This window comes from Arachis ipaensis, chromosome B5 (assembly GCF_059453495.1).
Source record: "Arachis ipaensis isolate K30076 ecotype BB chromosome B5, ASM5945349v1, whole genome shotgun sequence".
NCBI classification, from domain to species: Eukaryota; Viridiplantae; Streptophyta; class Magnoliopsida; order Fabales; family Fabaceae; genus Arachis; species Arachis ipaensis.
The window spans coordinates 19555960-19627368 of record NC_142440.1 but is presented as its reverse complement, the minus strand read 5'-3'; the positions used below and the strand labels follow the sequence as shown (position 1 = coordinate 19627368).

Genomic DNA, 71409 nt, shown 5'->3' with positions numbered 1-71409 from the left:
ATTATCAATCAATAATCATATATATATATATATATATTCATGCTCATAACATAACATAACTCAATATTAATACAGCCATCCGGCTCATAACATAATTCATAATCAGCCATAATTCATTATTAAATACAGCCATCTGACTCATAACATAAATAGCACTTCCACCCTCATCGTATCTTATGATCAATATCAAGCACGAGTCATCATTTTTCAACCTTATTTCACCCAAGCTACCACCTTTCCTAACTTCATCTCATTACTAGGCATACTATTAGGATTTAGGGCTAAAAGAATGAAAATAGAGGTTTAGAAGTTTGAAATTGGGTTTTAAAACACAAAACTCATTTTTGCTGAAAACAGGGGTTATGCGTAAGCGTGGGTGTGCGTTTTTGCTTCCTCATGTACGCAAGCACCTTGCTCGCGTACGCGAGATGCCCAACTCGAAAGGGTTGGTTGCGTCACGTGCAGATGGTCGCGTACGCAACCCCTCAAAAACCACTGCTCGCGTACGCAAGATGCCAAACCCAAAAGGGTTGGTCGCGTCGCGTGCAGTGGTCGCATACACAAGCTCTGCAGAATGACAAAAATGTTAAATGCTGCAGAATTTTCAGTTTTTCACTCTAAACTTCCGACGCACATAACTTTTTCATTTTAAAACATTTTTATCTATTTTTCAAACGGCGTAAACTTCACGGACCCAATTTTTATATGAAATAAGTTTGAAACAATTTGGGGGTCCGGAAGTCGAGTTATGCCTCGCCGAAGTTCGACAAAAAATCAAATTTTCATAGAAGTTAACAAACCTCCAATTTCAAAACATACAAATCCCAAACCCTTTGAAACCAACTCAAACTTTACCAATTCAGCATCAACCATATACCAACTTCCTCATACAATCCATAACCTACCAATTTTCTCCATTTTCATCAATCTCAATTTCAATATTTCAAGTTCATCAATATACAAAATACATCATCAATTTCTTATGACAATCTCAATATCAACCTCACCATCAACATGGTACCAACTACAATTGAATCTCACTAACTGTTAAACATATACTAAGGCATACATATCATACATACTATATTCCATTAAAACCTCCAAAAATCACTAACCACATACATAATAACACAATCCATCTCAACCAATCAACAACATCAACAATTCAATTCCTATCCTTGGGTCGCTAGCCTAAGTTTTCACAATACATTATATTTTAGATACGATAAACCGAAATCATACCTTGGCCGATTCCTAGATAAAATCCGAAACACTTTCAACTCACTTTTTCCCTCAAGCTTTCAAGGCTCAACACCTCCAAAACAGATTTTCCAGCACAACAATCCACTTCTAAGCTCCCAAAATCTCAATCAAGCTCCAATCCACTTACATACATATTGCCTAATACACATCATAGACACCCACACATACAAACTCAATACCCAACCACAACAAATCAAGAATTTCACTAGGGTTAAGAATTCTTACCATATTCGCGGATCAAAAAGGTAAGATTAAGCGTTTTTCTCAAGCTAATTGGATCCTATAACATCAAAGAGCTCAAAATCTCAACACCTTTACTCAATATTTTTGAAATTAAGGGCTGAAAAAACTGGAAAGGATTCGTGGCTTACTTCTTAAATAATGTTATGAACTTTGTAGAGCTCGACGCCACGATCGTGTGGTCATAAACGATACGACAATCGGAGCTCCGAATAAAAAATTATGGCAATTTGATTCACAAGTGAGGGTTTGGTCTCATGGAAGGTGTTCTTCCTTTTTCCCAAAGTGTTTCAGCGTGTGTAATGTTTGAATGGGGAAGGAAGGGCTGTTACCCTTCATTAATGAACTGATGGGTTGGGCCTTGGCCCATACAGACTCGGTTCATCCGGTTTGTTCCGTTCAGTCTAATTTTAGGTCAAATTCTTTAAAATTAGTATTAAAATTCTTGTTTTAATTTTCTCTGTCACATTAAATTATACAATTTTATTTTCTAATTTGCTAGAATAAATTTTAATTTATGAGTTAGTTATTCATTAATTAACCGAATTTTACATGCTGCATCCCTGTTTTGTGGTTAACCTTATGTACTCCTGCTATAATTAATTACCATCAATAACAAGTATAATTACCCGTACCATACAAGTAAAAAGATTGAAATTATAATTTTAAATTATTTTTTAAAAATTAATTTGAATTATAATAATTTGATTAATAAAAAAATAACATGTTATGTATTGTTTTTTTTAATTTAGTGTTAATTGGATTAACTCTAAAATAGTTATTAATCGGTTTTAATAATCTATTTTTTTTTCAATAAATCATACATATATACTGAATGTGATCATAAATAATATAGTAATAGTTAAATCCACCAATAAATATATTAGTTATTATCACACTATAAAACAAATTAAATATAAAGGCTATTAGCACTTATAAATCTATAAAATCGCACTGTCTTTATTCGCGTGCAAGGGTTTACTTATCAAATAAACTTAAAATATGAACAAAAAATATTTATAAATTGGACCTAGCATCACTTGAAAGAATAATGAAAAATAATCAACTTACCTTATCATTCATGAGAACCATTTCTATGTAAGTCGTCTTGTTTATTTTCTAAATCATATATATTAATTATTTTTTGTTATAATTATTTCGTTTTATATATGATTTTTTTTTATTCTACAATCGTGCAATGATTTTTTATTTTTTATATCTATATATATTTCTCAATTCCGACTCTATTCATACGCATATTAACAGATTTTTGCTAATAGTGATGTTTTAATTTTTCGTTTTCCTTTTTTTCATGTATCTTTCTTTTTTTTTAAATAGTGATGTTTTAATATTTTTTTTCTTTTTTTTTAAATAAATTTTTCTTAATAATTACATTACTAATCTGAAATATAAAATGAGAAAGAAAATAAACTTAAAAAAAAAAGAAAATTTATATTAAAAAATATAAAAATAATATATTCGAAAAGAATAGTTGTAATATATGAATTGAGTCAACAATTTAAATTTTTCTAAAACTAATTTAATCAAATACCAATTATTAGAGTCATTCTCGTAACGACAACAAACTGAAACCACGTCGTAAGTTCGAACATTAAAATTCGTGCATATTCAGACTATTCCTTTGTTCTTTGAAAACCTTCTGTATCCCTGATAGAGTTGAATCGAAATTCTTTTTATGGAAAAAGAGTTATGGAAATGGCTTTGATGTGTTGGAGACTAAAATCCGGAAGTCACTATTTATATTTGAGTGTTACACCCATTAAACCTGAAAGACCAAATAAAATAGTATCTCTGATTTTATTCTCATTTAATTCTAAATCAAAAGTAATAATGACTTATTTAATTCAGCATTTATGATAATAAATAAGATGACCATTATATAAGTCATTTAATGTAAAATAGCTTAATTTACGATTATAATTAATATATGTATTGCCCATAAATAGATTAGAAAATAATATTTTCGTAACAAAAGAATCATTTAATTTGAATTACAATTAATTGATTGATAGAAATTATAATAAATTGTATGATATTTAAAAAATTAACCAAATCAATTAGTTGATATAATTAATTTATTATAATAAATGAATTTAATTAGTTAAAAGAAATAAACCGAAAAATACCATCAGAAACATGTTACGACAGTTTTATCATTAAGTATAGAAATTTAATTTTTACATAATAAAATAGATATTTACAGATTATTATATTAAACACAAACTAAAAAAATATACTAAACAAAATAAAAGCATCAATGGTAAAATATAACCTAAAAAATCACTTAAATTCAAAAAGAACCTGTGATGAATTATAATAAATCTATATATGAAAAGTGAAAGTAAAATAAATAATTAAAAATAAAGTAAAAAGAGCAATTAAAAAAAGTAAAAGAAGATATAAAAGATAATGTGTGGAGTAGATAAAAAATGTATTGCAATAGAAGATTAATATAATTAATTAATACAAAGGATGAAAGAGAAAAATCAAAATTACGATCTTATTAAAAAATTTTCAAAAAAATATTTTAAAAAAGAACCTATTAATCAATTTTTATAAAAATATTACAAAAAAATTTAAATTATCTTTAAATAAAATAATAATACCCTTAAGAATTATTAATCAAAATAAATAAAAAATTAATATAAAACAAAATCATAGAAAAATATTAGCAAAATTAAGTTAAAAAATAAAAATAAAAAATTATAAATATTTTACCTGAGGTACAAAATAGAGAGGGAGAAAAGAGATATATAAAATAATAAGATAATAATTTGAATTAATTGAGTTTATTTATTTCATTGCTTTATATATTATTTATTAAATAATTTAATATTTATCTCGATCATATTAAATAATAAATTAGTTATAATTAATTTGGTTTAATGAATCAAATAAAATTTAAAATAATTTAATATTTACTCTAATTAAATTAAATATTTGATGTTATGATTAATGTAATTTAATGAATCAAATAAAATATTAAATGATGAAATATTTATCCTGATCAAATAAAATTACATAATTGATTAGTTAAAATTAATACAATTGAATGAATCAAACACATTAAATTAAAAAATAATTTAGTTAATTTGTGTCTTAAGGACACATTTTAAAAATATTTATTTTGCAACAACTTTTATAAAAGATTTTTTATAATATTTTTAACCTATAGTTTAAAGGTACAGTTATAATAACCCATTAAAAAATATTTAATTAGTTAATACAAATAATTAATATAATTGATTTAGTTTAATAAATTAAAAAAAATAAATGTGAAAGAAAAGATAAAGAGAAAGTAAAATCATAAAAATGTATATCCATTAAAAAATAATAAAAAAAGTCCTTTTTAGTTTTTTATTTATTAGTTATTAATTTATTATAATTAATTTCACAACATTTAATACAATCAATTTATTGATATCAATTATCGATAATTAATTATAATTGATATAACTCATTTTGTTATACTTTTTAAATAAATAATTAAAAATGCACGTCTCAATTTTTTGTTAAAGTAAAATAAAATAAACTATATAAATTGAGTAGATATAAATCTGAAAATTATAAATTTTATTAACAACTCAAATAAATTAGTACCATAAAATTAAATTTAATGTCTATTTTAAAAATAATTACTGATCTTTGATTCTTTTAATTATTAATAATTTAAATAAAATAATACCCTATAACTTATTTTGTTATTTATTTTAAGTAATTACTAACATAGTTGTTAGTAATACCCAAGTGTATATTATCAACATAATTTTATCATGGATATTTCAATCTTATCGCTATTGCAATTTTGTACCATCTTACTTTTTTTAATTGTTATTATTAGAATTGTTAAATAATATTAAAAAAATTCTTTAAAAATAGAAATAGCGATGACACATTGAATAATTAATTCAATAGAATTAAATTTAAACGAATAAGATGATTCAATCAACTATACAAATAATAGTATATTTATAAATATTAATATTAAAAATAGTCTCACTAAGTAAATGATCAATACAATAATTATATGAAAAAATAACTAATTACATAATTGCATAATTTTCAAGATCCTATATAGTTAAATCTAACGGATAAATAAAAAAATATTTATACAATAATGTCCTAATATTTTAGCATACTATAAATCATATTATAAATTTATATATCATATTATAATTTTAAGTCAACTCCTTAAACACATTATAACATAAACCATCTAAAATACACCAAATTAACGAATATCACATGGGTCACAATATACACTCTAAATTGTCACGATATTTCAAATAAAAAGAGCATCAATACAGAAAAATCAATGAATATATATAACTAAAATAAAGAGCAACAAAGAGACACACAAAAAAATAAAATAAAATAAAGAGAATCAATAAAAACATTAACATATAAACCACATACACAAACAATGTATATATTAATTGTGAATCACAAAAAAAAGACAATATATGAATTGAAGTACACATGACAAAATAGAATATTACAAAACAAAATTATAGTAAGATTATTTAAAAATAACATAAAAATCAAACATTTTTTTTGTTAATCAGAAGCTAAAATAAAAAGAAGTGTGCGCTTAATAATAAGCAATTAAAATAAACAAAAATCTTAAAAAATATAAAAAAATAAAATGTATAAATAAAGATAAAAGAAAAAAAATCAATAAATTACAAAAATTGTACCTAAACAAGAGAGAGAGGAAGAGAGAGAGAGAGAAGAAAATGAATGAGTAAAAAACATTTGATCTTGTATAAATAGAAGGTATTGAGAAAAATAAACTAATTAAATTAATTCATATATTTTGTTATCATATTTATTATTTATTAAATAATTCGATATTTACTCTAATCAAATCAAATAATTAATATAATTAAATAAATTAATTAATTGATATAATTAATTATAATAAATGGTAAAATTTGAATGTCTAATCAAATTAATTAATTATAATTGATTTGCTTTAACGAATTAAATGAAATAAAATAAATCAGAAAACACCTTAAGAGCATGTCACGTCAGTTCTGTTATTAAGTGCAAAAATCTGATTTTTATATAATAGAATAGATAGATAATAAAGATATTTTCGTAAATTAGTATAATTGTGCATTATTCATTAAATATTAATTATAATATTGTAATATAATTATAATAAAGATATTTTTTTAAAATAAATTTATTTAGAGAAATATAAATTGGTTATTAATAACTGGTGCCATTATCATATAATTATCATATTATTATTATTATTATCAATATAATTAAAATGATTAAAAATATTTTCGATTGATAATTGATAAGTAGTTTAATAATGCATTAAATATTAATTTTATATAACTATAATAAAGATATTTTTCTAAATTAGTATAATATGTACTATTACTTAAATACTAATTATAGTATAATTATAATAAAGATATTTTTATAAAATAAACTTAGAAGCGAAAATAGTGCATTCATTTTGGCGAAAAAATAGATTCATGAGAAATCGACATTTCACTTCTATTAGTCGGGAGAAAATCCAATTTTACTATATTAAGTAGATTTAGAAATATAAATTCTATTATATATTCCTAAACAAACCTAAACAACTCTACACTAATAGCCTGTGTCATGTCATGTTTTTCAAGACTTATATTTAAGAACATATAGAATTTTAATAATAATACACGAGTAATTGAAATAGATTATATACGGATTTTTTAAGTTATTATTATTATTATTATTATTATTATTATTATTATTATTATTATTATTGGATAATGAATAAGAATTAGAATTATATCAATATTTTTAAAATTAATATAATTAAAATGACTAAAAATATTTAAAATCAATGTGCATTATTAATATCATAAGCTTTGATCATTTTATGATTAAAATCAAATATTCTTATCGTGATTACCACGACCGGTGTCATTATTATTATTATTATTATTATTATTATTATTATTATTATTATTATTATTATTATTATTAAAATGATTAAAAGTATTTTTAATTGACAATTGATAAGTAGTTTAATAATGCATTAAATATTGATTTAATATAATTATAATGAAGATATGTTCCTAAATTAGTATAATTATGTATTATTCATTAAATATTAATTATAAAATAATTTAGAATAGAGAAAAGTGTATTCCTTTTGGAGGAAAAACGGAGTCACGAAGAATCAACACCTCACCTTCATTAGTTGGGGGAAAACCCAATTTTAGTATATTAAGTAGATAAACTAATAAAACATAATCTAAATAACAAAGTATTTTGTGGTTAACCTTATGTACTCCTTGTATACTCCTATTATAATTAATTACTATCAACATTAAACTAATAAAAAAATTTAGATAACAATTATGACACTTTGTAGCTGAGTAACAATACACAAAGACGACCTCCAATCTTGTAGGAACAGAGCCTGCCTGTGAGCTCTTGGTAGAGTGATAGCCTCCGTTACCTCCTGATGTGCCCTGTTTTGTGGTTAACTTTATGTACTCCTTATGTACTCCTACTATAATTAATTATCATCAACGTTAGACTAATAAAAAAAAATCAAAATAACAACAATCATTTAAAATTTTTAAAATGAGAAGAACTAATTTTCCTCCCTCTCTCAACTTTCACTCTTCCTCTCTCCATTAGCATAGTTTTTTTAACCTCAGAATAGAACTTCATTAAACATTACCTTAAAATGAAAAATCAAATTCCTACTAGAAGCATCAACTCAACCTTTTATTTAAAACAAAACAAACTCAACATTTTATTTAAAACAAAACAAATTTATGAAGCTGCTATTCATGCACTATGAACACTACAAATCTATAATTTCGATGAAGAAAACTAAACTCTTGATTGTGTGATGATCACTTCTTCAACATATTAAGCGTTTTCATCTTTCTTAGTCGTTCTCTCTTACCATTTTGACAATTCGAACGAAAGTATCACATATGATCCCTGCAGTAACACATCCGCATTGTTCTTTCTCGAGACACCTACAAAAAATGGTTCTCTCTGAGACTTCATCTACGATGATGACATTTTGTGGCTAAGCAACCACAATTTTCATCACAGAGACGACCTCTATGCAGGAACAGAGCCTGGTCTTGTAGACAGAGCTCACAGCCTCTGTTACTGCGGCTGCCGCTACTTGCTAGTGCGGTTCCGCCATTGTCTCCTCATCTGATTTCTCCTACCACCTCAATTTCCATTTGTGTAGAGAGAGAAAGAGAGGGATTGGTTCTTCTCATTCTAAAAATTTTAAATGAATGAAAAGAAAACTGAACAAATATTTTATAGTTAATCTTTATGTACTCCTGATGTATTTCTACTATAATTAATTACCATCAACATTAAACTAATAAAAAAAATCTAGGTAACAATTATGACACTTTGTGATTAAGCAACCACAGTTCTCACCACAGAGATGACAGTCGTGAAGGAATAGAGCTTGGTCTTGCCACCAAAGCTCTTAGTGCAGTGACAACCTCAGTTACCTCGTGCTGCACCCTTATTTTGTGGTTAACTTTATCTACTCCTACTATAATTAATTACCATCAATATTAAACTAATAAAAAAATAATAAAGATAACAAAATATTTTGTGATTAACCTTATGTATGTACTCCTAATCTACTCTTACTATAATTAATTACTATCAATATTAAACTAATAAAAAAATTAATCTAAGTAACAATTATGACACTTGGTAGCTAAGCAACAGCAGTTCTCACCGAGCCAGAGAGGACTTCCAATCCTATAGGAATAGAGCCTGGTGTTGCAACTAGAGCTCTTTGTACAATGATAGCCCCGTTATCTCCTGCTGTGCCCTGTTTTGTGGTTAATTTTATGTATCTCTTATGTACTCTATTATAATTAATTATCATCAACATTAAACTAATAAAAAAATAATTTAGATAACAGTAATTATTTAACATTTTTAAAATGAGAAGAACTAATTTTTCTCCCTCTCTCAACTTTCACTCTTCCTCTCTCTCTTCTTCTTCTGGTTCGTCAAACCATTAACATCAGAGCTTGAGTAGTTTAGGATATGAGACTTTCTTCATGGTGTGGTAAGCGCAGAGAGTGACTTGTGAAACGAATTTAAAAGTTGTGAATTGCCAATAGTTGCCCATGACGTGGTTTTTTTTGTCTTTTTCTTATTTTTTCTTCGACATTTTCTTTTCCCTTTACTTACCTCTTTCTTCAAACTCATCCAATAGAGTTTGATGAGAGGCTGTTTCACAAGATTCTTTTTTGATGAACATAGCTGTTTCGATTAACGAGTTAGAAGAAAGAAGAATATCTGAATCTTTATTACTCTGTGATTCATTGATTTCTCAAAATGATGGACATGATAAACAGATCTTCAAGTGGTGGTTTTGACAACCAGAGCAATGTCAATCTCCTCCATCAACTCACAAATCTTCAATCTCAAATTTTGAAGGGCAACACAAGTCCAATTCAAGATCAATTAAACCCTTATTTTCTCCACCCTAGAGAAAATCTAGGTAGTAGAGGTCGTAGAGCTACAATGACATGCTCTCATTGTAACAAGAAAGGCTACATAGGAGATGTGTGCTATAAGAAGAATGGATACTCCTCCTATTTCCAACAACGGCAGCAACATAATACCACAATCAATAACGTGATCACTGAGGAGCATGATAATATACTCAGCGACAAACAATCCCAACTCAATTGTCTCCAAGAAAACACTGGAATATCAAGATCTGAGTTCACCCAGAGCAAAGATATGCCTTGTTAGAGTCAATTAAAGACAAAAGTGTGTGCAGCAACAACCTCATAATGCAAACCAAATTTTGACTAATTCTATTTAGAACTCCACTCCAGGTAAAACCATTGCATTATATTTTAATGCAAGAATTATGAGCATTATCACTCCAAAATTTGCACTATGGGTCATTGACTCCAGTTTAACAGATCATGTGACTTTCGACTTAAAAGATTTTGCAAGCTTTCAAATTATTGCTCCAATCAATGTGATATTGTCAAATGGGACCAAAACTGTCAGCACCATCATTGGCATAATCACATTTTCTAAAAAATTTTTTATCAAAAATATTGTGTACATTTTTTCTTTTGATTTTAAACTGATCTCTATGTCAAAATTAACCTCAAACTTCCATTGTCAACTGTTAATAGATGATAAGTATTGTGAGATACAAGAGCGATCCACATCGAATATGATTGGCATTACTAAGTGTAGAGAAGGGTTATATACAATGAGTAGAGAACCAGAATTTTCTCACTTTTCACCTCCTCCAACAAAGCAAGGTTTATTGGCGGCAACTACGACTACTACTCATCCCACAACACCATTACACACTGAGCACAACAACATTTGGCATTTTAGATTAGGATACATACCGATGTATAAGCTGGTTTTACTGAAAAAATATTATCCTTTTATAGATTGTATTGCTTTAAAACTTTCTTGTGACTCATGTCATTTTGAAAAACAAAAGAAATTATCTTTTGAACTTAGTACAACTGAAATAAAAGATTTTTTTAACTTAGTTCATATGGATATTTAGGGTTCCATTTCTATCCTTTCCAATAAAGGACATAGGTATTTTTTGACTGTGGTGGATGGTAAGAGCAGATTCACTTGGATTTTTTTTATGAAACCAAATTTGAGGCATCACAATTGGTTATTAATTTTGTGAATTTTATCAGAGTAAAATATAAAAAACAAGTTAAGTGTATAAGGACGGACAATGAGACAGAATTCACTCTAAAATCCTTTTTTGCATCAACTGGCATTTTACACTAAACTTCTTGTGTAGAAACACCAGAGCAAAATGAGATTGCAGAGCGAAAACACCAGCACATTTTAGGTGTTGTTAGAGAACTTTTGTTTCAATTAGGAATTCTATATTGTTTTTGGCAATACACAGTTGCTCACGCTATTCACCTAGTTAATAGGCTGCCCAGCACTAAACTGAATCATGCTAGTCCTTATAAGCTTTTGTATGGTAACTTACCTAACCTTTCATATTGATGCATGAGCATCTTTCCTATCTTTTCCTAGTGAATTTGCATTTGAATTTGTAAGTTTAATCAAGATTTAAATACTTTTGAGCCAATATGAATGCTACTTTGAGTCGTGTGCAATTTGGTTTATTTCAGGTAGCATTCGGATGGATTTGACTGGGCTTGTTTAGAAGAAAATGGAGAAAGTAGATGATGCTGTCAACCCTGACTTCCTTGCACTCCAATGAACATAACTTGAGTTACAGAGGTCCAATTGATACGGTTCTAGTGGCATTGGAAAGCTAACTTCCAGAGCTTTCCAACGATATACAATAGTATACAACTTTTCTCCAGATTGTATGGCCTTGGTGGCGTCAAACTTGGGATTCTCCAAGTTTGGAGCCATGATCATTACAAGCCTCAAATCACACGGCCTGGGTGGCGCCAAACTTGGGAAAATCCAAGTTTGGCGCCAGGTTGAAGAATTGCATGATGTGAGACACGAGTGGAGTGGCGCCAAACTTGGCCCAGCCCAAGTTTGGTGCCAGGTTCAGCAACTAGCAGTGGTCCCCACGTCCCCTCAAGGAGAAGCTCGAGATCTTTTATGCATTTATGATTAAAACTTTATTTTATTTTGCAAATAAGAAAAGATATTATTTAATTTTAAAACATATATTTTACATTAATTAGGATTAGATATAAAAGGAAAAAGATTCAGCCCTTCGGGCTCTCTTCTCTCTGAGGCACCTCATTCTACATGTTTAAAGTTTTTCTGAATCCTAGTTTTCTCTCTGAGCCATGAGCAACTAAACCTCCACCATTAAGGTTAGCAGCTCTGTTTATTCTATGGATTGATACTATTACTCTTTTATTTTAATTAATATATTGATTTCAATTTCAATAATTTGTTCTCGTTCTTCATCTTAAGGATTTGGGTAGATCGGAAGAGTAACCCTTATTCTATTTGAGTTCTTGTAAACCTTGGAAAAGCAATTTACTTGAACATCAGCTTGAAAATAATTTCTCCTAAATTTCTAAGTATCTGGACTTAACGGGATACGTGACATATAATCCTCTTATATTTGGATAATTAGGGTTTTTGTGGCTAATCATCTAGAATTGAACCTAACCCTCTAATCTATATTAAGTGACCAAAGAATTGGCGGTTGATTAGGTTAAAGGAGACTAAATTTCTAAGGAATTAAGGTTTAGTCAATTACAGTTTGCCATGAATTGAATCTTGCATGATTAAAATAGTTGGTAAGAAAAGTTAATCCGGAAAATAAACATCTCTGAAACCTTAACTGTTTTCTCCCATATTCTTCACACCAATTTACTGCTTGCTTTCTAATTTTCTGAATTTACTGTTTAATGCAATTGATTATCAAAACACCATTTTTTGCTTATCTAACTAAGCAATTCACTCAATCATTATTGCTTGATCCATCAATCCTCGTGGGATCGACCCTCACTCACCTGAGGTATTACTTGGTACGACCCGGTGCACTTGCCGGTTAGTTTGTGGACTTTAAATTCCGCACCACATATTTAAGAGTATTTGGTTCTCTTGCATATGCCTCCACATTAACAAATTCAAGAACAAAATTAGACCCAAGAGCCAGGAAAACAACTTTTCTCAATTTTAAATTAGGAACAAAGGGTTTTTGACTTATTGATTTAAAATCATAGGAAATTTTTATATCTAGAAATGTAACTTTCTATGAAACTCATTTTCTATTTTCACATTCCAGTAGCACTGACATTCCTGCGGTACCCACTCATACTCCACAATGCATTGATTTTTTTCAATATGATACACCATCCATACATCATTTGCAATCACCCACACATATTATACTCACAGATTCAAATAAACATTTCTCAAGCTCAATGCACTCACCAATGTACTCACACACCATTGCACCCACTACCACACCACACACTAATAATGCACCTGCATTACAAAACTACGACATTACACATGACTGCGTCACTAGAAATCTAAAAGAATCAAGAAATCACTTTTTTGTTTAAAGGACTACCATTGTATGATAACCCACGCAGCTCACTCTTGTAACTTTGCCAACTCTAGCTCTTTATATCCTATCTCACAACACTTGTCATATGATAAACTAACCCCAAAATATAAGTCTCTTTCTCTAGCCATCACCTTAAATCTGGAACCTAGCACTTATGAGGAAGTGACTACACATGAATGTTGGAGAAAGGAAAATTGACAGCTCTAGATCAGAACAGAACTTGGTATCTCACTGAACTCCCAAAAGACAAGAAGGTTGTGGGTTGCAAATGAGTTTTTCGGATAAAATTCAATCCTAATGGCACCATAGAAAGGCACAAAGCGAGGCTAGTTGGAAAAGGATCCACTCAAGTGTAAAGAGTGGATTATGGTGATACTTTTAGTCCAGTTGTCATAATGACTACTCTACGAGTAATGTTAGCATTAGCAGCGGCAAAAAATGGCATTTAAAACAGCTGGACGTCAATACTGCATTCCTTCACAGAGATTTGGATAAGAAAGTTTATATGAGGATACCACCCAATTTGGCTACGTCACAACCAGGTTTGGTTTATAAATTGCAAAAGTCTCTATGTGGGCTTAAGCAAGCAAGCAAGCAGACAATGGAATATTAAGCTCACTCAGACTCTTGTTGATGCTGGTTATAAGCAATTTTTTTGTGATCATTCCCTCTTTATCAAGAAACAATCTGAAAGCTTTACTGCCATTCTAGTATATGTTGATGACTTAGTTTTAATCGGGGATGGCATTGGCAAAATCAATTCCATCAAGCAAATTTTGGATGACAAATTCAAAATAAAGGATCTTGGTAATCTCAAGTACTTCTTGGGAATGGAAGTAGCATGCTCCAACTCTACAATTCACAATTATCAGCGGAAGTACGCCATGGACCTTCTCAAGAATTTTAGTTATCTAGATTGCAAGCCTCTCTCCACTCCATTTGATTATAGTCAGAAACTCTCGAAGGAGTCAGGTACCATTTTAACCGACAACACTACTTACAGACATCTCATCAGCCGACTCCTTTACCTCACAAATACTAGACCCGATATCTCTTATGCTGTGGGACATTTGAGCTAGTTTTTGGACTATGAAACCACTTTTTAGTTTTCACCCACAGGCTGATTTCCACGTACTTTGATATTTAAAAGGCAGACTTGTAACTGGTCTATTCTTCTCCTCTACTTCTAATCTGCATCTCACCGGATTTACCGACGCTGACTGGGCTAACTGTGCCGATACTCCTCGCTCTGTTTTCGATTATTGCTTCATGCTTGGAAACTCTCTTGTTAGCTGGAAGAGTAAGAAGCAAACCACCGTTGTCAAGTCTTCTACAGAAGCTGAATATAGGTCTCTTGCAGTTGGCATTTGTGAAGCTAGTTGGTTATCTTTCTTAATGGATTTCATTAGTTTTATGCTTCAAAAGTCTATCACTCTATGCTGTGACAACTAGTCAGCCATTCACATTGGCAATAATTCCATTTTTCATGAAAAAACTAAACATATTGAAGTGGACTGCCACATTGTTCGTGAAAAATATTTGTTTGGTCTCATTCATCTTACGTCAGTTCATTCCAAAGACCAACTTGCTGATTTTCTTATCAAAGCGCTGCCATCGGGTCCTTTTCTTACTAATGTTTCCAAGTTAGAATTGTTAGATTTATACAATTCTAGCTTACGAAAGGGTGTTACCTAGATTTTTTTTATTAGTTTAATGTTGATAGTAATTAATTATAGTTGGAGTACATAAGAAGTATATAAGGTTAACCACAAAATATTTTTTTTCAGTTTTCTGTTTTCATTCATTTAAAATTTTAAAAATGAGAAGAACCAATTTTTCTCACTCTCTCAACTTTCATTCTTCCTCTATTTTCTGGTTCGTCAAACCATTAACATTACAACTTGAATAGCTTAGGACATGAGATTTTCTTCAAGATAAGATAACAAACTCGAACTATTAAAAAGAGCACATTCCTACCCTCACATATACCTCTTTGATCCATTCTGACTTGAGCATTGGAGTTTTTTTGCAGGTATCACTCCCGTCGCTCCAAAGATCCAACTGCATCACCACCTTGACCGGCGAGTCCCTGATCCATCCTACAACCCGTACTAGTGACATCTTGAACAGTATTCACGAATTTTTTATTTGTTAGGAACAAGAGAGTAATATGAAGAAAGTGATTGTGTATTATTAAGTGTGATACTTGAATGATACAATATACAAGAGTATTTATAGGTGCTAGAAGAATCAAAACAATAAAAGCGTAATATCCTATAATAAATTTACAGATATGGTAAATAAATATAATTGATGCTAATTGATCGTAATTGATCCTAATTATACTCTAACATTCTCCCTCAAACTTAAGTGGGAGCTAAGGATACCATCTTGAGTTTGGATATTAGAGTCTAAAAACGAGTAGGGTGTTGAGCCTTCATGAAGATATCAGCAGTTTGATCCAAAGTCTCAACAACTATAAGATGAACAACATCAATAAGGAGACATTGTCAGAAAAAGTGATAATTAATTTCAATGAGTTTGGTGCGTTCATGAAAAACATCATTATAGGCAATCTAAATAGCACAACAATTGTCACAAAAAATATTAGTTGGGGACGACTGAGGAGCACCCAAGTCTTCGAGAAGCCAACGAATTGAGACAACCTCAATAGTAGTGTTAACAAGAGCACGATATTCAACTTTGGTGCTTGATCAAACAGTGAACGTTTGCTTCTTGGCTCGCCAGGAAATGAGAGAGTCACCAAGAAACAAATAATAACCAGTAGTAGAACGACGACTAGTGGGATCACCAGCCCAATCAACATCAAAGTTCATTTGAAGAGTTAAAGATAAATGGGTAGAAAAATGAAGGCCATGAAACAGAGTGCCTTTGATGTAGCAAAGAATGCGAAGTACTGTCGCATTGTGAGTAGTACGAGGAGCTGACAAGAACTAGCTAAGAACATAAACTTGATAGGCGATGTTTGGTCGTGTGACAATCAAGTAGATGAGACCTCCAACTAACTGTCAATAAAGAGTAGGATTATCCAAAACAGTGCCATCCATTGGAGTAAACCGAACATTAGTCTCAAGAAGAGTAGACTCAGTGTGACTATCTGTAATTCCAGCTCGAGCAAGAAGATTAGAAGCATACTTAGCTTGAGAGAGATAGACATCATCATCTGAGGATATGACTTCAAGGCCAAGAAAATAATTGAGAAAACCAAGATCTTTCATCTCAAAAGCGTAGTGAAGGGATACTTTAAGATCAGAGATACTATCAACATCTTCTCCAATAATGATCATGTCATCGACATACAAAAGTAGAAGAATAACCCCATGTTCACTTTTACGAATAAAGAGAGTATTCTCACGAGGCCTGCAAGTGAAATCGAGATTGCATATAGCGGTGCTAAACTTTTTAAACCATTCACGAGGAGCTTGCTTCAGATCGTGCCATATGAAGGAGACAAACTTATAAGGATATCTCGAGGGTGGTTTCATATAAATCTTCTTCTTCAAATCCTGATTAAGAAATGCATTCTTCACATCCATCTAACTGAGAGCCCATTTTTTACTACAGCAATGGCAAGGAAAGCGGGAACAGATGTGAGACGAGCAACAGGAGTAAAAGTCTCTTCATAATCAATACCATATTCTTGCATACATCCTTGAGTAACCAATCGTGCCTTATAACGGTCATTAGTACCATCAGAGCGAGTTTTGATCTTGTATATCCATCTACTATCCACAAATTGTTGATCAGAAGGAGGATGAACAAAGTCCCAAGCATATACTTTTTCAAGTGCTTGGATTTCTTCTTATATCGCTTGTTTCCAATTTGGATTTGTGGAGGCTTCTCAAAATAACTTAGATTCATGGTGATGAAGAGTAGTAGAAAAACAATGATAATAAAAAAGATAAGGAGGTGGATTTTTTATCCTAGAAGAACGAGTGGAGAAAGGAAACATGACAGCAAGAGCAAGATCATCGTCTGGTCTGGAATCATCGAGAGATGGAGAAGGCAGAAAAGTAAGAGGCTCGAAAGGTTAACTTGAGATAGAACCTGTAGTATTATCACTAGAAAAAAAGATCAACATTGGGGTTAGCAAAAAATAGTGATTGAATAGAAGGAATGGACTCAAAAGAGGAGAAACTAGAGAACATGTGATGCTCCCAGAATACAACATAACGAGATATACGAATACGTCAAGAGATAGGATCCCAACAAAGATAACCCTTGTATTCAGTGCCATAACCAAGAAAACAACATATGCGAGCCCAAGGTTCAAGTTTATGATGCTTATGAAGCTGAAGAAGGACAAAACAGAAACAATAAAAAACACAAATAGAGCTATAATCTAGAGATGTATGATAAAGACGCTCAAGGGGAGTAGCATTACCAAGGACAGAAGAAGGAAGTCTAATGATAGTATGGACAACAGTGAGAATAGCTTCACCCCAAGTACATTCAGGACACGAAAAAAAATAAGCATAGCATGAATAAATTCAAGAATGTGACGGTATTTGCGTTTAACTCTTCCATTTTGTTGAGAGGTACTAGGACAAGAAAACTCAGACAAAGTACCATGTTCATTAAAAAAATTTAAAAGTTTGGAATCACGATATTCCATAGCATTATTGCGTCAGAAGACTTTGATGACCTTGGAAAACTGAGTTTTAATCATAGTGACAAAGTTAATATAAAGGTGAGGTAGCTCATGATGATTAGTCATCAAATAAACCCAAGTAAAATGTGAATAATTATCAATAAATACTACAAAGTATCGAGCCCTTCCCATAGAAGCGATAGGAGCAAGGCTCTAAACATCAGAGTGAATACGATCAAAAGGAGAGCAAGCAAGAGATGGATTATTATGAAAAGATAATACTAGTTGTTTTGCAGTTTGACAAGAAATGCAATCAAAAGACTCATGATTAACCTGACCTAAAACATCTTTAGACATAAGATGACACAATTTTTTTAAGTAGCTGTGGGCAAGACGGCGATGCCACAAGTGAAGTGTAGATGGAGAAGAAATAATACAAAGATTTAACGTAAAAGGAATATAAAAATTCTTGAGCTCAAATAAACTTTCGACCTTACATCCAGTCCCGATGATCTGTCCCATCTGACGATCCTGCACACAACAACCAGAAATAGAAAAATTGACATCAAAACCGAGATCAACAAGTTGATCAACAGAGATAAGATTAAAGTTTAATTTTGGAATAAAATAAGTGTCAGAAAGAGTAATATTTGACTGTGAAATAAAACCCTTATGTGTTGTATGCAAGAGAGAACCATCAGCAGTATTGACAGAAGGTGCATTTGTAGTAGTAGACAAAAACGAGAAACGAGGATGCAAAGGAGAGATGTGGTTAAAGAAACTAGAATCAAAATACCATTTATAATTACCTAGAAGAGTGAAAAGAGTAGTAAAGGTATTACCAGAAAAGGAGAAAAGTTGCTTAAGAAGAAACTCAATACCGAATGGAGAGACAGAAGGTGGGTTGAGAGAAGTAGAGTTGGTGGATTCATTAGCAGTAGTAGCAATAGTAGAAGCAGCACATTCTTAAAGTAGTTGGGACGAGAATGATACTTGTTTTGATCTGAACGTGGTGGACGAGTAGGACAGGTTGTAATCAAATGTCCCAAGAGCTTGCAATAATGGCAGAATAGTTTTGGACAATTGTAGCTAATGTGACCTTTCTGTTTGCATTGCGACATATGATTTTTTGACATACAATTTTGACAGAATTTACCATTTCTGTCTGTGGCAGCAAAGACATATGATTTTTTGATAATATATAATAGATATAAACATGAAAGAGAAGGAAAAAAAACTATAAGATCAGAACAAAAATCGAGGAAACGGAAGTTAAAATTGAAAAGATCTCACCAAAAAAATCTTAGGATGGGTCCCACTATGTGCCACATCTACAGCCACATCAGCAGAGGAGGACACATGGCAATGCGTAAGAGGAAGAGGAAGACACGTCAATGCTAACGCGGTGAGGAGCTGGCGCATGGGTCAGGAAGCAGGTCGGTCCATGTTGACACGTGGACTGGACACGGGTTAGCAGGAAGCACGGTCTACGACACGTGGAGGAGTCTGGACTGTTGATCGTGGACATTGATCAACAATGTTGGATGCATCTGGAAGGAAAAGAAAGAGGAGGCGGGTAGCGATCTTCCAGCGATGCGTGGCGGCGCGTCTGGAGGATTCCGGCAACGTGGTTGGACTCAGAGCGACGAGAAGAAGACGATGGTATGGTCATTGACGAAGAAAAACATCGGTAAATGGATCGATAACAGGTACAAAAAGGCTGTCGGAAGAAGAAAACATGAAAGGCTAAGAACTAATTTTCATGAAAAAAAAACATATACTCTTGATACCATGTTAGAAATAAGAGAGTAATCAGAAGAAAGTGATTGTGTATTCTTGAGTTTGATGCTCGAGTGATACAATATACAATGATATGTATAGGTGCTAGAAGAAGCATAGTAATAAATACGTAATATCATATAATAAATATAAAGATATGTTAAATAAATATAATTGATACTAAATAATCTTAATTGATCCTAATTATACTTTAACATTATTAAATGAAATTTAAGGCTCATATTTAATAATAAAAAATAATAGCTAAATATGCTCCATGAATACCATGATATGGCTATGCTTAAAGTGGAGATCAAATGATATGTTATATCCCTTGTTTATTTTGAGTCATGTTATTCTTATCGTTTTAGAGACTAAATTAGTATTATATAGTATATATCTTTTAAGGAATCAAATTACTATTATAATCCCTCTATCAAAAAGTAAAATAAAATAAACTACCAGTATTATAATCTTGAATTAATAAAAAATTACGAGAATGCACAAAAATGTAAGATAGTTTAACAAAAAAAGAGAACACGAAGTTTGTGTATTGATGAGCGGATATTTTATACGCTTTTTGGCATCATTTTTATATAGTTTTTAGTATGTTTTCTTTAAGCTTTTTTAAGTTTTCATAGGTTTTAGTGTTAAAATCACAGTTTTGGATTCTACTTTGAGTTTGTATTATTTTGTGCAATTTCAGGTATTTTCTGGCTGAAATTGAGGAGTTGGAGCAAAAGTCTGATTCAGAGACAGAGAAAGCACTGCAGATGCTGTCCGGATCTGACCTCCTTGCACTCAGAAGAGTTTTTCTGGAGCTACAGAAGTCCATATGGAGCGTTCTCAACGGCTATGGAAAGCTGACTTCCAAAGCTTTTCAACAATGTATAATAGTTCATACTTTTCTTCAGAATTGAAGGCCCAAAACTGGCGTCTAACGTCAGCCTCCTGCCCCATTCCAGGCATCCAGCGCCCAAAGGAGGAGACCAGCATCCAAACGCCCAAAGAGGACCTCCTAGCCAGCGTTCAACACCTTAGAGACCTCATAGCACGTAGATCTCATCAAAGCTCAGCCAAAATACTCACCAAGTGAGCCCCAGAAGTAGATTTTAGCACTAAAAAGACTATTTTACCCTTCTTATGTAATCCTTAGTCATTAGTTTAGTATTTAAAAGATATTTTACATTATCTCAGAACTCTATGCCATATTTCATTTTTATCATTGTGTTTCCTATCAGTATGAGTTTCTAAACCTCTTAGGTTGAGGGGAGGAGCCCTGCTGAGTTCTATGAATTAATAAAAGTATTACTGTTTCTTTTCAATCCGTGTTTGATTCAATTCTAAGATGTATTTTCGTTCTTCAACTTGATGAATGGAATGACCTGTGACAATCATCTCTGTTCTTCATACTAAGACCGCCTGCCTGACAACCACCCGTGTTCTTCTTGGATTCGTGTGAATACGTGACTGGAAAGCATCGAACCGCCAGCTTGATTATACATCTCTTAGACGGCTAATCCACGACTTCGTTGGGGACTTCTCGAGACATCAGTTCAGCTGAGGTATGGGTTGATTAGAGTCTCTGTAGTAGATGCTAGAACCCAAAGGCACAGAATTCTCTGATCCAGAAGATCCGACCTTGTCTGTGGCATTTTGAGTAGGATCATTAAAAAGGATGGACTGTAGGAGCTTCACCCTCAATTAGAATGGATCCGCACTAACCTTGGGGTTCAGATCTGGAGAAGATTGGCAACTGCGACCGTACGGCGTTGATCACATACATCCTGCCATAGAAGAAATTATTCACAATTGAAGAAGACAGTAATATCAGAGTTAATCCAGAAGGACAAAGCATCTCCAAGCCTTGACCATCTTCTTATCACTGGTTACATTCAAATTCACAAAGTATTTTATACCCTTTTTCTTTATTTCCTTTTTTTGCAATTAAACATGTCAACCTAGTTTAGATCTCACAAATTCAACAACTCTTCTATCCACCTAACTAAGACCTGCAAGATAACCATAGCTTGCTTCAAACCACAATTCTCGTGGGATCAACCCTGACTCGCTCAGGTATTACTTGGACAACCCAGTGCACTTGCTGGTACAGTTGTACGAAGTGAAGGGATTCGTGCACCAAGTTTTTGGCGTCGTTGTCGGGGATTGTTCGAGTTTGGACAACTAACGGATTATCTTGTTGCTTAGATTACATAAATTTCTTTTTCTTTACAGATTTAATTTTATTTTATATGAGTCTTTTATTTTCTTTTCAAAAAGCTTTCAAAAATATTTTCTTTTCTTTATTAATCTTGATCTTTTTATTTGAGTCTTTTGATTTTGTTCTTGCTTAAAGTTCGAATTTTTTTGTTTTCTTTCAAAAAAAATTTTCAAAACCTTTTCTGTTTTTGGCTATGTATTTTCTTTTGATTTTTCTTACTTTGAGTCTTACCTATTTCTTGTTTTCTTTTTCAAAATTTTTTCAAAAATCTTTTCTTTTCTTTATTAATCTTTATCTTTTCTTTGAATCTTTAGTTCTTGTTCTTAGCAAAAGTTTCGAATTTCTAGGTGTCTTTTTTTTTAAAAAAAAGCGTCTTTTATTTTGAGTCTTGTGTTAATCTTTAAGTTTAATGTCTTCTTGTGTGTTTTCTTTATTTTTTCGAAAATAGTGTTCTTGGTTTTCAAAAATTTTAAGTTTGGTATCTTTTGCATGTTCTTATGTTCCTTGAATTCTTTGAGTTTTGTTCTTACTATTCTTGTTGATCTTCAAAGTGTTCTTGTTTTTCTTTTTGTTTTAATCTTAAAATTTTTAAGTTTGATGTCCCTTTGTGTTTTTCCTTCTAATTTTCGCATAGTAGGTGTCCTTAGATATAAAAATTTTAAGTTTGGTATCTTTTTGTTGTTTTTCTCTCTCTTCATTAAATTCAAAAATCAAAAAAATAAAATATCTTTTCTTATTTTTAATTAATTTTTCGAAAATTTTAATTAAAATTTCAGATTTTAATTTCAAAATTTTTATCTTATCTTATCTTAGTTTAAATTTCAAAATTCAAATCTTTTCAAAATCAAATCTTTTCAAAAATCATATCTTTTTCAAAATCTTATCTTATATTTTTATCTTTTTTTAAAATTCAAAATTTTATCTGATCTTGTTTCAATTTCAAATTTTAAAAGTTATACCTTTTCAAAATTCAAATATTTTTCAAATCTTTATCTTATCTTATTTCAAATTCAAAATTCAAAATTCAAAATTTAATTTTCAAATTTAAAATTTAAATTTCAAATCTTTTTAATTTAAAAACTTATCTTCTCTTAACTTTCTTATCTTATCTTTCTTACCTAACTTATCTTATCTTTTCTATCTTATCTTCTTTTAAATTTTAAAACTAAAATTTTTTCAAATCTTTTCAATTCTTATCTTATATTGTTGACCTTTTCAAATATTTTTGAAAATCAAATCTTTTCTAATCTTCTATCTCATCTTATTTTCAAATATTTCTTAATTAGTTACTTGTTTTTTCCCTCTTCTTTTTCGAAACTTCCTAACTAATTTCTCTCTCTTCTAATTTTTGAATTTATTCTTCTATTTCTCTCTCTTCTTTTTTGAAATTTATTAATTAATTTTCAATTCTTTTTAATTGATTAACCTTTATTTTTGAATTTAATTAATAAATAAAATAAAAATAAAAATATTTTAATTACAATTTACATTCTTTCTCTTCTTCTACCTTTCTTCATCATGAACCCGAATGGGAATGAAGAGTTCAGAAGAACTCTGGGTCATATACACACCCCACTACTGACTTTTATGGAAGAAGTATTAGCATACCTTACATCAGAGCAAGTAGCTTTGAACTGAACCCTTAACTCATTACTTTAATGCAGCAAAACTGCCAGTATTCTGGACTTCCATAGGAAGAACCTACTGAGTTCCTGGCAGATTTTTTAAAGATTGTTGACATAGTACACAATGAGGGAGTAGACCAAGATGTCTACAGACTATTACTATTTTCTTTTGCTGCAAAGGACCAAGCAAAGAGGTGGTTGGATAACCAGCCCAAAGCTAGCTTGAAAACTTGGAAATAGTTAGTAGACAAGTTTTTAAATCAATACTTTTCTCCAAGAAAGATGACCCAGCTGAGACTGGACAACCAAGGCTTCAAACAAGGAGATAGTGAATCTCTTTATGATACTTGGGAGAGGTATATAAGGATGCTAAGAAAATGTCCCACTAAAATATTTTCAGGATAGGTACAATTAGACATCTTCTACTATGGGCTTTTTAGACATGGCTAAAATGTATATGGACCACTCTGCTGGTGGTTCCATACAGATGAGAAAGACCGTTGAAGAGGCTCATGAGCTTATTGAGACAGTTGCTACTAATCAGCATCTGTACTTAGCTACTGAGACTTCTATGAAAGGAAAGGTTAGGGCAATATCTACTTAACCTAACCCTCCAGAGCAAGATGGCCGATTGACTCAGTAGTTGTACGCCCTTGCCCAGCAACTACTGAAACTGCAAGAGGCTTTGCGAGAAACTCAGGCTTTTAACAGGAATGTAGAAGCCCAGCTTAGTCAAACAAGGCAGCAGTTATCTAAGCAGATAACAGAGGAATGCCAGGCTATTCAACTGAAGAGTGGAAAATCCTTAAACACCTAACCTCAGTACAACAAGAAAGAAAAGCTAATAGAGGAACACCAGACTGATATCCAAGATGTCTCTGAGGGCATTGAATGCCCAAAGAGAAATGTCATTGGGTTCAACACCAAGAAGGGGTATTCATCCCTCGCATTGAATGCCCAATTGGAGACATCAACAAGGGCATTGAACGCCCAAAAAGAAGTAGTATTCCTGGCGTTGAACACCAGGAAGGGGGCAGCAATATGGGCGTTGAACGCCCAAGCAAGGGAGGCCAGTCACATACTGATAACAACCCTCTTAAGCAAGCTAGTAACCTCCCTTCCAACACACACAGTACTCAGCCTTCATCAACCAAGATTGATGAGTATAAGGCTAAAATTTCATTTCCTCAGAAACTCTGTTAAGAGGAAAAAAATAAACAATTTTTCCGCTTTGCAGATTATCTCAGAATATTAGAGATCAAGATCCCTTTTGCAGAGGCTCTTGAACAAATACCTTCATATGCTAAGTTCATGAAGGAAATACTGAACAACAAGAGGGATTGGAGGGAAGTAGAGATAGTAGCTCTTACTAAGGAGTGCAATGCAGTCATTCAGAGGAACCTTCCTCAGAAACTGCAGAGACACCCTAACACTCTTCTCAGAGACACAAAAGTGAATCCAAGAGAAGAGTGTCTGGCCCTCATTAGTACCAAAGAGGCTGAGCCTCAGATGGTACACATTGATGAGGAACTAAATGAAGAAGAGACTCAAGAAGAGGCTGGGAGCACATTGTTGCACGCCCCTCTTATGGGAAGAAAGCCTGAAGTACCACACCCTTAGATGTCCCAAAAGGAGACCAAGGACGAGCAATGCTCACAATCCTTAGAAGGCTCTGAAAAGATACAAATCAATATTCCTTTTGTTGAGGTTGTGGAACAATGGTCTCTATTTACTGAAAGAAACGTCTCTGATGTTGAGAGAGGCAAATTAGTGAGGAGTTTACAAAAGGATTACATGGTTATCAAGGTCCTTCAACCTCCACTACCCCCTGACAAAGGAGGTACTTCCATGCAAAGTACAATACTGGAGCCTCCTCCCCTGGTGAAAACTCATACAGTTTCCCCAGACATCAAACTTAAGTTTGGTGTTGGGCAGTCATCACCCACCAAGGAGGAAGGTCCCAAGAGGAATATGCATAGGGGATGGAGAAACAACACAATCCCTACCCTAACAAGCAAGGAGAATCAAGCTCATCACACTAAAAGAAAGCTTGTTAGGAGGAATTCAAATCTGAGGGCACTAATCTCCTCCTCTTCTCCTATGGAGTCATTTCTGTTAACCAACTGGAAGAAGAGGAAGAAAGTCAGCAATCGAATGTCAAGCTAATGACATTAAAGAAGCGCTTGTTGGGAGGCAACCCAACCATGAGTAAAGTATTTCTTTTCTTATTTTATTTGTTTATTTTTGTTTGAGTTTATTTTAGTTTATTTTTAGAGATTTTCCTTGATTTTTAATGTTTGTGATCATGTGCAGTAGTCAGAACAGAGAACAGAAAGGTTCAGCAATGAAAATAGAACACTCTGGATGGAGTGTCTTGCTGGTGTTGAACGCCAGCCAGGGAGCCAGGCTGGGCGTTCAAATGCCCAAGGAAGAAGAAGACCTAGTGTTGAACACCAGGAAGGAGTCTCTCCTGGGCATTCAACACCACAACTGGGAGGAAAGCTGGCGTTGAATGACAGCCATGGTGTAGTAACTGGGCGTTCAACGCCCATATGGAGGGCAGGGAATTCAATTGCCCTACTCTCAGGACCAATAGGTCCCACAGAATCTCCACCTACACCACCCTCTTCTACTCTATTCTTCCCATTGTTCATATTTGCTCGAAGATGAGCAAAGTTCTTAAGTTTGGTGTAGCAAAAACTTTGCTTTTTAACTTCTACCACTCCTAAGTATGGTACCAAAGACTGGTGCAACCTCTTTGGGAGAGTGGAGCTCAAACGTGGAGCAACTGAGGTTGGAACATCAAGAGCACTCCACCATCTTCCATGAAATAGAGAAGATCAGAGAGCTATGAGGGAAGAACAACAGAGACAAGGGCGTGACATTAAAGAGATCAAGTACGACATTGGATCCTCAAGGAGGAGTAATAGCCGCCATCACTAAGGTGGACTCGTTCTCTTAATTCCCTTTTTTCATGTTACTTTTTTCTGTTTTCTACTATGTTTTATTGTTTGTTCTCTTGTTCTTGTTGCATGATCATCTATGTCTTAAGGCTATAAAATGTTCCATATATCCCTAACCTTGCTTAAAAGAAAATTTTTAATTGAAAATGAATTGAGAGATACATGAATTTTGAGTTATATAATAAGAATAGTCAATTATTTTGATGTGGTGGCATTGCTTTTGTTTTCTGAATGTATGAATGAACAGTGCATATTTGAAATTGAAATTAAGAATGTTGATTCTTGAAAGAATGATGAAAAAGGAAAAGTATTATTGGTAATCTGAAAAATCCAAAAATTGATTCTTGAAGCAAGAAAAAGCAGCAAAAATAAAAAGAAAAAGCATGTTGCAATAAAAGAAAAAAATACATATGCATGCAAAAAAAAAATAAAATGGCAAATAAATAAATAAATAAAAATTAGAAAAAGTCAATAGCTCTTTAAACCAAAAGGCAAGAGCAAAAAGTCAGTAACCCTTTAAACCAAAAGGCAAGGGTAAAAGGATCCAAAGATCCTAAGAGTGCGCTTATGAACTCTAGACACCTCTCTCTGGGGATTCTAGCAAAGCTGAATTACAATCCTAAGGGGTTCACCCAGTTAAAGTATCTGTGGCATTTATGTATCCAGTGGTAATACTGGAAAACAAAGTGCTTAGGATCACTGCCAAGACTCTAAAAGCTGTGTTCAAGAATAAAAAAGAACTAAACTAAGAGAGTCAATAATATCATCTGGATTCTAAGTTCCTAAAGATGCCAACCATTATGAGTTTCAATGGATAGTGAGATGCCAAAACTATTTAGAAGCAAAAAGTTACTAAGTCCTGCTCATTTAATTGAAACTGAGCTTCATTAGAAACTCTGAGATTTATTGTATCTGACTATTCTTTTTATCCTACTGTGTTTTTAGTTGCTTGGGGACAAGCAACAGTTTAAGTTTGGTGTTGTGATGAGCAAATATTTTATACGCTTTTTAGCATCATTTTCATATAGTTTTTAGTATTTTTGTTTAAGTTTTATTAAGTTTTCATAGGTTTTAGTGTTAAAATCACATTTTTGGATTCTATTTTGAGTTTGTGTGGTTTTGTGCAATTTTAGGTATTTTTTGGCTGAAATTGAGTAGCTGGAGCAAAATTATGATTCAGAGACAGAGAAAGCACTGCAGATGCTATCCAGATCTGAACTCCTTTCACTTGGAAGAATTTTTTTGGAGCTACAGAAGTCCAAATGGAGCGTTCTTAATGGCTATGGAAAGCTGACTTCGGGAGCTTTCCAGCAATGTATAATAGTTCATACTTTGCTTCAGAATTAAAGGCATAAAACTGGCATCTAATGCCAGCCTCCTGCCCAATTCTAGGCGTCCAGCGCCCAAAGGAGGAGACCAGCATCCAAATGCCCAAAGAGGACCCCCTAGCCAGCGTTCAACGCCCTAGAGGCCTCATAGCATGTGGATCTCATCAAAGCTCAGTCCAAACACTCACCAAGTGGGCCCCAGAAGTGGATTTTAGTATTTAAAGGATATTTTACATTATCTCAGGACTCTATACCATATTTCATTTTTATCATTGTGTTTCCTATCAGTATGAGTTTCTAAACCTCCTAGGTTGAGGGGAGAAGCCCTGCTGAGTTCTATGAATTAATAAAAATATCACTGTTTCTTTTCAATCCATATTTGATTCAATTCTAAGATGTATCTTCGTTCTTTAACTTGATGAATGGAATGACCTGTGACAATCATCTCTGTTCTTCATACTAAGACCGCGTGCCTGACAACCACCCGTGTTCTTCTTGGGTTCGTGTGAATATGTGACTGGAAAGCATCGAACCGCCAACTTGATTATACATCTCTTAGACAGTTAATCCACGACTTCGTTGGGGACTTCTCGAGACATCAGTTCACCGAGGTATGGGGAGATTAGTGTCTCTATGGTAGAGGCTAAAACCCAAAGGCACAGAATTCTCTGATCCAGAAGATCCGACCTTGTCTGTGGCATTTTGAGTAGGATCATTAAAGAGGATGGACTGTAGGAGCTTCACCCTCAATTAGAATGGATCCGCACTATCCTTGGGGTTCAGATCTAGAGGAGATTGGCGACCGCAACCATACGGCGTTGATCATATACAGCCTGCCATAGAAGAAATTATTTACAATTGAAGAAGACAGTAATACTAGAGTTAATCCAGAAGGACAAAGCATCTCCTAGCCTTGACCATCTTCTTATCACTGGTTACATTCAAATTCACAAAGTATTTTATACCCTTTTTATTTATTTCCTTTTCTTGCAATTAAACATGTCAACCTAGTTTAGATCTCACAAATTCAACAACTCTTCTATCCACCTAACTAAGACCTGCAAGATAACCATAGCTTGCTTGGACGACCCAGTGCACTTGCTGGTACAATTGTACGAAGTGTGGGGATTCGTGCACCATGTATTGATTAGCACACGAAAACCAGTAGCATTTATGGTGGAGCATTTTTTTATGGATTCACTTCTAAAGTTCTAATACCTTATGATCCGTTACCCCAAATTCGGTCTAAAACAACAAACTCAGAATCGAAAACTATCAGAAGAAATAACCTCCCCAAAAATATCTCTAACTAAACCACTAAGACCTCAGTCACCGGAAAATCAGGTGAAAGACTCCGAGAAACAAGTAAAAAGATTTGGATAACCGTCTCAAAGTAGCTCAATATATATGAGTGACTTACTAAGTCACAGGTATGCTATTCATTCCATACTCTCTCTAAAAAACTCACACTCTTTCTTACTTGAGCGTTGGAGTCCCTTTGCAGGTGTCCACCGCCGTCGTTCTTGGAAGAAACCGAAGTATTATCCTTTGTCCAAGGAGAGCAAGTTCAAGCACCAACAGAACGAGCTATACCTTGGAAACAGCTACTCACACAGGAATATTTGGCACCCATCATGGGGCTCGAAATTCATCTAACCCCACATTCTATTATTACTTGTTGTAGCTTCTCTTTTTTTCTTGCAGGTTGCAGTCTATAGTGGACAAACATGGTCACCTTCCTTCAAATCCCACTCCAGCCGAGTTAATGACCATCAATGAATCCCTCCGGGCAGAGAATCAAAAGATGGCCGAATTGTTACGTCAGAGGCAACACAGTCAAAGCAAAGGAGGAGAACAGAAGAATACTGAAAATAAAGATGACCACAACAAGCATACGTTAAAGGCCAAGCATGTCATACCAACTTCTTTGAAAGCAATAACAAAAAGAATCAACCCCTTTTCAAAGGAGATCATGAGCTTTCAAATGTCTAAGAATTTCACTCTGCCAATGACTCTGAAACCTTACGAGGGAATAGGAGACCCTAATATCCATGTCATCAAGTTTTATACAGTGATGTTCATGAACAAGGAATTCGATCCGATCCTATGTCAAACTTTTCCCACCCTCTTAGACGGAGCCACACTGATTTGGTTCTCTAACCTACCCGAAGGATCCATTTCTAGCTTTGATGAATTGGCTGAACTTTTTATGAATAATTTCGTCGCATCCAAAATATATGTACACAACTCCGACTACCTGAGCACGATAAAACAAAGACTGCATGAAAGAGTGGGCTCCGCCCTAGAAAATTCCAGAAAACCATAGTCATCACAAAATCAAAAACCCTAGTTAAATTCTGAGAAAAAGCAACAAGCCAAATCAAAATAGAAGAACTCTGGCAACTTCGAAAGGCAGAGAGACCTGTTCCGAGTAGAGAAGACAACAAACAAAACAAACATACAAACAACAGAACGGACCAAAGGCCATTCAAGCTGACGCCAAAGTTTGACAGCTACACTCCTCTTAACACGAAAAGAGAAAACATCATCAAAGACATCTTGCATTCCAAGATCATCAAACCTCCAAAAAAAGTAGGCGCATACCAAGATCAAAGACACGTGGACAAATCCAAATACTGCACTTTTCATCAGAAATACGGGCATACAACAGACGACTGTGTTATAGCAAAAGACCTCCTTGAGAACCTGGCTCGCCAAGGCCTATTAGACAAATACATCGGTACCCGAGGATGAAAGTGGAATACGGAAGATTTCGGCCAACATTCCAAAACAGCTGACAATCCCCAAGATAAAGGGAAAAAGGTAGATGAGGATATCAATCCACCTCGTCGCATAATAAATTGTATTTCTGGGGAGGTGAATGCACTAGCTCGGCCATAAAAAGATCCTACAGGACTATGATGTCAATAACAGGTTCAAGCTCGTCCCACACCATCAACTCAGACAAGCTAGAAATATCTTTCCTGCCCACGGATTACAAAGCAAACGACCGAAACCTCGACGATCCAGTTGTGATATCCACACAAATAGGAGAACTACTAGTAAGGAAAGTTCTCATGGATCCCGGAAGTAGCACATACATTCTGTTCTACTCAACATTTCAAAAAATGAAGCTAAGTGATAAAGCTCTCCAACCATCATCAGGAGAACTGGTAGGTTTCTCAGGTGAGCGAGTTCCAATCCGAGGTTACATTTGGTTACAACCACACTTGGTAACTACCCTGACTGTAACATTATGGATATACAATATTTAGTCGTTGACTGCAAAAGTCCCTACAATATAATTTTAGAAAGACCTTCTTTAAATGCTTTCAATGCTATTATCTCCACTATGCATCTATGTGTTAAGTTTCTTTCGCAGGATAACAAAGTAACTACAATCCTTAGCAACCAAAGGGAAGCCAGGCAATGCTACAATGCAAGCCTAAAGACCGAGTACTCAAGACAACCTGAGCAACAACACGTCCAAGTAGTATACAATTCGGAACATCTACCACTATTGGCAAACCTAGATCTTTGGACCCATAATCAAAAACGACCAATACCAACAGACAACCTGACGAAGGTCCAATTAACAACCGAAGAGAGCAAGTATACATATCTAGGAAACACACTAAAGATGAAGAAAAGGAATAAATCGCCGAATTATTATGATAAAATGTTGACCTCTTTGCTTGGACATCAGCAGACATGCCTGGCATAAACCCAAATGTCATCTGTCACAAATTAACTATTGACCCATCAATTCGACCTATAGCTTAGAAAAAATGATATCTTGGCACAAACAAAAGGGCAGCTTCCTTGGAAGAAACATAGAAGCTCCTCAATGTTGGGTTCATCAAAGAACTCAGATACACAACTTGGCTAGCCAACGTGGTAATGGTTAAGAAACATAACGGTAAGTGGAGGATGTGCGTGGACTATACAAACCTTAATAAGGCATGTCAAAAAGATGCATACCCTCTCCCATGTATTGATAAATTAGTTGACAGTTCTTCTGGTTTTCAATGCTTAAGTTTTATGGATACTTATTCTGGTTACAACCAAATACTAATGTATTCGGCTGCTTTTATTACTGACAATGGAAATTTTTGTTATAAGGTCATGCCATTTGGACTCAAAAACACATGTGCAACGTATCAAAGACTAATGGACAAAATTGTTTTATACCAGATCGGTCGAAACATAGAAGTATACGTCGGCGATATGGTAGCAAAAACACAATCTGCTGCAAACCACATTAATAACTTGAAAAAAAATCTTCCAACAACTTCGACTATATAACATGAAGCTCAACCCTGAGAAGTGTGCTTTTGGAGTACAAGGAGGGAAGTTTCTCGGCTTCATGCTTACATGCCGAGGTACAGAGGCCAACCCCGAGAAGTGCGAAGCTATATTAAACATGAGAAGCCCGAGAATCGTTAAGGAGGTCCAACAACTTACTGGCCGGTTGGCAGCGTTATCATGCTTCCTGCCTCGCATAGCACATCGATCACATAATTTCTTCAAGACATTAAGGAAGCAAAAAGAATTTGCATGGTCCCACGATTGCGAGAAAGCATTTACTGAACTCAAAAACATACTATTAGAACATCATGTCCTTGAAACACCTGAACTCGGTAAACCCCTCTATCTTTATTTATCTATTACTAATCATGCTATCAGTTCTGTCTTGGTAACAGAAATAGGGAAGCAACAGCACCCAGTATACTTCATCAGTAAATCACTACAACACGTCGAAGTTAGGTAACCAAAGCTAGAAAAATTAGCTCTGGACCTAGTGACAACGGCTAGACAATTATGACACTATTTTCAAAGTCACACCATCATAGTTCGAACAGAACAACCTCTCAGGAAAATTCTAACAAAACCCGAACTTGCTGGAAGGTTAATCAAATGGTCCATAGAACTATCGGAATATGACATCCAATATCAACACGTCGAAGTTAGGTACCCAAAGCTGGAAAAATTAGCTCTGGCCCTAGTGACAACGGCCAAACAATTACGACACTATTTTTAAAGTCACCCCATCATAGTTCGAACAGAACAACCTCTCAGGAAAATTCTAACAAAACCCGAACTCGATGGAAGATTAATCAAATGGTTCATAGAACTATCAGAATATAACATCCAATATCAATCACGAGGAGCTCCAAAGTCTCAATCACTGGCAGATTTCATCACAGAGCTTACATTGGATGAGCCTAACCTAACTGAAAACAATTGGACATTATATGTCGATGGTACTTCAAACACACAAGGTTCCAGAGCAGGAATATTACTTGAAGATAACCAGGGGACAGCCCTAGAGTAATCCTTACAATTCACCTTTCATGCAAGCAATAACTAGGCAAAATACGAAGCACTTATAGTAGGACTGAGACTGGCTCACAACGTCGGTATAACACAACTAAGTGTCAAATGTGTTTCCCTACTTATGGTACAACAGATAACAGGTAACTTCCAGGTACGGGACACACTTTTGGAAAAATATAATGCTATTGTCCATGCCCTTATAAATGGTTTTCAAAAATTTGAAATCTCTCACAAACCTCGAGAGCAAAATAACAGAGCTGATATCCTTTCAAAGTTAGCAACAACAAGAAGCACAACTAAAATACCCAGCTTATCCCAATTAACACTAGACGAACCTAGTGTTATGCTAACATCATTTTTGAGTACTTCACAGGGGGAAGATTGGCGAAGACCTTTCATACAACATTTACAAACAGAGCAAGTACCTGACGAGATCTAAAACAAAAGGAAATTCAAGAGAAGATCCAGCTTTTATACACTAATTGGCGCGAAGCTATACAAACGAGGATTCACAAGACTACTTCTAAAGTGTCTTGATATGCAAGACGCCAAGTTAGCAATGGACAAAGTCCATGAAGGTGTCTGTAGAACACACATCGGAGGACGGATTTTAGCTTCCAAAATACTCCGAGCTGGCTACTATTGGCCTACACTACAATGAGATTGTATGCACAAGGTCAAACACTGTGACCACTGCCAACGACACCCCCTAAATATCCACAATCCGGCCGAGCAGTTACACTCATCAGAGGTAAGCTGGCCCTTCAACAAATGGGGGATGAACATCATCGGCCCTTTCCCACCAGCCCCAGGACAAGTTAAGTTTTTAATTGTTGCTATTGACTATTTTACAAAATGGATAGAGGCAATACCGTTAGCAAAAATCAGTTATGAAAAAATGATATCTTTTGTATGGAAACACATATTATGCAGATTCGGTATTCTTCAATCCATTATAACTGATAATGGTAGATAATTTATCGATCATAAATTCACAACCTTTCTACAAAATTTCAAAATTATTCAACAATTCTTATCAGTAGAACACCCACAAACTAACGGTTTAGCTGAAGCTGCCAATAAGATTATATCACATGGACTTCGGAAAAAAACTCGAAGATTCCAAAGGAGAATGGGCTGAGCTCATTCCAGAAGTACTATGGACCTATAACACAACAGAACAATCATCCACAAGAGAAACTCTTTTTAGACTGGTATATGGATGCGACGCCATGCTGCCAGTTGAAATTTTCCTTCAATCTATCCGAACCCAAGACACAGCGTAAGATAATAACATCGAAAAAAGAAAAACCGAGCTGGATCTCATTAAAGAGGACCGTGACAAATCAATAATTCAACAAATTACAGCAAAGCGTGCTTGATAAACCACTATTTTATGGTTTATCTTGTGCTAAATTGAGTGGATTTTATTAATTATTTGCACATTTATTCATACAAACTGCATGGTTTTACAAATCCTTTCTAATTTTGTTCCATGATTAAAAACTTGCTTCCTAAACTTTTAAATTGTCAATTTTTAATTCTCCTTTATTACCATTCGATGCTGTGATGTGTTTGTGAAATGTTTTTAGGTTTACAGGGCATGAATGGCTTGAAGGATGAAGAGGAAGCATCTTAAAGTGGAAGGAACACAAGAAACTAAGGAGCTGAGCAGCGAGGATTGACGCGCATGCATCGCTGACGCGTGCACGTGACTTGGAGCATTTTACAGCGACGTGTACACGTGACCAGCGAAGTCGCACAGTGACGCGTACGCATAACTGACGCGTACGCATGACAAGCGTAGAAGTCCAGCGATGCATACATATGGCCTATGCGTACGCGTGACAGAGCGTCATGTGCTACACTAATCAGAACTCGCAGGGGGCGATTTTGGGCTGATTTTAGACCAAGTTTCAAGCCCAAAAACACAGACTAGGGGTAGGGATGTAGCAGAGACTGGGGACACACTTCACTTTTATTTTCACTTTAGTTTTTTTTTATTTTAATTCGAGAGAGGGAAAAATGCTACTTCTCCTAGGGTTCTTAGATTTCTTAGTTTTGTGCTTTGGATTGGATATTGAGAGAGCTGCTATTACCTTCGATTGAAGTCTTCATCGTTATAGTTTGTCTTTCTATCACTCTACTCTTTTGTTTTCCATCTAATTGCTTGTGGTCATATATGGATATTGTTAATTTTGAATTTATTAATGCAATGAACTATTTTTATATTTAATTCCATTACTTTTTTTATTTCTTTTAATTAATTATCAGCTCCAATTTTTTTTATTAATTTAATTTTACTTACCATGTCTTCCATTTATTCTTATGCCATGTTGTTGAAAATGGCATTCATTTTATTGATTTGAAGCTCCCAACTTGGCTTGGGAGTTGATTAATTGGACACCCTTGAGTTGGAATACTCAAGTATTAATTTGTAATTGGGGATTGCTGGCTAACTCAATTTTCACTAACTCTAATCCTTCCCTAGGAAGTGATTAGAACTTGTGAATCAGAGTTAGTGTTACCCACTTGACTTTCCTTTATTAGTTAAAGGATAACTAAGTGGAAACAACAACCTTTTATTGTTATACTTGGAAAAAATCAACAAGGATAGAAACTCCAATTAATCTTCTCCTAGTCAAGGCCTTTTATTTTAAATACATAACACCTCTTGTCATTATACATTGCTTTAATTTCTGCTTATTTAATTTTTCCGTTCTCAACCTTAAAAATACTCAGAAAATTCATGATCAATAATTTACACTGCTGTGTCAACTCTTTGGGAAATGACCTGGAAACTCTACTCCCAGTATTTATCCTTAATTGTGGCATCTTTTAAATTGATAGTGGAAATTTCGTCGGTTAAGACTGTACTCACAATGCAGTTTAGAAAATATAATTTTTAGAAATTCTTAACCGGCATTTTTTCCACCCATCAATTTTTGGCGCCGTTACCGGGGAGTTGTAACAGTATGCTAAATTATTGGTTGGTGTAAATATTTTTATATTTACATAATTGCATTTTTTTTCCTTATTTTTATTTGTGTGCTTTCTGTTTATTAGTAGTTTTATTATTTAATTTTCTTAATATATTTTACTACCATGAACTCTATGTTTCTTTCATTGAATGACGCGTTCATTACCGGATTCGAGCTTAGCCGCATTTGATCCAGAGATTGAAAAGACTATTTCACGTATTAGGTGAGCTCGGCGTCAGTTAGCCTCTGAAGGTGGTGAAGGGGTTTCTACCAATTCACCAGTCTTATCTGAGGTTGAGCCTGAAGTGTCATTTGAGGAAGAAACTAGCTCCTCTTCTACTGATTCTATTGATGCCTCTTCTGTTGATTTAAGTGCAGATACTATAGCGGAGCCTAGAAGGATTACTCTCCAGGAAGCAAGAGCTCCAGACTTTACACTGCAACCATGTCAAGCGCGTCATCCAAATTTGGCTGCAGATTTTAAACTGAAGACCATTTTGATCAATCTCCTGCCTAAGTTTCATGGCTTACCTACTCAAGAGCCTATCAAGCACCTCAGGGATTTTCAGACAGCCTGCTCAACTTCTAGGCGGCATGGTGTGGATGAGATTACCATTTGGTTATATGCCTTCCCATTTTCTCTTAAGGAAAAGGCAAAGGAGTGGTTCTACACTCAACCGGAAACTGTTGTTACTAATTGGGATTTGCTCAGAAGGAAATTCCTGGATAAGTTCTTTCCAGCAGAGGTTACAGATAGATTGCAAAAGGAAATTTCCTACATCATCCAAGGTGAATCAGAGACTCTCTACGAGTATTGGAAATGCTTCAGGAATCTCCTTGACTCATGTCCCAATCACAAGATTGACCAGTTGGTGTTGATTAGCTATTTCTGCCAAGGCATGAAGCCTCAAGACAAGACACTCCTAGATGCTGCGAGTAATGGCTCTCTGACGAAGTATAAGATGGCGACAGAAGCGTGGCAATTGATCACCGATCTAGTTGAGTTTACCCGGAATTCAAGGCAAAGGAATAATCATCCTATGGCTATTACAGAAGTTTCCTCTAGTAGTGAGACTGTTGCTCTCACCAAGGCTCTGGGAGAGATGACCAATATACTCAAGCAGCTCCAGCTTAATCAACAACAACCTCAGCCTCCTCCACAGCAACCATGTCAACAGTTAATCCCTCAGAGAGTGTGTGGAATATGCGCTTGCTATTCTCATTACACTGATGAATGTCCACAACTCCAAGAAGACAACACCTTGGCGGCTACCAATAACTATTACAACCGTCCAAATCAAGGCTACTATCAACAAGGCGGTAATTATAACGAAGGTGGTAACTGCAATCAAGGTTGGCAAGACAATTCCAACCAAGGATGGAGGGACAACTACAATCAAGGCGACAAAGACAATGGTGGAAATCAAAGGTGGAACAACAACTATCAACAGAATCGGTATCAACAAAATCCTCCATACCAACAACAAAACCAAGGCCAAAGTTACCAGACGCCTCACCAAAGGCAAGCTCAAGCACCTCAACACAACCAACCACAAGCTAGCCCCTCAAATTACCTACTTCCTTCCTCCCCCAATGATGACATGCTTCGCTCTATTATGCAAGGACAAAAAGACCTTCAAAATTCACTTAACTCTAGCATCACCGGTCTTAACTCTACTCTACAAGCTCTCATATCCTGTATAGAACCACCCTCTACCCCCAACAATCAACCTTCAAGCTCTAGTACACTTCCCTCTAAACCTTTACCTAACCCCAAGGGTGGAATTAATGCCATCACTTTGAGGTCCGGCACTACATTACAAGGGAGGAGTCCCGAGGAGCTAAGCTCAAGAGAAGACATGCAAGTTGAAGACATTGTTGAGGTAGAAGATGTTGAAGAAGAGGATGAGGTACAAGATGCGGTTGAAGAAGAAGTTACTCAACCAAGGAATGGAGTATCTAAGGAAGATGAGGTTACAAGAGAAGCCATTCCCATTCCTTTTCCACACCTTGCTAGGAGGACCAAGAAGCAAGTGGAGCTAGACCCCAAGATGGTGAAGATCTTCAAAAAGGTTGAGGTAACTATTTTCCTTTTTGATGCTATTTGACAGGTTCCTAAGTATGCTAAGTTTCTAAAAGATTTGTGCATGAATAAGGATAAAATATATGATTTAGAAACTATTCCTTTAGGTAGCTCTATTTCTGCTCTAATGGGTGATATACCGGAGAAATGTGGTGATCCCGGTCGTTGCATGGTTACTTGTATTATAGGGGGTGTACAATTTTTTGACTGCATGTGTGATTTAGGTGCATGTGTTAGTATTATGCCATTATCTGTATATGATGCTTTGAGGCTCCCACCCTTGAAAAGGTCGGCAGCACATTTTGTTTTGGTAGATAAGAGCATAATCTCAGTGGTTGGCATTGCGGAAGACGTCTTGGTGAGCATTAAGGGGTTGGCATTTCCTATTGACTTCTATATTTTAGAGATGCCCCCTAATGACTCAGGAAGACCTTCGTCCATCTTGCTTGGAAGGCCATTTTTGAAGAATTCGCTGTTTAAATTGGATGCCTTCTCGGGTACCTATTCTTTTGAGATAGATGGAAGAGAAGTGAGCTTCAACCTTGATGAAGCTATGAAGCACCCACCGAAAGACTACTCTATCTTCCAATGTGACATTATTGATGAGACTGTGGCTGAAGTTCACCAAGAGGCGGTAGAAGAGAAGAACATGGAGCAAGGTGCAAGTGTGGGGAAGCCCTCTGAGCATACTGAAGACACCTTGCCACCTCCAATAGTTCCAGATGATCAAGTGCCAAGCCATGAGCTGAAAATAGAGTTGAAGCCCCTTCCACCCCATCTCAAGTATGCTTATCTTGAGGATAATCAAAGGCTCCCGGTTATTATTGTAAAGGAGCTTACTTCCCAACAAGAGGAGCATTTGCTTAGTGTACTTAGAAGACACAAGAAAGCTATTAGGTGGAGTTTGGCGGACATAGTAGGTATAAGCCCTCAAGTCTGTGAGCACCGCATATTTCTAGAGGAGGGAGCAAGGCCTATCCGTCAACCTCAATGGCGGTTGAACCCCAACATTTTAGAAGTTGTGAAGAAGGAAGTGACCCGACTGCTTGAAGCCGACATCATCTATCCAATCTCAGATAGTGAATGGGTTAGCCCAGTACAGGTGGTTCCGAAGAAGTCTGGCATCACAATAGTAAAGAATGAGCATGGGGAACTCATGGCTACAAGAGTGCAGAATTCCTGGAGGGTGTGCATTGACTATAGGTGTCTGAACCAGGCTACTCACAAGGATCACTACCCACTACCTTTCATTGATCAAATGCTTGATTGCCTGTCAGGTAAATCATTTATTTTCTAGATGGTTAAACTGGTTATTTCCAAATTCATATTGCTCCAGAAGATCGGGAGAAAACAAATTTTACATGCCCCTTTGGAACGTATGCATATAATAGAATGCCTTTTGGCTTATGTAATGCACCGGCTACGTTTCAAAGGTGCATGATGAGTATCTTTTTAGATCTTCTTGAGCATTGTATGGAAGCTTTTATGGATGAATTTAGTGTCTATGGTGATTCCTTTGACCTTTGTTTGGATAATCTAGCTAGATTATTAGAAATGTGTGTTAGTTCAAACCTTGTACTTAATTTTGAAAAATGTCATTTTATGGTAAAACAAGGTATTGTTCTAGGCCATGTTGTTTCTAATACTGGTATATCTGTTGATCCTGCAAAGGTAGATATTATTTCTAGTTTACCTTACCCCTCCTCTGTGAGGGAAGTCCGTTCTTTTCTTGATCATGCAGGTTTCTACCGATGATTTATTAAAGACTTCAGTAAGGTTGTATTGCCTCTGTCCCGACTGCTGCAGAAGGACATTGAGTTCGAGTTGAGTGAAGACTGTATAGAAGCATTTGACAAGTTGAAGATTGCCTTGACCCAAGCTCCTATTGTGAGAGGGTTTGACTGGAGTAGGCCATTCGAGATCATGTGTGACGCATCAAACTATGCAGTAGGAGCGGCGCTGGCTCAACGCGAAGGTAAGGACCCATATATTATTGCTTATGCTTCTAAGACTTTAGATGGTGCCCAGTCTAATTATACTACCACTGAAAAAGAACTGTTAGCTATTGTTTTTGCTTTGGATAAATTCCGAGCTTATTTACTTGGAACTAAGGTGGTAGTATATTCAGACCATGCGGCCTTGAAATATTTGTTAGCTAAGAAACAGTCTAAACCAAGGTTAATCCGTTGGATATTGTTGTTGCAAGAATTTGATTTAGAGATCAAAGATAGGAGTGGTTCTCAAAATTTAGTGACGGACCACTTGAGTTGCCTTGAACATATTAAAAGTGACTCCACTCCTATCAATGACGCTTTTTCACTTGATAGCTTGCAAGCAATATCTGAGGTGGTTCCTTGGTATGCACCTATAGCTAATTATTTGGTTAGTCGTACATTTCCTCCTAATTTTTCTAAGCATCAAAAGGAAAAGCTTAAAAGCGAGTCCAAGTATTACATATGGGATGACCCATATTTGTGGAGATGTGGTGCTGACCAAATAATTAGAAGGTGTGTGCCACAATCAGAATTCCAGTCAATTTTGGAAGCCTGCCACTCTTCTGAGAGTGGTGGACACTTTGGTCCTCAAAGAACTGCTAGAAAAATTTTAGACTGCGAATTTTGGTGGCCTACACTTTTTAAGGATGCTAATGTCTTTTGTGACTCTTGCCCTCAATGCAAAAGGATGAGATGCCCTAACAACTTATGTTGTTTTGTGAAATTTTTTATGTTTGGGGTATTGACTTCATGGGTCCATTTCCAAATTCGAATGGTTTCTTATACATCTCGTTAGCTGTTGATTATGTTTCTAAATGGGTGGAAGCAATTCCTACTCGTACTGATGATGCTAACATTGTTGTTTCTTTTGTTCAAAATAATATTATTTGTCACTTTGGATCACCACGAGCAATCGTGAGTGATCAAGGCTCTCATTTCTGTAAAAGGAGAATGACAGGTCTGCTGAAGAAACATGGCATTATTCACAAGGTAGCGACGGCTTACCATCCCCAAACGAATGGCGAAGCCGAGGTGTCTAACAGAGAGATAAAGCACATATTGGAAAAGATTGTCAAGTCTCAGAGAAGAGACTGGAGTAATAGACCTGCAGATGCGCTTTGGGCTTATCGGACAGCTTACAAGACACCTATCGGAATGAGTCCATTCCGCCTAGTCTACGGAAAGGCTTGTCACCTTTCAGTGGAGGTGGAGCACAAAGCTTACTGGGCGGTGAAGGAATGCAACTTAGGATTGGGGGGAGCCGGAATTGAAAGGAAGCTGCAACTACAGGAATTGGAGAACCTTCGACTAGAAGCGTTGGTGCATGAAATTGTGATCCTTAACAACGGCGCCAAAAACTTGGTGCTCGGAACGTAATTCACACACTTTGTCACAACTTCGCACAACTAACTAGCAAGTGCACTGGGTCGTCCAAGTAATAAACCTTATGTGAGTAAGGGTCGATCCCATGGAGATTGTCGGCTTGAAGCAAGTTATGGTCACCTTGTAAATCTCAGTCAGACGGATTCAAATGTTTATATAGTTTTAATAATTAAAAGATAAATAAAATGTAAAATGGGATAGAGATACTTATGTAAGTCATTGGTAAGAATTTCAGATAAGCGTATAGAGATGCTTTCATTCCTCCTGAACCTCTGCTTTCCTGCTGTCTTCATCCAATCATTCCCACTCATTTCTATGGCAAGCTTTGTGTAGGGCATCACCGTTGTCAATGGCTACTTCCCATCCTCTCAGTGAAAATGGTCCAAGATGCGCTGTCACCGCACGGCTATTCATCTGTCGATTCTCGATCATACTGGAATAGGATTCAGTAATCCTTTTGCGTTTGTCACTACGCCCAGCACTCGCGAGTTTGAAGCTCGTCATAGCCATCCCTTCCCTGATCCTACTCGGAATACCACAGACAAGGTTTAGACTTTTCGGACCTCAAGAATGGCCGCCAATAGTTCTAGCGTATACCACGAAGGCTCTGATCTCACGATCAGAAAGCTAAGAGATATACATTCAAGCTTGTTTGCATGTAGAACGGAAGTGTTTGTCAGGCACGCGTTCATAAGTGAGAATGATGATGAGCGTCACATAATCATCACATTCATCATGTTCTTGTGTGTGAATGGATATCTTAGAGAAGAAATAGGCTTGAATTGAATAGAAAAACAATAGTACTTTGCATTAATTCATGAGGAACAGCAGAGCTCCACACTTTAATCTATGGTGTGTAGAAACTCTACCGTTGAAAATACACAAGTGATGAAGGTCCAGGCATGGCTGAATGGCCAGCCTCCATGATCTAAGAACTAAACGTCCAAAGATTCAAAATACAATAGTAAAAAGTTCTATTTATACTAAACTAGTTACTAGGGTTACAGAAATAAGTAAATGATGCAGAAATCCACTTCCGGGGCCCACTTGGTGTGTGCTTGGGCTGAACATTGAGCTTTCATGTGTAGAGACTTCTTTTGGAGTTAAACGCTAGGTTGTAACCTATTTCTGGTGTTTAACTCTGCTTTGCAACCTGTTTCTGGCGTTTAACTCCAGAATAGGGCAGAAAGCTGGCGTTGAACGCCAGTTTGTGTCGTCTAAAATCGGGCAAAATATGGACTATTATATATTTCTGGAAAGCTCTGGATGTCTACTTTCCAACGCAATTGAGAGCGTGCCATTTGGACTTCTGTAGCTCTAGAAAATTCACTTTGAGTACAGAGAGGTCAGAATCCAACAGCATCTGCAGTCCTTCTTCAGCCTCTGAATCTGATTTTTGCTCAAGTCCCTCAATTTCAGCCAAAAATTACCTGAAATCATAGAAAAACACACAAACTCATAGTAAAGTCCAGAAATGTGATTTTTATTTAAAAACTAATAAAAATATATTAAAAACTAACTAAATCATACTGAAAACTATGTAAAAACAATGCCAAAAAGCGTATAAATTATCCGCTCATCAAGCGTATGAGAACTCAAGGATCTACAAAGAGAGGGTGAAGGCAGTGTATGATAAGAACATCAAGAGAAGAGAGTGTAGAGCTGGGGATTTAGTCCACCTTTACAACTCAAGGTTGAGACTCATGCCAGGCAAGTTGAGATCAAGGTGGGAAGGACCCTATAGAGTGGAAAAGTTTGAGCCATATGGAGTCCTCCACATGAGTCACCCTTCAAGCCCCACCTTCTTCAAAGTCAATGGCCACCATTTGAAGTTATATCATGGTGAGAAGATGAAGAATAACAAGGAGCTGGAGGTCTTCCTCTTGAAGGATCCGGCAAAGGAAAAGGACTAAGGTTGTGGACCGTCCAACTTAAGGACGTTAAAGAAAAGTGCTAGGTGGGAGGCAACCCACCATGGTATGATCTTTCCTTTTTATTAGTTCTATTTTATTTTTATCAGTGTTAAATTCCAATTCTGCGTAATTACCTCTATTCTACATTATTTTAAAAAAAAGGGCATACGACGCGTAAGCGTCTAGGATGCGTACGCCTCATAAGGGGGTTCGAGTTTTATAAAAAATGAGAAGAGAGTTACGCGGGAACTGTGCAGGAGGGGTGTCTGGCGCACAAGCCACCCCACACGTACGCGTGCTCTACACATACGCGTCACCTGCGATTTCGCCAATCCACGCGTAAGCGTCAGCGGCGCGTAAGCGTCAACAACGCATATGCGTGGCATGAAAATCGGCGTAAAGTAGTGTTTTGAACAGAGAGTTGTACGACCGTGGGGTTGGAGCCGTGTGTCTAGCACGGCCAGTGGTCACGCGTACACGTGACCGACGCTTACGCATCCCCTGAATTTTTGCCCACCCACGCGTACACGTGAGCGATGCGTGCGCGTCATATGCGCCGTATCACTTACTCAGCGCGCCGTCTAGATTTCTTTTCCTGCATTCCTCTCTTCTTTCTCTAATCCTAATTCTTCTCCTTTCTACTTCATTCTTTCTACTTCTTCCTTCTTTCTTCTTCCCTTCTCCCACCACCACCGGAGACCACCAACTCCGGTAGCTACAATTTCCTTTTCTTTTCTTCATCCCTTCTTATTCTTCTTCTCTCATTCTTACTCCCATTCATCCTCCTATTTTCATCTTCTTCTTAAGGTTTCTTTTCCTACTCTCTTCTACTCTTTCATTCTTCTTTTATTTATTGCATTTGATTATTTTTAATTTTATATTAGCTTAGTTATTTTTAATTTTTTTTCATTCATTTATCTTGCATTTTTTTGTTGGTGTTGGAGCTTTTTTTGGGTGATTCTTTTGCTATATTTTAGCTTGTATGTGTTATGAGGTGTGTTTTGACAATTGACATTTTATTTTGGGTCTCATATACACTTGGATTGATTACCTTACTTTCTAATTTTAATTGGCACACCAAGTGTTTGTAAAAAAGCTCTCATGGAATTTTGATCTCTTTTCTATGTTATTCTTACACTTTAATGCCTCTTTTTCATAACCCTTGCAATCCATGTGTATTGAGTATCTTAGTCATTAATTGTCAACATACAAGTGCTCATTATTTTGTTACATGTGATAATTATTGTTGTTATTGATGCTTGAGCCATTCTTCTCATGCTTGTTACTTGCATGCTTTTAACCCTCTTGCATCTAGTTGTTATGATATGCCTTCATGATTTTTATTGATGTCTTCCTTGCATATTGTAGCTACCATATATTTAAGACATTCTCTTTTCCTTTAGCATTTATTATCACTTGGACTTTCTTCCTCCTGGTTTTTAGCTATATATATTTGATATTATTTCTCTTTCTTCCTTCTTTAGGATGGCCACCAAGAGAGGAAAAGAGAAGGCTTCTAACGAGACACCAGTGAATAGAGGAACTAAAAGAGCACCGGTCACGGTGCAACCATCTACAAGTGTCAAGCCACCAACTAAGCGGGTGAAGAGGACCATTCGAGTTGATGAAGCAGAGAAGGCATTTCCTGCACGGGACTCCGCACAGTTCACTAACAGTTACTGTGAGCAGATGTTTCCAATCTTAGCAGAGAGGAACTACCATAACGAGCACCTACTCATCCTTCCAACACATTTCGTTGACTTTGTGATGCCCCGCATTGAAAGGAGACAGTGGGGATTCTTGATGAGGCAGCCACAGGAGGCCAATCTTTCTTGGGTAGTTAAATTCTACTCCAACTTTCACTTGCCTACCTTGCAGTCTGTCTATGTTCGTCAAAAGCAAGTCCCTATCTCCGAAGGTGCCATTCAGAGGGTCCTGGATCTTCTACCTAGCCTAGAGGGGTTGGATGCCTATCAAGCGGCCCAGCTTGAACGCCCGACATACCAGTTTGACTGGGGCAGTGTCCTTGGAGTCATCGCCCAACCTGGCAGCAACTGGGTCTATGGACGACACTAGGCAAAACCCAAGAGTATTTCCGTCCAAGCACTTACATTGGAGGCTCGCGTGTGGGCACAGATCATGTCCCACTACATCTTTCCGAGCACTCATGAGTCTACATTCACTGCTGATATGGCTGTTCTAGTCTGGTACATTCTTACAGAGCAACCTCTCAACTTGCCAAGACTCATCCGGCAGGCTATGGGACACATGCAGATCTTGGGCAACCTACATTTTCCCGCATTGGTTACAGACTTGGTATCTGCAGCGGGAGTCTCCTATCGGACTGGGGATACGAAGGTCATGATCCCTAGGGAAGATCAGTTTGTCCCAAATGGGAAGTATATTAGACCTCCAGCATTTTTTGCTCCACCATCATCCACACCTCAGACACCTTCCACCAATTAGTTGTTCCTACGGATCCTTGAGAGGTTAGACCAGCAAGATCGGCGGATTGAGCAAATAAAGCACCACAACAAGCGCCGATACACTCACCTGAAGGAGCTCATTGTTGGTAATTGCCCACCTCTGAAAGAGACCGATACCCCGGATTCCACTTCACATGCCAGCCAGGACGAGCCGGACAGTGGAAGTGATGCTCCCAGCCCCACTTTGTTCATCACTGATGGCACGGAGGACCGTGCCAAGCCTTAAGTATGGGGAGGTCGGTGACCGATTTCCGAAGGTAACATCTCTCTCTCTCTCTCAACACCATTATTTTATTATCTTTTGTTAGCTAGGATAGATTGCATGGTAGTAGTTGCTTGCATGTATGTACTGCTTGGTTGAAGTAATAAATCCTTTTTCAAGACACTATTTTATAGAATTTCACTAATTTGAATAAAATTTTTTGTTAAACTTGTTTGAAGATTTTAATTTGGAACATGGTTTTAGAGCTAAGAACACACAACCTGTGAGATTTTGAGCTTAATTATATGGTTATATTATTTAACCAGGATTTTTATTCTTGTGTGTTTTCTTCTCTTTGATTGCAATATTTGGTTTGTTCCATTCTATATGTCCATTATTTAGTGTATATTCATGCATTTATGTGATTGAGGCCATCATTTGATTATAGCTCACTTATCCCAAATAGCCTACCGTTTTATTTGCCTTTGTTTGCCACTTAGAGCCTTTTAACTCCTTTTTTTGTTCTTTATGTTACCACATCACTAGCCTTAAGCGGAAAAACAAGTAATTACCCTATTTGAATCTTTGATTAGCTTAAGATAGTGTGTGTCAACTAAGTGTGGGAAAATGTGGAAGCTTTAGTTGATGAGAATGTGTTTTGTTTTTATTGACAAATATTGGGAATTTGGGTGCTCACTCGTGTGAAATTAGAAAAACCATATGCATTGATATATTATGCTTTCATTCATATTAAAAAAGAAAAAAAAGAAAGAAAAAAAATGGCAAAGTGCCTCAAAAGAAGAATAAATGAATAAGGGGATAAAATCACCCCAATGTTAAGTTCAATAAAAGGATCAATGCATATGTGATGGAATTAGAATTAATACATGAGTGTGCGACAATATGCAAAAGTGAGACTTTGGGTGGCTAGGCTTGATTTTAGAATTGTATAGAGAGTGTGCATGTATTAGGTGAGAACTCAAGTTAGTCAAAGATTCAAATGACAGCTCACTTGGCCATACATATACCCTCACCCTTACCTTAGCCCCATTACAACCTTGAAAAGCCCTCATGATATTTGCATTTGTACACCAAATATTTGTTGATTGGTTAGATGAAGAACAAGTTTTAGAAAACATGACTAGAGGAGATTCGAGTGGATTAACCCCAAACACTTGAGCGTTTAGAGTGCATATACACTTCTAGTGAGGGTTCGGTGCTCTTTTCTGTGTTCCCGGCTTTCATGAGCTCTCTTCTTGCAAGTTTACTTGTACCTTATTGCGTGATTTGAATTAGTGAAATTTATTTATGCTTGTCTTAGAGAATTTGTTTACTTTTACCAAGTAAGGAAAAAGCATTTTAGCATGTAGTTGCATTCATATAGATAGGTTGCATTCCATAGGTCTCACCCTTTTTCCCGTCACTCTTTTGGTTTCCTTGAGTTTAGCATGAGGACATGCTAATGTTTAAGTATGGGGAGATTGATAAACCACTATTTTATGGTTTATCTTGTGCTAAATTGAGTAGATTTTATTAATTATTCGCACATTTATTCATACAAACTGCATGGTTTTACAAATCCTTCCTAATTTTGTTCCAAGATTAAAAACTTGCTTCCTAAACCTTTAAATTGTCAATTTTTAATTCTCCTTTATTACCATTCGATGCTGTGATGTGTTTGTGAAGTGTTTTTAGGTTTACAAGGTATGAATGGCTTGAAGGATGAAGAGGAAGCATCTTAAAGTAGAAGGAACACAAGAAACTAAGGAGCTTAGCAGCGAGGATTGACGCGCACGCATGGCTGACGCGTGCACGTGAATTGGAGCATTTTACAACGACGCGTACGTGTGACAAGCGCAGAAGTCCAGCGACGCGTACGCGTGACAGAACGTCACGTGCTGCACTAATCAAAACTCACATGGGGCGATTTTGGGCTGATTTTGGACCCAGTTTCAAGCCCAAAAACACAGTCTAGAGGCAGTGGTGTAGCAGAGACTGGGGACACACTTTACTTTTATTTTCACTTTAGTTTTTGTTTTTTTTTTTTGAATTCGAGAGAGGGAAAAACGCTACTTCTCCTAGGGTTCTTAGATTTCTTAGTTTTGTGCTTTGGATTGGATATTAAGAGAGCTGCTATTACCTTCGATTGAAGTCTTCATCGTTATAGTTTGCCTTTCTATCACTCTACTCTTTTGTTTTCCATCTAATTGCTTGTGGTCATATATGGATATTGTTAATTTTGAATTATTAATGCAATGAACTATTTTTATATTTAATTCCATTACTTGTTTGATTTCTTTCAATTAATTATCAGCTCCAAATTTGTTTTTTTTATTAATTTAATTTTAATTACCATGTCTTCCATTTATTCTTATGCCATGTTGTTGAAAATGGCATTTATGTTATTGATTTGAAGCTCCAACTTGGCTTGGGAGTTGATTAATTGGACACCCTTGAGTTGGAATACTCAAGTATTAATTTGTAATTGGGGATTGCTGGCTAACTCAATTTTCACTAACTCTAATCCTTCCCTATGAAGTGATTAGGACTTGTGAATCAGTGTTAGTGTTACCCACTTGACTTTCCTTTATTAGTTAACGGATAACTAAATGGAAACAACAACCATTTACTGTTATACTTGAAAAAAATTAACAAGGATAGAAACTCCAATTAATCTTCTCCTAGCCAAGGCCTTTTATTTCAAATACGTAACACCTCTTGTCATTATACATTGCTTTAATTTCTGCTTATTTAATTTCTCCGTTCTCAACCTTAAAAATACTCAGAAAATTCATGATCAATAATTTACACTGCTGTGTCAACTCTTTGGAAAATGACATAGGAACTCTACTCCCAGTTATTTATCCTTAATTGTGACATCTTTTAAATTGATAGTGGGAATTTCGTCGGTTAAGACTGTACTCACAACGCAGTTTAGAAAATATAATTTTTAGAAATTCTTAACCGGCATTTTTTCCACCCATCAGTGCTATAGCTCGGAAATATAACAAGAAAATCAAGCTGAGGACATTTGGCGAAGGAGACCTCATACTAAGAAAAATAGAAGAAGCACGGAAACCACCAGGACATGAAAAATTAAACGCCAGCTGGGAAGGACCATTCCGAATAGACAAAGTCATCGGCCGAGGAGCATATAAACTCCAAACACTAGAGGGTGCAGCACTACCAAACAACTGGAACATCTCTTCTCTGAAACTATATTACAGTTAGTCTATAAGTCGGATATGGTGATGTATTCTTTTTTCTACTACTAGATTTTATCCCTAAGTTAGGTTTGTTGGAGAGGTTTTAACGAGGCATACCACCCGCGCCTTTACAATCGCTAAAGGTTCTTATTCTGACAATTCAATAAATATAATAATATATACCATCTCCTATCAGCTCAAAAGTATTTGTCTTATGTACCATTCAAATAAGTACAAATAACACAAAGCACTTTCTTGCAAGAAAGCTATCAAACCATCCAAACAGATTTTCAAAAAGAAAATCATATAATAACTGAAAATGCACTAAGCATGCAATCAAAAGTTACAAACAACGTACCAAATATCTTTTGGCTAAAACTACAAGCCAACAGTCTCCGAAACCATACAAACGTATAAATACACTACTCTATTACAAAGATCAAGGGACATTCGGGTTCTTATCCTCCCCCTCATCATCATTCTCCTCATCATCCACCAATTTTCCACCAATAACAACCTTGCATGGATCCATGGAAAACAAATCCACCTCAGGAGCCAATATCTTTGCTTGCTCAACTGCCCTATCAAAGCCAGCAGAAAACATTTCCAGCCCATGCTCCTCTTTATCAATCTCCAGCTATTTTTCTCCACGCTAAGCACCACCAACCTAGACTCTAGTGTATTCTTTTTCTCTTCAAATTTCTTTCTAACATTGTCAACTAGAGCTACCTTCTCCTCTAAGAAATTTACCAGGTCTAGAACCTCACACAGCTTCTTACTTTTCTCCGAATTTTTTTGCACCAACTAATCAACAGCAGCCCTGTCAAAAGCATCTCGTGCACATTTAAGCTCCTGAGTTCGGCTAATAAAAATCAGTCGAGCTCCTATTACCTAACCAAACAACATACAGCAAATAAAAACTCAGCAATATTAACTATAATGAAAATTACCCCAAACATAAACACAAACATACCTGGAAGTATTGAGAAACACCAATATCCCCAGCATCATGAACGAGCTTAATATCAGAAGGACTCTGACGATACTTGTCGGCCACCATAGGGAAGGGAAAATGCTCACTGCATAACGAAGTCAAGTCCTGGTCACCCCTATACCCATGCAACATTCTTAGGTTCTCAGTAAACCTCTTCACCTGCTCAAAATCGACCTCTTTCCTGCCAATCTTTTCCTCGGTGACACCTACAACCTTCTCCTTTTTGCTATCCCCCCTTTTTCCTCTTATAACTAACCTTTTTCCCTGGCGAAGGCTGATTAACTTCTGTACCTTTCTCTTCCATAGCGTGGCTACTCGAACCTTGCCTCTCAACGTTTTTAGTCCGAAAGAAAGCTCGCATACTACTTGACGTCACCTTCAGGGCCTTCTCAACTACAACAAACAAACACATATCAACACATCACATAAACAAAATAAATCAAAATTCATCCCATTATTACCTATATACTTTGACAATGCATCTTTATCTGATTCCAACTCAAGAAGTTCCATAACAGACAACAAATCAGACAAAAAAATGTTTACCAAAAACTCATCAACAATCATCTAATTCTTATACTCCATCCTTTCCATACCCAGTATTTGTCTAGGCCTCGGAACCCAGAACAGCGAAAACTTCTCTAACAGACATTCATCAAAATACCATGGAAATTCATTTTCAGCAACACCAACTTTCACAAACATCAACTTAAAGCCCTTATAAGAAGATTTATACAAGCTAAAAATGGCATGGCCAGGGGCACTAGTCAAGTTCAACCAACACCCCCTCCTAACACCTTTACATTGAAATAAGGTGAAGAACACCTCTAATGACGGTTCTACTTCAAGGTAATCCATCAACACCTCAAATGCCCTCACAAATGCCCAAGAGTTTGGGTGTAGCTACGAAGGAGCACACTTCAACTGCATCAATACTCCACATTCAAACTCCGATAACGGGAGCCTAACACCCAATTTCACAAACACACAACTATACATAAAAAAGAATTTAAAACTGTCACCTCGGTAGTATACACGATTAACAACATTACAAGTCAAAAACCTAAAACCTAATATTAATACATGAACCTTCTCTAATCCACGACGATGAAGAACCTAACTGAGACACACTATGTTCATCATCAAAAACCGAAACCCACTTCTTTACTGAATCTGCAACCCAACCAAAGGGATCACTTGGATCCCACACAAATACTTCCTCAACTATTTTATCACTTTCCTTGTCAATCTCCTTATCTTTTCGACCCTAGTACTCTTCTTCGACACATTTTTTTCTTTCTCCATCCCAAAAAACAGACTGAAAAACAAAAATGAGAAAGAAATCGAAGTAAAAATCACTAACATTTTCTGTTCATCTTCAGCAAATACCCAACAACAAAATCCGAATGGATAATCAAAGGTCCAAACTTTCACCCACTAACCCACTACACACACCTTCAGAAGACTAGTAAAATATTCCCCAACAAATCACCGATGTTGATCAAAAGAGCACTTCATAAATCAATGGACGATATTAATAACCGTTTCATTTTTCAATATGCATTAACTGCAGCTGTCTTTTCAAATATTTTCTCTCTCATCTTCACACCTTTTCAAATATTAATATTCTTTTTTTAATATTTTATTGAATATATGGTAATAATAAATACAAACTAATTAATAAATTATTCAAATTTAAAAATATCATTTATTATGAAACTAAATAAATAATTCTCAAATATAATTTTTAAATATATAAATAATAAATATTAAAATACGGTTATTACATTAATAATAATAATCCTATAATATAATATTAGTATGGTACAAATCGATAAAGATATATCAATATAAGAATAACGTGGATTAACTAAAATTTTATGTATATTAAAATTCAATTAAATTTACATATATTTTTCTCAAAAAATTATTAATAGATTAATAATATTATTGATATTTTGAGTTTGTTGAGTTTATAAATAGTCTCCATAATATATATATATATATATATATATATATATATATATATATATATATATATATTATGTTTTATTTCATTTAGTATTAGTAGCCTACTCATAGTGTATTTTAGTGCAAAGATATCAAAGAGAATTATTAATTTAGTTTAAAGAGATAAAAAATTAAATTTATTATTACTCAAAAAAATTTTACTATATATCAAATAATGTGTTCATTAGTTTTTATTTTATTGTGAAAATTATCTAGATCATAATACTAATAGTATATTATAAGATTATTATTATTAATGTACTAACCGAATTTTAATATTTATTATTTATATATTTAAAAATTATATTTGAGAATTATTCATAATAAATGATATTTTAAATTTGAATAATTTATTAAAAAAATATTAATATAATGAATTAAAAAAATTTTAAAAAGATATTGTTTAAAGAATAGGAACAAATAAATTTCTAACAAATTTAAATTTAGAGACAATTATGTGTCTGTCTATTTTTGAACATGATACGTCAATATTTTCTGTTTAAAATTGACAAAAAATTACTCATAAAGACTGCGTTGTGCTACGAAAAGAGAAAAAGAACCAAAGTAAATTATTTTTATTGTAAAAAATTGCTTTATCATTCTAAAAAATGGATAAAAATCGAATTGATACTTCACTCTCAATATTAGTAATAGAAGGAATATAAGTCCAATGTGATTGAAGTTATATATGTCATCTAACTAGTATTGTGAGTTGTGACGCATATAGCCATATATGATGACTATATAAGTGGATCGAGTATCGTAAATCGTAAGCATGAAAGGTAAGGAAATAACACAGCTCATATACCTTACTTTTGTTTCCTTTCATTTGGAGTAGGAAGGAAGAAATGGAGCAAAACACCTAAATTAGTGAAAAACAAAAAATAAATAAAATAAAATTTTGAATGAGTATTTTTGTTATTGATAAATTTTTTTATTATTCTCAGACGAATTGTTTGATTTATTTTATAATAATTTTTTTAAAAAAGTTTATTACTTTTTAATAATTTTTTTATTAAAAACGTATCCATTAAATTACAAAGAGATTACAAATTCTTGGTTACTTGTTAGTGACCAAATTCGAGTGTTTAATGTGATAACAGTGGGCAATAGGTTGAGACTGAAATTAAATCCGGGGACTAAATTAAATTCACGATAGTGGTCAAATATTAAAATTAAAATTTTAATTTGAGATATTTTTAAAAATGAGAAAAGAGAATAAAAATTTTTGTGATAAAAAATCTTTGATAATATTCTTTTAAAATATTTTTATTTTAATATTTTAAATTTTAAATTTAATTCATAATATTTAACATAATTCAATTCAATATATTTTATATCAGGTACAAAATAGTCTCATCCTCTGGGGCTCTCGCTTCACCTCCCTTCTAAACGTTGCCGAAGCCGAAGAGTGTTTCCGAGGAAGCAGGGGAGTGTGAGTATCTAACTCACTCTCACTCTCACCCATTTTCATCTCCAGAATTTCTTCTCTGGTAAGCTTTCATCGCAAAAATCCTCCTTTTCCTTTTTCGAATTCCCCAAAGTCATTTTTCCGTAGAAATAAATAACAAAACCACGTCACATAATGCCACCCTGCAAATTTCAAATTTTCATCGCATTGTTATTTTTATTTTCTTAGTATTTTGTTTGCGATTTATGTCCTCTGCAAAATCACAAATATTGAAGAGCTGCTTGCAAGTTTACCTAATGCTAGCGTATTGTTTTGTGGGCGTAATTTTGTTTTGTTGGTTCGTGTTTGTTTCTCCTGTATTTGGTTGTATGTTATGGAAGAGATAAATGTGTAATTTAGGTTCTATTGAGAGATAATCTTTTAACTTAGTAATGATTTTGGATCCTCTCCTTTTGCTTGATGACAAGAGATTTTTCTCTTATGTGAGATACACTATTTTTATGGTGGAGTGACCTAACAGATACTCTCTTTAGGGATGCTTTGACTTTATCATCTATGTTTTTTCCTTCTCTGAAATTCTCATCTTGTATCTTTTGCAGAACTGAGTTGGAAGTTCTATTCATCCCCGATGAGTACTGTTGGATATAGGTCAGATGATGAATGCTCTTATGTTGGAGGAAAAGGAGAAATCGGGTTTCTAGATTTTGAGGAAGAGAAATCTGTTTGTAGTTACGCTGCTATTGATGATGGCGATCCGGTTATCATATCCGTCCCATTTGCATTTGTGAATGGGAAGCCTCAATCAGTGTTTGTTGGAGATACTGCTGTGGATTTAATAACCATCAATAATACCACCAAAGAGCCTGTGCAGTTGTGGACTGTTCATATTTTTGCCTCAAATCCTCAGAACACTTTCACTCTTTCTCTGATGGAACCTCCATCAGCAAATTCAAATTCAAATGGAGATTCAGATGAGGGCTTTCTCGAATCATTTGGATTGGAGGATAGAATGCTTCAGCCTGGTGAGATTTTAAAAATATGGTTGTCTTGCAAGACAAAAGAAATGGGCATGTACCAATCAATTGTGCATTTTGATGTTGGAGAAGAAAGAATAGAAAGGGTGGTTTTTGTCTTAGTTGAAGACAAGATTTCGAAATCGTTGGCTTCTAAGAGGCCTTATTCTCGACAAAGAAGAAAAGACAAATTTGCAGTAGATAATTTCATTGCAGGCTCACGTCCTGCAGGGAAAACAAATCGGGCCTACATTAATAGGCTTCCAAAATATGATATTCCTGGGGATATTAGAAACTTGCTTGAGAGCAATCAGATCCCTGAAGCTGTTGAAGGTGGTCTAACAAGAAAGAATTATGCTTCTTTTTTCAAAACGTTGGTGATAATGGAAGAAATACAATTAGAGGTAAGCTAATTTGTTTATTCATAAAGAAAGAACAAAAAGAGAGTAGCTTACGAATGATCATATGCAAAGACTGATCTTGGTTCCCTTTGTATTCTTGTCACCGACTTATGCTTCAGGAAGACATGAGGACTTATGACATGGAATGCGTAACAATGAGGAAGAGACCCAATCAATTTTTGTCCATGTTGGTTCCTGGGCTTGCTGAGAGAAGACCATCACTGGTTCATGGGGATTTCATCTTTGCCAAACTAGCATCTGAAAATGATAAGAACACTGGACGCCCTTATCAGGTTTGTTAATTATTTAGCTGCATATCACATTGTCTTTTCATACTCCTTGGACAAATCAACTTATTAACTAGAAATCATTATACCAGAATCTGGTCGTTAGAACTAGTCCGCAGATGCTTAACAGTAATTATTCATTCATATATTTCAGCTTTATCAATGGAGTTATTATTACTTTGTTTGGACTCTTAATTAGGAATCTATGGCATTTATAATTTGATTGCATGCAATTGGGAAATGACAAATACTGTTAAGATATGCATATGAATATGATTGTATTGATATATAATTGGTAAGCATAAATTGTAGAATCTAGAAATTATATTATACTATTATAATTTTTTTTTTGAACTTACAGACTGGTATTCTGAACTTTAATTTAGCCAAAGCTATATATATATATATATATATATATATATATATATATTTGGGATATTTTATTCTTCATAATATGTTCATATCTGATTTTCTTTCAAACAAGTCTGAGAATATATTTATCAAGTTACTGTCAATATTCTGCCGATGTAAAATCATATGTGAATTTTTATAGGGATTTATCCATCGTGTTGAAGCTGATGAGATCTTTTTGAAGTTTGATAATGAATTTCACCTGCGTCATAGAGATGGAAATCTTTATGATGTTCACTTCACCTACAATAGGATCAATATGAGAAGGTTGTATCAAGCAGTTGAGGCAGCCAGTGGCTTAGGATCCGAGTTCCTTTTTCCATCTACTTTAGCCAGGAAGAGGTTCATTGAAACCACTGATCTGATTCCCATATCTGGTACTTTTAATGATGAGCAAATTTCTTCAATCAAAAGTATTCTTGGTTGCAAAGGGGCGCCACCATATCTGATTTATGGGCCTCCAGGTACGGGAAAGACTAAGACAATAGTAGAAGCAGTTCTCCAGCTCTACAAACATAATAAGAATGCCCGCATTCTTGTCTGTGCACCATCAAATAGTGCAGCAGACCACATATTAGAGAAACTGCTTGCTGAGAAGTCTGTTGAGTTTCAAGAAAATGAAATATTCAGGCTCAATGCTTCTACCAGGCCATATGAGGATATCAAACCTGAAATTATCCGTTTCTGCTTCTTTGATGAGTTGATATTTAAGTGCCCGCCAGTCAGTGCCCTCAGGCATTATAGGATTATAATATCAACATATATGAGTGCCTGTCTTCTTTATGCAGAAGATGTTTCACGGGGTCATTTCTCTCACATTTTCTTGGATGAGGCTGGCCAAGCCTCAGAACCTGAAACCATGATCCCTATATCCCATCTCTGCAGAAGGGAAACTGTTGTTGTTCTAGCTGGAGACCCAATGCAGTTGGGTCCAGTAATTTATTCGAAGAAAGCAGATACACATGGATTGGGGACATCATACCTGGCACGACTGTTTCAATGTGAGATGTATGCAACTGGAGATGCAAATTATGCAACGACATTGGTTAATAATTATCGATGCCATCCAGAGATATTACATCTCCCTTCAAAGCTGTTTTATAATGGGGCGTTGATTGCATGCAGAGACAAGACAACCTTCATGGTGAGTCCTGGCTTCCTCCCTAATGAGGAGTTTCCCATTCTTTTCTTTGGCATCCAAGGATGTGATGAAAGAGAAGGGAATAACCCCTCATGGTTCAACCGAATTGAAGTGAGCAAAGTTGTCGAAGTTGTCAAGAGGCTGACAGCTGGTGGGAATATAATGGAGGAACACATTGGCATAATAGCACCATATAGGCAACAAGTACTCAAAATTAAACAGACTCTTGAAAATCAAGAGATGCCTGATATCAAAGTTGGTAGTGTTGAACAGTTTCAAGGACAAGAGAAGGAAGTTATTATCATATCAACTGTTCGATCAACCATCAAACACAATGAGTTTGACAGAGTCCACTGTCTTGGCTTTTTGAGCAATCATAGAAGGTTTAATGTGGCTGTAACTCGTGCCATATCATTGTTGGTTATCATCGGGAATCCACACATTATTTGCAAGGTATTGCCTTTTTCTCTAATTAGCCATGAGTTGATGTCCAGTTAGTTGTCTATAATCTATATGATTAGCTTTATGCTATGAATGGGGTATTTCTATATATTATCTGAAAGATTGCATTCCATATTCACTTAAAGGTAGTATTACTATTACTTGTATGAATGATACCGAGAACTCGGAAATGCTTACTTTAGACATTAATTCGGTTGGTCTTTCTAGAGGATAATTATTGCTAGAAAATATACAAAAATGAAGATGATTAATAGTGAAAACTGGATAAAACCCTATTGTTAGATAGATCCTTGGTTTTGATAGTTATACACATTTTAATCTCCACTTGTTTGACAGGACAATTATTGGAGCCAAATGCTGTGGCACTGCGTAGACAATTCATCTTATCAGGGTTGTACACATCCTGATAAGCCAAAACCTTATGTTGAGGACGCTGGAGACAACAATGTGAAGCCTTATGGAGAGGTCAATGGAGAGGACTCTGTAGAATGGGGTCAAGATTTATCCCAGGTGGAGATTCCCAAACCTGTTACTGATGAGGCTGAATGGTCTGATGGCTGGAGAAGTAGTTGAAGATATCCGACTTAGAAATGATATAATTTTGCATGTTATTTACAAGTTTGAACTTGTACTCGCTACTACTAGTCTACTACAACTACTACTATGTTAGAAGTCTTACTTAGGAATGTGGGAAAAAGATATCAATGTTACGTTTTGTTACGATGGGGTGAAAAGAAGAGTCCCGTTCAGTTATAAACCCGGGCCAAGCTGTGATATTGAAAACCTGGAGGAATTCACTAATCACTATTTATAGTATTATTTAACCATTGGTGATGTATTTCCAAAATGAAAAGAAAACTTTAACCATTGGATTGTGAAAAGGCTATCATTTTTTCAATAATAAGTAATGGAGGCGTAACACAGTAACAGTTAATAGCAGTAGTTAGCAAAAAAGTGTGATTCAATGATATTGATATAGACTACCAACTAGTCACGTATATACAACTGCTACTGAAAGCAATGATAGTAAAGAAAATCATGCTACGTAGCAACCAGTTATGAAGGGTAATACTTACGCATACACATTGAGCACTATACACTATTGAGTGTTGAGGAGTGACAAAAAGATGGCAAGTGCTACTGAGAGTAGTAGCAGAGAGTTGCTGCTGCACAAGTGTGTTGAAGCTGCGCCGTTTCCATTTGACGACAATGGAAAGAAAAACGGCCTTCCTCTTCCAACGCTTCTTGGTGACCTACCACCAATCTTAGGTGCTGTTGAACTTCCTCCACCGCCACCCTGGATCCCTGTCAATCACAAACACCAAAACGTTAGTGTTCATTATGGTACTTGAAAACCATTAAAGATTAGAGAGAATAAGAGCCAAAAATGAGTTAAAGAACCAGATATGGTGAATCCCAGTGTCGCTGCGCTGTTGAGAGGTGGCAGAGCCGGTGATGCTGCACATGAAAAGAACAAGAATGGATGAATGAGAACACTGTGATGCGAATTGTGATGATAGAAAAACCAAGAACTTGTGAAAGATTGAAGAAAAGAAAGAAAGAAGAAGAACCTGAGCAAAGGAAATTTAAGGAAAGAGGAGGAGTTGGATTGCAAATGGAAGAAAGCGAGATGAGCCTTGTGGAGTTGATAGGGAACCCGAGGATGTTAGGGTAGCGTACGAAGTAGCACAGGCAGATTGCGCCGCCGGACTCCGCCGCCGAGTTGAAGGCGGCGCAGCAGTTGGCGGAAGGTCTCTCGTTGAGGTCGTTGGGCGGGGACGACACGTATGAAAGACACGCTGAGAACGACAGCAGCTCGTCGGTGCAGCCACCTGTCGCCGTCGGGGAAGTCGGCGCCTCCGTATGTGCAACCAGGGCGAGGAGGAGGACGAGTGCTGCAGTGACGCCGGTAGCCATGGTTGGCATTCACGGGAGCAAGAGAATTGAGATTACGTTTACACTCTCGCTAGCTTTACGCATAAAGCTTTCTTTTGATTAGTTAATTTTATAACTATCAAACAATTAGGGTGCGTTTGGCTGTGTTTTCATTTACTATTGATCTTAATTCCAGTTTAATTTCGATTTAAACGAATACTTGTGATTACAAGGTCAAGAACAGGGCAGACCGTTGGGACTAATTCTGCATTGGCGGGAGGGAACCCGCACAGTTTAACTGAATTCCCGCAATTGCCCTTCGAGTTTTTGCATAACTGCGTTGAGTCATTACAACTCGAGTAAAAATATTTTTATGGAAAAATAATAGTTAAAATGTAGACCGATGTTATATTAAAGTTTGTTTGTGCATAATTCCGCCATTTTCTTTTATCACTTAAAAGTGAAGTGGAATAAGTAAATTAACGTGTAGACTAAATGGAAACAATAAGAATTTATTGTGCTCATTTGTGGATACAATCATTGCCTTTTCATTTGATAAATAGTGTGTCTCCCAATGCGGGTATGAATGAATCAGAGCAAAACCCAAAGAAATAACCATGCATTGCACACAACCTAGTAGTGTTTAAGAACACCATATCCCAACGCAACAAGTACGGCAGAAGGCAGGAGACTGTAAGATGAAACGGCGGATGATGGAGTCAGACCGGCACGGCCACTAGTCGCAGAAGGGGCACCAGAGTCAACCGATGGAGGGATCGTGTCAGATTCCGGGGCCAGAGAAGGTGTAACTGGTGAGGGGAGAAGAGGAGAATCTGTTAAAACAAAAGAGAAGCTGATATTAGTATTCACAGTTGAGATAAGTATTTTTGTTACACTAAGTTCTTTTGGTGAATATTAGTAAAGTACCTTGAGGACTTGGAGATGGAATCAATCCAGAAGGAGCAGATGCAGGGGAAAGAGATGGTCCAAGTGCTGCTGGTCCTGCAAGAACAAATCAAAATCATTCAAAGTACTAGTTATTAGTTCAAATGAAAAAGATTTATACTTTACTTGCATAAAAAGAAGCCAAGGAATTTCAGAAGGGAAGGGAAATTGAATACTGGCATTACCTGGAGCAGGAAGAGGAGAACCCGTGCCTGCAAAGTAAGGAAGAGAGAAAATTAAATGTCTTTAGTCTTATTGATGGGAAGATCAGAATTAGATTTCACAAACAAACATTATTACTAATGAGTAATGAAATTGAAGAAATATATATACTTTTGCATTGAACAGGAACACCAGGCAAATTGCAAGCACGAGGAAGAGAGATGGCCAAGGTTCTATTGAACGGTATTCTGAAGGGAACACTGCCGGTGACAATGAGGCACAAACAATCCATGCCGCCACTTGTGAGGGACTTGACTGAATTGCAGCACGCCGCCGTGGGGGAGGTGCTATTGGAACTGCTGCCTGTGAGGTAGCCAACACATGGGGTGAAGGAAGTGCTTATCGTCGATGTGTTGCAAGGGGTACTGATCTGGGCATAGGCCGGCACAACCATTGCCACAGCCACGGCTAACACCGCAACTATGCGGCACAGAGGCCCCAAGCGTTCCATGTGTGTTTTCTACTTAAGATTTTGGATTTGCTAGGAGTTGATTCTCTAGTGGACTTCTTGTGCTTTTGAAGTACAAAGAAAAACTGGGTCAGCGAGTTTTATGATTGGGAAAGAACAGGATGAACCAATTTATATTAAGGAAGGGAAACTCAAAGTTGGTTCAAGAGTTCAACTACCATAACTAATCACTAATCAGTGGGAAATGGATAACAGAATCATTCTTTATTAGGTCAGCTGCTAAGGTGGATAACCGAATCCATGTAGCAGTTCTTTCTTCATTGGTTTCCTTGCCCCTCTACTACTTTGAATATTTATTTATTACTCGTATGACTTACCAAATGTTAAATTTGGTCAACTTGCCAATGAAACATAGCTTACCAAATCTTATTGTCTTTGCTGCAGATGCTACTGATATTATTATTATTATTATTCACTTGAATATGACAAGTATCAAATTTGCTTTAAATTGCCGCATATATATTCTTAATGAAGAAAATGGTGACAAAAAAAAATAATCGAATTAAATTCTTCATAGAAAGTGCGAAAAAATTGTGTTAAATTAAATCACTAGCTTAGCATGCCCAGTCATGCCCGCAATCTGATAACTGGGGTTACAAGAATACAAGTTACAACATAGCAAGCAAGGACACCATTAAACTCCTTGCTCAACATTGTCCCACCGTAAGACACGTGGATATCTCTGGATATGTCATGTTTTCAAAGTCCCTCTGGCCCACTGCCAGGTGAACACATGAGCAAAAAGTTGGTTATCTGCATAACCGAATTTCACATTTACGCTTATTATATTACAGAATAATGGCCGCCACAAAGTATTAAAAGAATTCCGTTAAGAGAGTGGGAGGAGTTGTTCAACAGCATCACCTTCCCATTGTCAGTTTCTGACTTTCTGTGCATCCTTTCTCTACAAAAGGGATCCCCTACCTCGCTCCTTCAACACCATTCTCATCAAACTACATAGTATTTCTTCAATACCAAAAGACAAAAAGAAAACATATATGCATCAAACAATTACAATGGAACACAGAATATCTAAGATGAGCTTTGCTATGGTGGTGATGGCAATGCTGTGTGCAGGGGCTGCAGCACAATCGTCAAGTTGCACAAATGTTATAGTGAGCCTGTCACCCTGCCTTAACTATATCACAGGGAACTCCTCAACCCCATCTTCAGGATGCTGTTCCCAGCTTTCCAGTGTGCTGGGCTCGCAGCCACAATGCCTCTGCCAGGTCCTTAACGGAGGTGGATCATCATTGGGGATCAACATCAACCAAACTCAGGCTCTGGCTCTTCCCAGTGCTTGCAAGTTGGGGAAAACCCCATCTGTCAGTCAGTGTAAAGGTAAAGGCAACAAATCCCTTCAAATATGCATATCCAAACCTTCACAATGAATATGGAGAGATACTAGGAAAATATCTAACCTGCTAATCTTATGAAATCTCTACTACAAGTACATCCTATTCCAATTCACATCATTTCTGCTAATAAGTTTCATGTGTTTGTCGACAGCTTCTTCCCCCTCCCCAGCAAACTCACCAGCTGGATCAGCAACAGGAACAGGAACAGCAGCAGAGTCTCCCAACTCTCCAACCACAGATTCTTCAGGTACAATATACTAACTTCTCAGCTTATACCTGATGAATTCATTTTCCAAGTTTGTCTGTGTTAACCATTCAAGTTGACATAAAATTGCAGGATCCGGATCCAAGAGCGTACCTACAACGGATAGTGGCTCATCCAGTGGCAATTCTGTCAAGTTATCGGTTCCTCTGTTCCTTACTTTGGCAGTACTATACGCTTCAGCTTTCAGAACATACTGATTCTTTCCCTGCTGGCTGGCTTGCCTTTTATGTTTTATTTTCTTTTCCTTTTTATTGCCATTGTCAATTTTCATTGTTTTTCCTCATGTATTATTGAGAAACCCTTGGGCTAAGGGGTTCAATCTATTCATTTTTGTCACCTATATTGGATTATGTTGTTCTGTATCATGGAGATATCATTTTCTCCCATATGAATAAAGATGCTTGTAATTGTGGTTTGCTACTATGACCTAATTCGAAACAAACATTACCGAGACAACCTGCCCCCCCTCACCCAAGCTCCCAAAGGGGGAAAAAACAAAAAACAATAACAAGCTAAGCTTTTGTTTCTAGCACCTTTAGGCACTGACAAAGGCAATCAACTATCACTTGAAACCCGTCAAAGAAACTAATGTATGTTTATCACACCTAGTCCAATGAATATTAATATGTCAAAGTTTTTGAATGGTTTTAACTTTTAACAATACAAAAGTTGCCGAAGCAATGGAAGACTGAATATAAAGCCAATTAAGAAACTACAATTCTGAAGGAATTATATACTTAGTATCTATTCTGAATCAGCGGCTTCTCTGTAAAACTTTTCATAAGATTTCAGGAGATTATCATTCCCTTTACATTTAATAGTTACCACAATCTTGACTAATGACTAACGACACTGAGTAAGCTTCAAATTTGTGAAACCAGACCAAGTAATTGGAGCATAACTGATCATTCCATGGATTCAAGATTACTTTTCTATCTATTTTCTACCATCTTAGTTATGGAATTGAAAAGGGTTCTCTGTACTCTGTAGTTTTCTAGGCCATGGAAGAGTTAGCAGAAAAACTGTAAAACCTCAACTAGATTCTAGACATTAATAAATCCTCAAAGTTACTAAGTTCAACAACTCCAGCCAAGGTGACTAGTCCTATAATTTATCAGATTACTTGAGAGTGCAAATGCCTCAACTTTCAGCAATACACAATCTTCAATTATGTTTATCTAATGCATTGGAAAACAAGCAAGGGTAGCATAAAAAAGAAATCAACAAATTGTCAATACTAATTTCACTAACAATAAATTATTTGGACTATTTATCTCATCTCATAACACATCATAAGACAGCCAAAAATGTTTAGTATTCAGTTTGAGGAAACGAATATTACATACAGGGTTATAAATATGGTACACACATTAAGAATGTGATCGTGACCGTACAAACTCTTCTAGCCTGTCCCAGACCTCCAATGCTGCAGCCTTGTCTTGATGTCGCTTGTTCTTGCTAATCTGCAAAAAAATTAGAAATTTATAGTTAGATCGCAAGCCAGAAGAGGGGAAATATATAGGAAGCAAGAAGAGCAATAGTTTGAACAAGCATGCAAAATAAAACCACCAAGGTAGGGCACCCACCGATATAATCTTCACATTCCATTGCTTCACAATTTTTGCTGATTCCAAACTATCATCTTCAAAACGCATGTAAAACCCAATAACTGCAAGAACATCTCAAATGGTCAACACGATCATCATCAACATAAAAAACATGAATGTGGCATTTCTCAACTGACAATCCGAATAGGAGAGCAGAGGCTTAAGCACAGATAGAAATACACAAAAATCATAAAAAATTGACTGACTTTTGTTAAAAATCTCGACATGATCCTTGAAAGGCCATTCCTTAAATTGCCACTCCTTGCCCAAGACGAAAACGGCGACAACACGATCCCAATCCTCAGCCTTGAGGGAAGAGGGCTTATCCCTGACCTCATAAGCGGTGACCACCCTGTCCCTGCTCAGCTTCTTCTGCACCGTCACGCAATCAGGCCTGGCGCCCTTCATCTGCTTCACCTTAACATCGGTGGGTATATAGACCCCATCCTCCAGAAACTCCTTCACGTTGTAAATAGTGATCAGCGTCTGAAACGCGCTGGGCACGAAAATGATGGGGACCCCTTCCCCAATCTTGGAACCCTTGAGATGCATCTTGGGCTTGGGAGTGGGGTCGTAGCTCATGTCGTCACCAAACCCTAAACCCCTCTCGTCGGCGCCCATGAGACGGCTCTTGGCGACAAGGCCGTCCTTGCGCTGCTGAGACTCGATGCGCTGGCGCTCCTCCTCACGCTTGGTGGCGGCGACGAGGACGCTGTAGAAGTCCCTGTTCTTGCACTCGAGAAGGGACTCGCGGTCCTTGAGGGGCTTCTCGACGGAGCGAATGAGGGAGATGAAGTCCAATTGGGGCTCCTCCGGGGCGGCAGGGGTATGAGAAGGGGGAGGGTGAGGGTGAGGGGCATTTTGGGGAATGACGCCGGAGGGAAGTTGTTGTTGGTGGAGTGGGGGATTATTAGGGTTGGGAGGGAGAGGGAGAGGGAGAGGGTGGGGGATATCCTCGGGGCGATACTCGACGGAGTCGGTGGAGGAGAGGGAGCCCTGGAGGTATTGGAGGAGGGGCTTGCGATCAGGGAGGGTGACGGAGGGGATGCCGAGGGCGAAGGTGCTCTGGAAGTACTCCGTGTGCTTCAGCTGGTGGTTGTTTATGTAGTGCACCAGCGTCTCCAGTGTGTACCTGTTCCCCTTCGTCGACCGATACGCTGTCTCCGCCGAGCAGGGGAACGAGTACTCCTCCCCGAACCGGAACTCGCCGTTCACCCTAACGATCTTCTCCAGCTCCCCTCTCATCGTGAAGTCTCTCAGAGCTGACAGCGGATCCATTCTCTCTCTAACTACACTTGCAAGTTTTCACACTAGCGGCTCCGCCTTCCAAAGACGCAAGCAAATTAGGTTTTTATTTGCCGTAGTTAATAATGAATATACACACTTACTTTAATTGAATGTCATTAGAACGTAAGCGACCACCCATGGAAAGTTTATTTTATAACATAATAATAATAATAATAATCATCATCATCATCATCATCACATCCAATCTCTGCTTGCCACCTTCATCAACAATAATATAATCAAATTAATAGCTTCATGCAAAACAAGGATTTACCTATCTTTCATCAAAATCTCAGTTGTGAATCTTGTGACTTGTCGTTAGCCAAATTGTGGCTTCTCTAACTCTAACTGGTGTGATTTGATAAGTCAGTTTTAAAATGTAATTTAAGACACAGAGTAATGTGGCAGAAACAATACACCTAGCGCGCATTTCATTTCATTGTGATTCAGTAATAGTATGAAGTATCATTGAAAGATCTGAATGCGTGGGTAGAGTACACTTTGCATTTTATCACCTCATCCCAGAAGAAAGAAAGAAAAAGATTAACAGAATGAACGAACGAACATATACAGGTTCTAACTCCATTGCATACAGAAGATGCGGAGAAGCATCATCATGCACGACTCCACTACTTTTACGCCTTATTCTCAGCACCATTCTCCAATGTCTCAGCAACAGTGCTTCCGTCAACTTCATTATCCTTACCCAGAACAATCTCAATCTGTGCAAAAAAAAAATAATATCAGCTACGTCACTAACACAGCACACTGAACAAATAAGTGACAATCAAGATATAAAAGAAAGCAAGCAAGCATGCAGGGTAATAATAAAAAAACCTTAGGCTTGTGAATCGCCCGGCCTTCCTTGACTTTAGCGGCAACAGTGGCTATCGCTAAATCTGCATCACATACAGGCCTATATGAAATCCACTTTCATTGAAACTTAGCATTAGTTAGAATAAACGTATTGCTTTGTAGACACTAACTAAGGACAGTAGTAGTGATCGTACTTTTCTCAGTTGCCCACCCATTGCGTTTCAGAATTTCAGAGATGAGTATAGCAGTTGGAATAGCTGAATTCAATTAAACAAAAAATACAGTTAGAAAACAAGAAAGAATGGATCGCAATTCAAGAAAGAAAGGAACATATTTAATCTTCTAAAATTCCTGTATCTTCATTCTTAATTGCTTTTTCCACAATCAGTGAAGTAGTTGTACTCCATGGTTCATATTGAAACACAATGATAATTTTCCTGATGGAACCTAATGGAAAAAGAAGTAATGTGGTAATAAGGTGCAGAAAGAAAAGAAAGCAGAGAAGTAAAAGAAATCGATACCCATGCCTAGTGCGCAGAGAGCGACGTCATTGTTCTGCTTTATATACCTCTGCATCAGCAAAAAAATACAGATAAATATAAGGTATTTGAATCTAATTCTATCTATATATGAATTGAAGACGTTATATTATCATTGGATTGCAAATTGCAGTAAGGTGAACGATCAGTAAGAAATCAAATCAAGAACGTACAAGAATCACTACAAAGCTAAACTAATCCAAAACCGAAACAGATTGATTCAATGTAAAAATAATGAAACCGAAAATTAAGTGAAGGTGAACTCGAAGAAAGATACCTTAGAAAGGTTGAGGTAGAAATCGAGGCGTTTCTTGGTTTTGGAAACCTGAATGCGAACGATCTTCTTCTCCTCCTTTTCATTACGACGATGATTCGCCTCGTTGTTGTTCTCAGCACTAACAGCATCAGCACTCAATATCACCTCCATTATTGCAACTTGCGAGCTCTCTCTTCCTTCGCGTGCGCTTTTCCTCTCTCTTTCTCAGCGACTATTGTTGAACTCAACTTTCGTAGTTAGCTAGCTACTCTCTCCGATCTCTTTATCTCAGCTCAGAACTCAGAAGCTTCTTCAACAAGAAATGCACGTTCCATCAAGTGATCACTAATCTCTTATAGTGCCTTTCAGTTATAACTTCTCAAAACCATACCTATCACACTGCGACGCGTGTCCATTTTTTCCCTCCATCTTACTTTGGCCGTTATGGATTTTTTTCTTACTCTTTGGCGGTTAGCTCGTCATCGCCATTCTTTATTAAATTACTTTCTTCTTATAGTTGGAAACAGTTTTTTTTTATCCTTTTAATTTCGCTTACATTCAGTTACATTAATGAAGAGAAGTGGATATTAAGGATTTACATAATAAAAATTTGGTGAGTTCTATAATACTTTTTATTATAATGTTTAAATTGCCTAATTTACTTTTATAAATAAAAAATAAAATATATAAAATAAAAATAGAATCTTTAAAATTTATTAAATATTATTTATTTATCTTTCTTAATAAGTTAGGCCCATGTCAAAGACCTCGTCCTATTCACCTAAAAATTTAACTCCGACTATCTTTACTTATAAACGGATATTAATAAGGGTATACTGTATACATAGGTCAATAAACAAATTTGAAGTAATCTGCGCGTTGCAACTTTGATGAAATAATGCCTTATATTGCATGTGGATTTAAGATCATTTTATTTATTTATTAGTAGATTAATTATTTTGTTAGTTCCTATAGTTTCGCAAAATTTTTAATTAGATTCCTATATTTTTTTTTATTTTAATTAGGTTCTTGTACCATTTTTTTTTTTCAATTTAGTCCCTACATTTCTTTTTCTTTTATTTGAATCATTGCACTAATTTTTTTTTAGTTGGGTCCCTATACAATTAAACTAATTACTACAAAGAGGAACCTAATTGAAAAAAAATTTGGTGCAGGAATCCAATTAAAAGAAAAAAAGTATAAGAATCTAAGTAAAAATTTCACGAAATTATAGGAACTAATGGAGTAATTAAACCTTCCTTGCTAGTATACTAGTATGTAATTCTAACATATAAAACCAATTGTTTTTCAATCAATTCAAACAAACACATTCCATCTGTTATGTAATCAATTAGACTTATCATCACAGCATAATCATTTTAGCATTTCTCAATGTTATTTCACAAAATAAGATAGTAGTACAAATATTTCTCAATTTCAAAACTCAGCCTCAAGTTTGTTTTTACATTGTAGACCACACTCGTATTAAATGCATTTTGTTTTCTTCTCTTTGTTGTTGTAGCCAATTGAGCAGCCAGAATAATTGCCAAATATCCATAGATGATGCATAGTCATGTAGCTAAATAGCATAGTAATATAAACTAACATTGTCCTCCACTGAGAAAAAATAAAATAAAAATACTAACATTATCTCAAGCTATTTAATGTGCCTGTCTTAATATGGCAAGACATGTGGGCATAGCGAGAAAATAATCAAAATATACAACTTAGAATAATGACTCCGCCCATTAAATTGTTTTAACCTTTTCCTCATTTTCAACCAATTAATTTGTTTCATTTTTAAAATTTTCTATTTGGTTATCCTCTGTCTTCTTACCACTTCCTCTTTATCACTGCATCTGTTCTAGCACAACCAGGATTTCTTTCTATATAAGCTTGGAATCTCACTGTTTGAGAGCATCATTGATCAATGAAGAATATAAAGGTTCCCATTTCTTCCCTTGATCAATCTCACTGTTCTAGGGGCCCCTTTTTTTTTCAAGTGGCAAGCAAAAGAGAGAACTACTTTAAACACCTATCTAAAGATCATGATCATTATACACACTGTCTTATTTGCTTTTAATCACTGTTTAATGCAACAATTCATAACTCTGGTCTCACACTCATGCAAAATGTCCATCGAATTGAATATAAGTAAAACAATATCATCAATTTTATATATTTAGCTAACAAAGAATGCTATGTAATTATGTTACATATTCATTGTTTGAAGAAAAATATAATTCTCCCATGGGGGGAATTTCTCCACCATAAAGACATCAATATTCCAAGAAATGGGAATAAAGAAGGCAGGATTTAAAGGGAGCTTTGCAGGTCCTTTAACAAATACTAAAAGAGGTTGTTACTTTTGCATCACTACTAACCAACCAATCTTTTATTGATGTGAAAGCATTTACCATCAATAAGGCAAATATGGGTCCTATTTAGTTATTTACTACTTTACATTCCATAAATTTATCTTTCCTTTTCATTTTCAAAGACTTATATAAATTTGCCTATGTTTAAGAAAAACAAATAAAAGTACACATCTGCAACAAGTATAACTATAAATAATATAAATGGGAACCCCTAATTATAAACAGACAACCATATAGGTCAGAAAATTCTACCTGCTTGCCCCCACCCACACCCAAGAAAAATCATCAAAAGGACAAAGGAAATTTCACATTCAAAAGATAATTCACTATTTAGTTGCAAGAGAAAAGATAATAAAAAGAAGAGAAAAGATAACTCAGTATACAAAAAATCCTAACTTAATGTAGAGTTCAAAAAAAAAAAAAAAAAAAACTAGACCCAAAGAATATAAATAGCCTAATCTAATAATTACATCAATAACTGATTTTACGGTTTAAATCCGTGACCTGAACTCTAAAAATACTAAAGCTTACTTTATTATATGTTTAGTAAACTATACAATATACATACCTATGGATTTATATATATGAAAAGGTAAAATAGTGAATCCATGGCAACAATTTGGTTGGGAAGCAAGTGGGGGAGTTTAATTTTCCGACACATTCCCCACATTCACGTATATAAGAAGGGACCATGAAAGGCAATGCATGGCCATATCAATATCCAACAGTGCTCTCTGCCCTCTCCTCTCAAACTAACTAATCTTCCATTCTTTAATTCTCCCCCACTTTTCCCCGCACACACACGTATACATATGATGAAGGAGTTGAGGGGAATGCTGTCTGGTTCGAGACCATTCCTTCCATTATCTGCATCCGAACCCATGTGCGGATGCTCAGAATGATCTCGGACCAGGCTTCATTCCCCCCAGCTCAAACTTTCTCGAAAGGTGTGTTTGCTATCTGCTATGTATATTATATATCATTCAATGAGGGTGTAAGAGTTTTCTTTTCTCTTACATAAAAGCTTATGTGTTCCTTTGTTCAAATTTATTTGCTGTAGAAAGTAGAGAAAGTGCAGGGTAACTAGTTTAGTTTTTCCTACATACATCATTTTTCATTGTGCTGCTGCATTACAGAGAAGTTGCATTTACGAACGTTTCTTTTCTGTTTTCATGTGTTTGAATCCTTTAGTCTTCAACAAAATCAAATCCAGTTTATTATGTTAAAGGTCACGGAGTAATTATATACATTATAGAGAAGGAGATCAGAGTGAAGGAAAAATGGGAATGAATTTGAATGAAACAAAGAGGTTCATTAAGCACTATCAGTTAGTTGTTCTTTTCCAACAAATTGGTTGAAAAAAGCTTTGGTTCTTGTTTTTTGAAGTTGGAAGGAAGCTTTTGTTAATTGGGTTTGCTTGTGAAGGGTTGCAAAGAATATAAGTTTTGGAGCTTTCACTTTTTTAGTTATAGAGTAGATGAGAGGGGAGGGATCCAAAACCAAAGTAATAAATAACCAATGAAAGATGTATCTTTTTAGTTTGTGTTTCTTTCAACCCTAAGACTGCAATCATAACCATTCT

General features: G+C 35.8%; 6 protein-coding genes across 6 annotated transcripts; 2 read left to right on the top strand and 4 right to left on the bottom strand.

The window, feature by feature from the left end:
- Window positions 1-53998: 53998 nt before the first annotated feature.
- Window positions 53999-58593, top strand: SDE3 (P-loop containing nucleoside triphosphate hydrolases superfamily protein). Its single transcript, XM_016346807.3, has 5 exons — window positions 53999-54177; window positions 54695-55512; window positions 55629-55802; window positions 56350-57801; window positions 58147-58593. The coding sequence occupies exons 2-5, from the start codon at window positions 54724-54726 to the stop codon at window positions 58381-58383; spliced, it is 2652 nt and encodes an 883-aa protein (XP_016202293.1). The 5' UTR covers window positions 53999-54177; window positions 54695-54723; the 3' UTR covers window positions 58384-58593.
- A 151-nt stretch (window positions 58594-58744) lies between these two features.
- Window positions 58745-59769, bottom strand: LOC107643220 (Bifunctional inhibitor/lipid-transfer protein/seed storage 2S albumin superfamily protein). Its single transcript, XM_016346811.3, has 3 exons — window positions 59382-59769; window positions 59212-59268; window positions 58745-59115 (listed from the first exon to the last, which is right to left on the bottom strand). The coding sequence occupies exons 1-3, from the start codon at window positions 59734-59736 to the stop codon at window positions 58910-58912; spliced, it is 618 nt and encodes a 205-aa protein (XP_016202297.1). The 5' UTR covers window positions 59737-59769; the 3' UTR covers window positions 58745-58909.
- A 414-nt stretch (window positions 59770-60183) lies between these two features.
- LOC107643219 (non-specific lipid transfer protein GPI-anchored 20) lies at window positions 60184-61421 on the bottom strand. Its single transcript, XM_016346809.3, has 4 exons — window positions 60964-61421; window positions 60816-60842; window positions 60613-60687; window positions 60184-60518 (listed from the first exon to the last, which is right to left on the bottom strand). Exons 1-4 carry the CDS (start codon window positions 61301-61303, stop codon window positions 60319-60321), a joined length of 642 nt encoding a protein of 213 aa, XP_016202295.1. The 5' UTR covers window positions 61304-61421; the 3' UTR covers window positions 60184-60318.
- Window positions 61422-62175: 754 nt separating this feature from the next.
- On the top strand, window positions 62176-63351 carry LOC107643221 (non-specific lipid transfer protein GPI-anchored 5). Its single transcript, XM_016346812.3, has 3 exons — window positions 62176-62662; window positions 62831-62926; window positions 63017-63351. Exons 1-3 carry the CDS (start codon window positions 62320-62322, stop codon window positions 63139-63141), a joined length of 564 nt encoding a protein of 187 aa, XP_016202298.1. The 5' UTR covers window positions 62176-62319; the 3' UTR covers window positions 63142-63351.
- Window positions 63352-64172: 821 nt separating this feature from the next.
- On the bottom strand, window positions 64173-65976 carry PHP (PLANT HOMOLOGOUS TO PARAFIBROMIN). Its single transcript, XM_016346808.3, has 3 exons — window positions 64758-65976; window positions 64531-64613; window positions 64173-64407 (listed from the first exon to the last, which is right to left on the bottom strand). The coding sequence occupies exons 1-3, from the start codon at window positions 65827-65829 to the stop codon at window positions 64315-64317; spliced, it is 1248 nt and encodes a 415-aa protein (XP_016202294.1). The 5' UTR covers window positions 65830-65976; the 3' UTR covers window positions 64173-64314.
- A 261-nt stretch (window positions 65977-66237) lies between these two features.
- Window positions 66238-67775, bottom strand: LOC107641742 (uncharacterized protein At2g34160-like). Its single transcript, XM_016345215.3, has 5 exons — window positions 67471-67775; window positions 67176-67224; window positions 66849-66911; window positions 66676-66737; window positions 66238-66560 (listed from the first exon to the last, which is right to left on the bottom strand). Exons 1-5 carry the CDS (start codon window positions 67618-67620, stop codon window positions 66474-66476), a joined length of 411 nt encoding a protein of 136 aa, XP_016200701.1. The 5' UTR covers window positions 67621-67775; the 3' UTR covers window positions 66238-66473.
- Between the last annotated feature and the right edge of the window lie 3634 nt (window positions 67776-71409).

What these genes read in the sequence shown, in the direction of transcription:
- SDE3 (XM_016346807.3), top strand. Translation starts at nt 54,724, where the DNA reads ATGAGTACTGTTGGATATAGGTCAGATGATGAATGCTCTTATGTTGGA. An exon ending in TGGAAGAAATACAATTAGAG is followed by an intron (nt 55,513 to 55,628) that starts GTAAGCTAATTT and finishes CTTATGCTTCAG; the next exon opens with GAAGACATGAGGACTTATGA. An exon ending in ACACTGGACGCCCTTATCAG is followed by an intron (nt 55,803 to 56,349) that starts GTTTGTTAATTA and finishes GAATTTTTATAG; the next exon opens with GGATTTATCCATCGTGTTGA.
- LOC107643220 (XM_016346811.3), bottom strand. Translation starts at nt 59,736, where the DNA reads ATGCCAACCATGGCTACCGGCGTCACTGCAGCACTCGTCCTCCTCCTC. An exon ending in CTTAAATTTCCTTTGCTCAG is followed by an intron (nt 59,269 to 59,381) that starts GTTCTTCTTCTT and finishes TTTCATGTGCAG; the next exon opens with CATCACCGGCTCTGCCACCT. An exon ending in ACTGGGATTCACCATATCTG is followed by an intron (nt 59,116 to 59,211) that starts GTTCTTTAACTC and finishes TGTGATTGACAG; the next exon opens with GGATCCAGGGTGGCGGTGGA.
- LOC107643219 (XM_016346809.3), bottom strand. Translation starts at nt 61,303, where the DNA reads ATGGAACGCTTGGGGCCTCTGTGCCGCATAGTTGCGGTGTTAGCCGTG. An exon ending in TGTTCCTGTTCAATGCAAAA is followed by an intron (nt 60,843 to 60,963) that starts GTATATATATTT and finishes CTTACTTTGCAG; the next exon opens with GCACGGGTTCTCCTCTTCCT. An exon ending in TCCATCTCCAAGTCCTCAAG is followed by an intron (nt 60,519 to 60,612) that starts GTACTTTACTAA and finishes TTGTTTTAACAG; the next exon opens with ATTCTCCTCTTCTCCCCTCA.
- LOC107643221 (XM_016346812.3), top strand. Translation starts at nt 62,320, where the DNA reads ATGCATCAAACAATTACAATGGAACACAGAATATCTAAGATGAGCTTT. An exon ending in ATCTGTCAGTCAGTGTAAAG is followed by an intron (nt 62,663 to 62,830) that starts GTAAAGGCAACA and finishes GTTTGTCGACAG; the next exon opens with CTTCTTCCCCCTCCCCAGCA. An exon ending in TCCAACCACAGATTCTTCAG is followed by an intron (nt 62,927 to 63,016) that starts GTACAATATACT and finishes ATAAAATTGCAG; the next exon opens with GATCCGGATCCAAGAGCGTA.
- PHP (XM_016346808.3), bottom strand. Translation starts at nt 65,829, where the DNA reads ATGGATCCGCTGTCAGCTCTGAGAGACTTCACGATGAGAGGGGAGCTG. An exon ending in TGTCGAGATTTTTAACAAAA is followed by an intron (nt 64,614 to 64,757) that starts GTCAGTCAATTT and finishes ATGTTCTTGCAG; the next exon opens with TTATTGGGTTTTACATGCGT. An exon ending in GGAATGTGAAGATTATATCG is followed by an intron (nt 64,408 to 64,530) that starts GTGGGTGCCCTA and finishes ATTTTTTTGCAG; the next exon opens with ATTAGCAAGAACAAGCGACA.
- LOC107641742 (XM_016345215.3), bottom strand. Translation starts at nt 67,620, where the DNA reads ATGGAGGTGATATTGAGTGCTGATGCTGTTAGTGCTGAGAACAACAAC. An exon ending in TCTACCTCAACCTTTCTAAG is followed by an intron (nt 67,225 to 67,470) that starts GTATCTTTCTTC and finishes TTGCTGATGCAG; the next exon opens with AGGTATATAAAGCAGAACAA. An exon ending in TCTCTGCGCACTAGGCATGG is followed by an intron (nt 66,912 to 67,175) that starts GTATCGATTTCT and finishes AATTGAATTCAG; the next exon opens with CTATTCCAACTGCTATACTC.